The 71,768-nt window shown below is 34.2% G+C and overlaps 5 protein-coding genes across 9 annotated transcripts; 2 read left to right on the top strand and 3 right to left on the bottom strand.

Moving 5' to 3' along the window:
* The first annotated feature begins 3,631 nt into the window (after positions 1-3,631).
* Positions 3,632-9,334, top strand: LOC147397915 (basic transcription factor 3-like). Of its 3 annotated transcripts, none has more exons than XM_086446999.1 (6): positions 3,632-3,747; positions 6,394-6,461; positions 7,104-7,252; positions 7,355-7,411; positions 7,574-7,612; positions 8,902-9,334. In XM_086446999.1, exons 2-6 carry the CDS (start codon positions 6,394-6,396, stop codon positions 9,063-9,065), a joined length of 477 nt encoding a protein of 158 aa, XP_086303125.1. In that variant the 5' UTR covers positions 3,632-3,747; the 3' UTR covers positions 9,066-9,334. The 3 variants fall into 3 exon arrangements, with proteins under 3 accessions (XP_086303125.1, XP_086303123.1, XP_086303124.1); XM_086446997.1 differs by lacking the exon at positions 3,632-3,747 and adding an exon at positions 3,807-5,050; XM_086446998.1 differs by lacking the exon at positions 3,632-3,747 and adding an exon at positions 5,110-5,472.
* A 1,154-nt stretch (positions 9,335-10,488) lies between these two features.
* Positions 10,489-19,017, top strand: PTAC14 (plastid transcriptionally active 14). Of its 2 annotated transcripts, none has more exons than XM_086446995.1 (13): positions 10,489-10,740; positions 10,812-10,946; positions 11,282-11,419; positions 11,577-11,702; positions 12,908-13,036; positions 14,564-14,653; positions 14,748-14,898; positions 15,488-15,597; positions 16,138-16,209; positions 16,778-16,883; positions 16,966-17,166; positions 18,589-18,631; positions 18,749-19,017. In XM_086446995.1, exons 1-13 carry the CDS (start codon positions 10,687-10,689, stop codon positions 18,825-18,827), a joined length of 1,434 nt encoding a protein of 477 aa, XP_086303121.1. In that variant the 5' UTR covers positions 10,489-10,686; the 3' UTR covers positions 18,828-19,017. The 2 variants fall into 2 exon arrangements, with proteins under 2 accessions (XP_086303121.1, XP_086303122.1); XM_086446996.1 differs by having other exon boundaries at positions 16,969-17,166.
* Positions 19,018-19,588: 571 nt separating this feature from the next.
* Positions 19,589-25,681, bottom strand: LOC147397917 (inactive leucine-rich repeat receptor-like serine/threonine-protein kinase At1g60630). The gene is made up of 2 exons (XM_086446994.1): positions 23,416-25,681; positions 19,589-20,417 (listed from the first exon to the last, which is right to left on the bottom strand). Exons 1-2 carry the CDS (start codon positions 24,773-24,775, stop codon positions 19,759-19,761), a joined length of 2,019 nt encoding a protein of 672 aa, XP_086303120.1. The 5' UTR covers positions 24,776-25,681; the 3' UTR covers positions 19,589-19,758.
* An 8,032-nt stretch (positions 25,682-33,713) lies between these two features.
* LOC147397918 (zinc knuckle (CCHC-type) family protein) lies at positions 33,714-39,075 on the bottom strand. Of its 2 annotated transcripts, none has more exons than XM_086447001.1 (5): positions 38,624-39,075; positions 37,658-37,780; positions 36,784-36,883; positions 36,531-36,649; positions 33,714-34,102 (listed from the first exon to the last, which is right to left on the bottom strand). In XM_086447001.1, exons 1-5 carry the CDS (start codon positions 38,951-38,953, stop codon positions 33,911-33,913), a joined length of 864 nt encoding a protein of 287 aa, XP_086303127.1. In that variant the 5' UTR covers positions 38,954-39,075; the 3' UTR covers positions 33,714-33,910. The 2 variants fall into 2 exon arrangements, with proteins under 2 accessions (XP_086303127.1, XP_086303126.1); XM_086447000.1 differs by having other exon boundaries at positions 36,531-36,655; positions 38,624-39,070.
* A 1,135-nt stretch (positions 39,076-40,210) lies between these two features.
* On the bottom strand, positions 40,211-46,805 carry LOC147397919 (glutaredoxin-like protein). The gene is made up of 6 exons (XM_086447002.1): positions 45,293-46,805; positions 42,475-42,530; positions 42,137-42,367; positions 41,225-41,516; positions 40,918-41,114; positions 40,211-40,688 (listed from the first exon to the last, which is right to left on the bottom strand). The coding sequence occupies exons 1-6, from the start codon at positions 46,505-46,507 to the stop codon at positions 40,535-40,537; spliced, it is 2,145 nt and encodes a 714-aa protein (XP_086303128.1). The 5' UTR covers positions 46,508-46,805; the 3' UTR covers positions 40,211-40,534.
* Between the last annotated feature and the right edge of the window lie 24,963 nt (positions 46,806-71,768).

A 71,768-nucleotide genomic window follows, 5' to 3' on the forward strand; every position in this document is an offset into this window, starting at 1 on the left:
TATTTTTTAAAATCAATTGATTGTGGGGATGCATTCGATCATCTTCTTATTGTTTGAACATGCCTTTAACCCTTTCACTTTTAGCCTTCCTGCCACAAATACACAAATCAGTAATGTATTACTGAGTAAATGAATATCAAGGAATGACACTAAAAATGGAAGTAGGAATCAATACAAGAACCAATAAAACTAGAAGCAGGAATCATTACTAGCAGTTTCCTTACATAAAAATGGAGCTTCGTTGATGTTAATCATGTAAAAATGGAGGGACGACCAATATACTAGTAGTTAAAAAGTGTAAAAACGAATGAGAGAGAAAATACTGAAGTTTCATGGAGGAAGATGCACGTAAAATTGAAGAAGCGCTTCGATGAGAAGTTTTGTGTAAGATTTTCCGTACAATCTACTATGTATAAGTTTCAGGTCTAGATATCAACTCCCAATAACTTCATTAGACATAAGAATTGGAAGTAGGAATCATTACCAACAACTTCGTTATATAAAAATGGAGGGACAACCAATATACCAGTAGGTTAAAGGTGTAAAAATGGAGAAGAGAGAAAAGTAATAAAGTTTCATAGCAAGCTTCAATGAGAAGTTTTGTGTAAGGTTGTCCATACAATCTGTTATGGAGTAGGTTTCAGGTCTAGATATCAATTCCCAAGACAAACTTGACAACATTGAGGGGTATTTTGGTATTTTGCTATAGTGCAAGAGTAAACTACCAATTTTAAAGACATCGAGTCAAAACTCTTAACTTGTGAAAATTAGGAGCTCGGATCACTAAAAACTCCATTCTCTTTCCCTTTGATGTTGATGTTTTGGGCTTGTGCTATAGCGTTAGGCTGCAAAAGCTCACAATCATCATTGTTCCCTAAACAAATTCTTAGTTTTAAAAATTTTGTTTTCTAATTGAACATCTTCTTTCATGTGGGTACCTCCTAGATCCTCAATTGTTATAAGTGCTATGACAATCATATTTTAATGTTAGGGTATGTTTGATTGCATGGAAAGTCACTTTCCATGGAATTTGAAATCCATGGAAAATTAGTTGTGGAAAATAGGTAGGGTTGGAAAATCAAATTCCATTGTTTGATTTCACTTGGATAAAATCATGGAAAAATATGAGAAAAAAGAAGAGGAGAAGGAGGAAGAAGATGAGAGGAGGGGGAGAGGAAGAAGAAGATGACGAGGAAGAGGGAGGGGGGAGGATGTGGTGACGAAGGTGGCTACGGCGAAAACGGCGACGGTGGCGGTGACGGCGAAAATGGCGGTGGCGAAGACGGCGACGACGGAGGTAAGTGAGAAAGATGGGGGGAGAACGTGGTGGTGGTGGTGGCGGAAGAGGTGCGGGATGGAGAAGGAGAAGAAGAGAGAGAGAAGGTGGTCGGAGACGTAGCCGACGGCGACGGCGACGGCGATGACGACGACGACGAGGTTAGTGTAATGGTGGTGGTGGTGGTAGGGAAGAATTGAGGATGAAAAATATGGGTGGATTTCATTTTCCCACCCATATGGGTGGGAAAGTGAAATCCATGATTTAGTGGACTTTTTGAATGGGGTGGAAAATGAATTTCCATTTCCATGTGCAATCAAACACTTGAAAAATGTCATTTTCCATGGAAATTGATTTTCCACCCTATTTTCCATGTGCAATCAAACATACCCTTAGGGTTTTGATGACGAATAGGTTTGTTCTTTATAGAAGCCAACTCTAGCTCTAAAAGTTAACTTCTGGAAGAAGCAGAAGCCCAGAGCATGAAAATATACATTCAGTAGAAATTTGTTCGTTACAGAAGCACATAAGCCAGAAATTAATGTTCATTTTACAACGTTTTATTATTAGATTTTGGTATGACCAGAATACCCTTAATGTTGATAATGCATCTAGAATGCATAAAAAATAACTAGAATGCCTTAATAAATATATAATTACACTATATATATATATATATATATAATAAATTTATATTAAAAAATTATAAATAATTATTTTCAATTTAAATAAATTTATAAAATTTATAATTCTATCGAAATTTCAGCAACATCTTATCTTAAAAATGGACATATGAAAAATGACATTTATGCAGTACCATCATTATCATTGTCATTGTTATTATTGTCTCATCATCATCATTTGTATTATCTTATCTAAGAGGTTGAAGATGACTAATTTTCGAAAGAAAATTCAAATTTTTATAAAAAAAAATCTAGGATTTCATTTGGTTATTTTTCATTAATCTATGACAGAAGACAAAGACCAAGTCCATGTCATAAATTTGAAAATATAGAGTATCTCAAATATTTATTAAAACTTAGAGGGCCTCATGTCAAATACATGGACACACATTCACTTATATTCAATCATTACAAGAAAAATCAAAATCTTTTGACCTCTATTAAGAATGTTAGATTGGGGTCAACGATACGAAATATTATAATAGTATAACATAAACTATTTCAAATGCATTTCAAGTTTAAATTGACCAAATCAAGTTTAACACTACATTCTAATCGAATGCATTTTACTTTTATGAGTGAAATTCATTTCACATGTTAGTTTTTTTGTGGTGGGGTAATTATAAAAACATCTCACGAATTAAAAGCCCGTCACGAAATAAAAGCACTCCATGAATTATAAAAGTAATCCATAGCATAGTCATTTTCTTTTGTCTTATATGAGTTAAAAATTTCGGAATGAGCTGATTTTTGGTGATGATGATCTCTAAGATGAGGAGATCATCCTCACCAAAAATCAACTAATTTCAAAACTTATAATTCAGCTATTATCCGAGCAAATAATGCTAATATCTTTTCATAAAATAATGATGTTTAGCAATGTTTTCCGCTATTCATAACAACTATTGTCCAAGCAAATAATGGTCATTACAGCCTTAAGTCAACAATTATCTAAATACATTTCATGTTAGTTATTTTTTCATATTCCATTATCAAAAAATCCGATCTCAAGCTATAAAATAATAAATAAATGAATAATCTCTAGAAAAAATGTGTTTTTTTGGAAGATCAAATCAAAAGTACTTCGAAGGAAAAGCAACTGAAGAAGGGTAGTAAGGGTTCCAACCCATTAGAGAAGTGATTCTCGAACCTATAAAGAACAAAACTAAGAGGATACATAGAGAGAGAAGTAGTTTGATCTCCGAAACCCTGAGAATCTGTCTGAGATTGGTTACTATACACGCCAACTCTCGCAGCTTTCTCTTTAGTCGGAGAATAAAGATTGTTACTAACGCCACTAATGGCCACCATGTCCCACCTCCATCAATTGGACAGTCAAGATCTGATCATAGGACGGTATGGGTGTTGGTTGATTTGTGATTGTTGAAGGAAAATAGAAAGACTGTAAATGTTCATTGATGGAATATCATTTAAAGAATAAGGGTATTTGGGTCATTTTAGGTAGAATCATTTTTGGTATTTGCTTCGCACGAAAGCAAATCCACGGAGCATCTCTAAGGTGACTTCAATTTGAAACCTCATCAGCTCCAGAAGCCCAAACGAACGTAATCCAAACAGGCTTTTTTAAGTTTAAAAGTAGTAAAAGCTAAAAAAGCCCAAACGAATAGGGTCTCGTTCAGCTCCGATACCGAATTAACTCGGACGATACGTTTCGGCCTCGGACGAGTTTTAAAATCATATCTCACTACTCACTAGTAGTGAGGTCTCAGCTATTTGTCGCGCCTAAACCTCACTCTACTCCAATTTTATCCACAAAACCCTCTGAAGGTATTTTCGAAATCTCCCAATTTCGATATTTTCTTCGTGTTTCTGCATAAATATTTCGATTTTGTTTTATTTATGTTCTTTGATTTCAACTTGTATTTGTTTTTCTTCGATTGAAAAATCGATTAAGGGTTTCAATGTTAGGGTTTTGGTGGTCTGACAATGATGTGTAGGGTTTGAAATTTGAACATTTTAGGTTTCTTGGTTTCTTTTGTGGTCAGATTTGTGGAGGCCTTCTGATACATTTAGGGTCTTCAATTATTCTTCAAATTTTAGTTTTCTATATGTTGTTCTCAATAGTCAAAACTATTAATAAAACAAAAATCTCTGAATTTTTCCCAAAAATTGTAAATTTCTTTAAGTAATAGCTGATTAAATTTGCGAATCGACATAGCAATAAATCATTGGTTAATTGCTGTATATGATAACTTTTTTACATTTTACACTCAGAATTGTATTTTCTTCAATATTGAAATCTGAAGAACAAGATAAGATTTTTCGGGAAGTTTAAGATGATGGGTTTTGGTGAGAACCCCCAAACATCACTTTTATATTCCCCCAAATTTCTCCATTTTTTTTCTTAATTTTTAATGAAACTTCCCCAAATTTATCCAAAAACTTAATTAAACCCCCACTGAATAATTACCAAATCTGAACTTGGTTACTATGCTCATTGCTTGATTTGATAAAGTAGTTACCTCATCACGAGTCTTTTATGTAGTATTTTTTTTTCTAAGATGAGATTGATATCTTATTTTGTGTCTGTTGCAATTAATGTGTTTTTTTTTATTATCAATAAAAATGTAATAGATTTGAAATTTTCCTTCCCTCAAATTTGAAATGGCAGGTATACTCAGGCTGCATCCTTAATTTCATCATGGGCTTAGAATAAACATGTTATCCGTTTTCTTTATGACTGAAAGAGTGGAGTCTTTTGCAAAACAAACCCAAATAGGCTGTGCTTTATTTTCTCCCAAATTTTCTTCCATAAGTCAGAATAAATCGAACTTTTACGGGTGCTTAGTTGCCCTTGCAAAAGCCCCTCTCTTTCCCTCGGTGAAATCTGTTGAGAAACTACCGTAAACTTTTGTTGGGACTTTGTGGGGTTTACCAAGTAGAGCCCTAAAGTCATTGATTTCTTGGGCTATTTAATTTTTCTTCAAAAATAGTTTTCAAGTATGTGAGAGAAAATATATGTCCTCGTGAAAATGTGATAATGGTGCAAGCTAAGGACTACAGGCTTGGGGAGAAATTTTTGGTGGCTGACGACCTATATACCGTCATACCCTTATTTTCTTTCCTACGAGTAAGGAAGGATGATCTCACATTTCTTTTTCTTTTTTCCTTCTCTTTGTTCCTCATTTTAAAACTCTTTCTTCTTCTTGTTTTTTCTTAGCACCGATTTGTTGAAATGCTTGATAGAAATCAAAAAAATATTTTTTTGCCATGAATTGAACACTAATCTCCATTTTTTCAAGAAATGTATTTTATAGATAACTAAATATCTCGAGAGAATATTTACTAGCAATCTCCCTAAATGTTGCCCTTGCATGTCTTCTGGCAGTACTTAATGGATCTCTTTAATAACTTTAGTCTCTTAGAATCATATGTTCAGTTGGGTGGATGTTGATACGTTTCTATATTGGTTTCTATCCCGTCTCATAGAGTTGGCAGATTCAAGCTGCATGAACTGATGGGATGATGCTCAAATTCAGCCATGTTGGTGGGGTAATAACTGCTGGCTTCAGTGATTCACTCGCCTGATTGAATTAAAAATACCAAACTCCAATTCCTCTGTAGAACCGGACTGTGCTTCCCTTAAAACTGCCTTGAATCTGATGTCAAACATGCAACTAACATCCTTCCATTTGGTATTGTCTGGGTACTTCTAGATCTTAAGCAGTGTGATCCAAAATGTTCTCAATACTAAAGGAGAAGAAAAACTGCTAGTCACTTAATTCTTAATAATAGAGCATAGAAGTGATTTGTTGGTAGTAATCACTCTTAAAGTATAGGGGGCTTCTAAGTCGCTTCATTTTTCGAGGACAATGACTATTAGATATTTTTCATTACTTATTAATCCATCACGCATGTATGCTTGCCAAAAACTGCATAGTAACTTCCTTTGATGGTCTTTGGACACTGTTTTGAATTGTGATACTCAAGTGACTTGAGTGCTTTAAGGTGTTTCGCATGCATGTATTGTCCAATATGATTGCTTATTTAAGTGAAAAAGTAGTTCCACATATTATGGGAAAATTAGAGTGGTCAGTAAAGGTTGTACAACTCAGTGGTGCATTTTTCCATGCCAAATATAGTAGACAACTGAAATTGAACGGTATGCTGGGAAATATATGATATAGACAAAACTAGCTACATTTTTGGATTTCTTTCAGACCTTCAGCCATGTGATGCACTTCATTATTTTTCATGGACAAAGGACAAGGTTTGGCTTCTAGGGTACTTTGTTAAATAGTAAAGTAATTTTAGTTGTATCATTTCCCTGTTGTTTAAAAACAAAAAAACAAAAAGAAACTGTTCTTTATTTTTATAAATGCTCAACTTCTAAGTATCAATTTTTCGTATGATAATACATCATCATCTGAAGTTGTCCTGGTTGCTTACTTATTTTTCCGCTTTTCAATTCAGATGAATAGGGAGAAGCTCATGAAGATGGCTGGTGCAGTTCGCACCGGTGGCAAGGGTAGCATGAGAAGGTCTGCTGATATTATATATATATATATATATATATATGACATTTCAAAATTTCCTTGCAACATTTAATAAGGAATATTCCCATTTGTGTTTGTATCCCAATAATACATATCTCGGAGATACTTACCTTGAAGGTAAATCTTGACTGTTGGATTTTGCGTTTACATGGTCAAGATTATACATGTATATAAGGGGCTAAAGTATGGATGTGGTAGTATCACAGACTTGGGATTAAAACCCGCTTTCACACTTTGTTTTCTGGGGAAAAAATTCGTATTTTCTCTAACCTACTTTGTTTCTTGGGTTGTTGTATTTATTGTTCAAGGGGAAAGTGTTCTCTATTTCCTTCAATAGATTTGATTCTCTATACTACCCCGTAAGTCTTTGTTTGATTTTTTCTAAAATAACCGATTAATACAAAACATAAATGTTGTTTTGTATGGGAATCAATTTTATTGGTGTTTTTTTCAGGTATCTTCAAGGTTATGTTGCAAGTTTTTGTGATATGAGGAAGTTACCATTTATTTTTCTTTAATCTCCAAAAAATTTCTCCAATGTTTTATTTTTTTTTTCCAACATTGTACTTCCTGTCAAACGTGTGAGTTTGAGTTCTTTGGTTGTTTGTTCATTTTTCTTAAATACAGAAAGAAGAAGGCAGTTCACAAGACAACCACTACAGATGACAAAAGACTCCAGAGCACTCTTAAAAGAATAGGTGTTAATGCCATCCCTGCCATCGAGGAAGTAAATATTTTCAAGGATGATATAGTCATCCAATTTGTAAACCCAAAAGGTAAAAATAAAATAAAAAATCCAACACTATGAAAAGGTTAATAGACATGTATACATAGGTAGTCTTTATTATTCCTCGTCACTGATTCTTCTTTTGTTTCAGTTCAAGCCTCAATTCCTGCCAACACTTGGGTTGTTAGTGGCTCTCCTCAAACGAAAAGTAATATCTTCTTTTCCATCCCTTTCTCTCTTATATCTCCAACCATTTTAAAGAAAAAGGACTTTGGCCGCATGGGATGGGCTCATTGCCCGCCACTATAAACCTCTCTACTTTCTTTGTTTTGGGTGATGGAAACTAACATTTGATTTCGTTATGTTACAGAATTGCAGGATCTTCTCCCAGGTATCATTAACCAATTAGGTATGTGTTATTTGCCTGTTTTTCAACGACTCATATTTACTGTTATAATGAGAGTAGGCAAGGAGTAGAAGTGCTTCAACACCAAAATTTGGATCTCACAAATGCCCTCACCTTTAAATTAAAACTTGATATAATCAGTGTCATTTTGATAAAAAACCAAGAAAATTGCAACCCATTAGAGGTGGCAATCTCAACACTACTTACGAACACGACTCGAAAACAACATGAAGTTACTGGGTTTGGGTCATAATAGTGTTCACCCGTCTAACACAATTATTAAATGGGTTGGGTTATGGGCATCAACCCGCCTAACCCGTTTGGACACATTTAGTTATTTTATCATTAAAGTGTAATTTTAAATATACAAACAATTATTTAAGAAAATTTTAAATTACTCATTTTTTTCTAGAATTTCCTAAAACTCTTTCATAATTCATTTTTTTATATTATCAAATTCAATAAAAATAAAGGGTGTTTTAAGATTTTTTTAAATTACTAAATGGTTAAGCTTAGTTTGGGGAAAAAAGATACTTTTCTTAATAAGTTATTTATTTATATTTATATGTTTTTACTTCATTTTTTTCATTAAAATCTAGAGGTATGTAATGTTTGATTCCTAACATGGGCAAAATGATCCACAGTAAGCAAGATCTTACCAATTAGGGCTATTATGTCTCATGTGATAATGAAATACACTTTGCTTAGCCAATAGTAATAATAATATTGAAAAGTACTTTCCTTACAAGGTTAGTAAGGAAAGTTTTCTGACCACATCACCTTATGGCATCCAAAAACGTGATTTGATACCACATGGTAGTAGAGGACAAAATTCTATGAACTTTGAAAAAAAAATATCAAAAGAAAGTTATTTTTCACCATTGAACTTAGTTTACAATTATGTGACTTTAATTTTAATAATGATATTTCATTTTGGTGGTGGAAATGGAACTTATTTTTTCCAATAAAGGTTTAGAATTTTATGGGTTGGGTCAGGTATACTTATAAATGGGTTGGGTTTGGGTTTGATAAATTTTCATAATACCCTTCCCTCAACACGACATGACCTGACTTGACCCATTGCCTCTCCAACCTATAATCATGTTGGTAAATTTGCAAAAATTACAAAATAATCCTTTTCACTATGTAATCTTCAAAGACCTTTTAATCAATATTTTAAATTATAAATAATCCCTTTTGATATCTGTGTGGCTGTGCATTTCTTATTTATCTTTGTTGTAGTCTAAAGTTGGAAATAATTGTTGGTACTTTTTTTTTTTTTTGAACTTTAGGACCTGATAACTTGGACAATCTGAGGCGGCTTGCTGAACAGTTCCAGAAGAATGCGCCTGGCGTGGGTGCAGGTGCAACACAAGAGGATAATGACGATGAGGTTCCGGAACTTGTTGACGGGGAAACATTCGAAGCTGCTGCCGAAGACGGGCAACCTTCTTAAGAGTTTTAGGGGGGGAGCTTACATTACTTTCTTTTTCGGCTGCCTTTTTTTTATTTTTTTTTACAATCTTGTAGTTTTACCCCCCATATTAGTGTGGTAGCTTCTCATCTTGGACTTTCTTTTTTTATTGTGAACTACTCTTGTTTACAAAACCCTGTCAAAGAGGTTTTTTTCACTGTGCTGGCTCTGGCTCTCTGAGGAGAGTAAAGGAGGTCATGAAAGCTGGCCAAAGATCAAACGGAACCTAAATGTTTTTTTTTTTTTTGTTTTTTTGCACACTTTTGATTGCTCCATATCCGACTTGGTTAATTTTGAGGTATATCTCCGTGACTCCTTCAAAATCTCTGCAGATTTGAGATTTTTTAAAGGTTCAAGGACTACCAATTAAATCAATCTGGAAGAAAACAAGTTTTTTTTTTTTTTTTAAAGAAAAAAAAAAAACTTATTAAGACTTTGTCAAATAAACCAAAAAATTTCATCTTATAAGTTGAAGACAATGGCATTTGATTGTCTTTATAGGAGGGTTGTATTAAAATAATAATGGAAATTTAGAGTTCACGCCGATTAGTAGAATTTTGTAATATTAACATAAGTGGATTATGAAATTGAATCTCCTGCAGCCAAGTGAGGTTGCAAACATAAGTTGTACTGATCTCTATGAAACCAATGATTGTTTTTCTCTCATTTCTGCCTTAAGTTTGAGGTTTGAAGAAAAATAGAAGAAATGATACAAGTTCTTACCTCTCTAAAGAGATGATAAATTAAGGGCTCAACTTTTCACATTATAAATATCCAGTTTCTTTTGCTGTATTGGTTAGGTTTGTATCATTTGACCTCAGAACAAATAACAAGTTCTATAAAAATATTACAAGAGTGAAACATCACACAAGTTCTATAAAAATGACTTCTTGGGAGTAAAGAAGGATACTATAGTGAAAGCTCTCTCCCCCAAGAAACTTTGTTGCAAAGAGTCCGCCACCATCATCTTATCACAGAGAGAGAGAGAGAATTACTATTGGCCACCCCAACTTTTACTTATTACACCTCCAATTTATTATTTTATTCATCAAATCCCAATTAAAGATTAAAACACACTCTTCAAACATTAGAAAGGTTTTGCTCATATTATAATCTGAATATTACAAAACATTATAAACACTCATTCAAACCATTTCAGTAGTTCTTTAATTATAGGTTAATATAAATTCTTAAACCCAAAAGGTAGAATTCTAGTCAAAAAAATAAAAAATAAGAGAGCTTCTGCTGTAACCCCAACTTTTACTTATTTTCAACTGTTCATTTATTTTCTTTATTTTTAATTCGGAGTGCCAATAGCAGATCAAAAAAATCTATCTTTGAACCGGTTTGGGATGGACTGACCATTCAAACCGGTCCGATCCTTCAAGCCGATTCATGAAACATTTGGCTAGGCGAAAGTACGAAACTTTGAGACATCAGAGTTGATAAAAACAACATCAAGAAACCTGAGAAGGAAAAAGAATTTGAACTTGGAAGTTAGAAGTGGATAACGTTCTCTCTTCTGCAGTAGTGAAGTTGAATTCTGTAAAAATTTTACAAAGAGAGGATGGAGACTTGAACACAGTGCTCTTGGGCTCCATTAATGGCTTCTCTTCCTCTTCAGCTTCCGACCCATTCCTTCATTTCGATCCAAAAGGTCAATCTCAAACTCTCTCTCTCTCTCTCTCTCACTCGCTCACTCACTCACTGAATCTCTCTGTGAAACAGTTGAAAGGTTTTGAATTTTGTTCAAGGACGAACTACACATTCCACTATAACAACATTCGACCCATCAAAGCTTCAACTGAGACACCTCCTTTCAAAATATTCGAACCTCCCCAAATTGAGGAATCACCTTCTGAGGTATACCCATCTCTGTTTTTTCTTGAATTTTATCTTTAGTGCTTGTTTGTTATATATTTTTAATTAAAAGAAAAACTCTTAAAAATCTCTTTTTTGGGATCAATTGGAAATCCAACAGGACCATTTTAATTTTTACCTTTTTAAGATATACCCATCAAATGAATTTTAATTTTTTTATATATACATGTGTGTGTGTGTGTGTGATGGGTATACCTTAAAGTTTTCTTTTGATGATGTTTTTCTTGAATTTTATCTTTAGGGCTTTTTGTTAGATATTTTTAATGAAAGAAAAGCTCTTAAATATATCTTTTTTGGGATCACATGGAAATGGATAGTTGGAGCCTGCAGATCCCGATTTCTACAGGATAGGCTATGCTCGAAGTGTTCGAGCTTACGGGGTCGATTTCAAGGAAGGGCCCGATGGATTTGGAGTATATGCTTCGAAAGATATCGAACCACTTCGAAGAGCCAGGGTGAGCAATTACTTTAGCATTGCTTCCTCTTATTTTGTGTACTTTATTATGTTTTAGTTCATTCATAACTATATTTGTTTCACCATTTTGTTGTTTGATTGCAATTCATGATTTTAGATAATTTGGAGTTATTTTAGACGGAATTGGATGTTTACAGGTAATTATGGAAATTCCATTAGAGTTGATGTTGACCATAAGTCAAAAGCTTCCATGGATGTTCTTTCCAGATATTATACCAATTGGTCATCCGATATTTGATATTATTAACTCAACTAATCCAGAGGTAATTTCATTTTATTTATTTTTATATAATTTTTTATGTTTGCAACTCAATGCATTAATGCCCTATACTTCATTGTATTGGTTTTAATTTTATTTTCCTTCAACACGATTAATGGTTGACGTCCTATTACTTTGTATTTGAAGTTCTATTCCCCTTCAATTATTTTTTCATAATGTGATTCCATGAATTGATACTGGTGGTACCTAGTTACAACCACTGGCATCTTTCATGATTATAGCAAGATCACCAGGAAATCTAGATAGAGCCAAAAAATTATAATAGTAGGAAAAAATATGCTAAGAAATAAGCATCCTAGATGTTTTCTCTACAATCAAAGTGGAAAGATACATGTGCAAACCTACTTGTAAGAGATTCAATGAACAAAAATCGCACACGAAAAACACAAGGATTTACGTGATTCAGCAGTGTGCCTATATCCTCAGATTAGATAAAGAACAATCACTATTTTCTTTTCAATTTTACAACCCTAGAGATCTCTAAGTATAAAACTGGGAGTTGCTAAAACACGTCTATCTCCCCAAAAATAGATAAGCCTTAAGAAAATATTACACAATTGCCTTTTTCGAAACCCTAAAATTTTTGGCCAGGGTCCACTGCCCCCTGCACCTCCGCAACGTAGTGTACCACCAACAGAATACAAGACATTTACACAACACAAATCACATATTCATAAGGAGTTAAGACACTTGGCTGCCTCTCTAGAATCAGTAGTTACGTTACTTCATTTGATATTCTTTTAAGTTGCTACAGTTAGTCCCTTTCAACCGTCATAAGTTCATTGAGTAGAATAGAAAGAAATTCCCATTCCCTTGCTATACAAACAGGATTATTTGAACCATCATCTTGTATCTCGTTAAAAATCCGTATGTGTCTGAGTACCCTGAAATACTACTTTCTTACTAACTACATGAACATTTTACTATACTGTCAAACTCAATCTATTTGGTTGCATCCATGTCCGGCTTTTAGATGTTGTCGGTAATTGGGTTTCATCTGCGTATACTTACCTATCCAATCAACTCTCCTTTTTCATGGGTTACTCAGATTCAATCTTTTATTCGTACATTTCTTCAGTATGATTTATGATTTAACAAATTAACTAAATGAAGTGATATTGAATTGATGAAAAAATGATTATTTTTTTTATCCAATTGTTTCTCAACTTCTGTACTTTCACTTGACAGACAGATTGGGACCTGAGATTAGCATGTCTGCTTTTGTTTTCTTTTGATCGGGATGGTAACTTCTGGCAGTTGTATGGTGACTTTTTACCTAGTACAGACGAGTGTACTAGCTTGCTTCTAGCTACAGAGGTTTGTGTAAAAGCAGTTGTGTGGTCACTTTCAAGTATTGCTCTCCTGTTTATTTATTCATAAAGATGTTTTTTTTTTCTTTCCACATAATGTGGTTTGAAGTTGGAAATCTTCTTATGTCGGGTACATGATTTATGTATGATCTATTTTATTTTGTACCTAGAGACCTCATTGCAGTTTTTAAAAGGGTGTGATGCATAATTCCTTGAGGCATACAAAGGGCACATTCCTAATGAAGCATATTCCTCCAACATTTAGGTGCATGAGAGGCGTATGCTATATAGAGATGCTCCTCAACATGTACTCATCAGTCCTCTACCAATTTTTAAATAAATATTTTGAAAAAATATTCGAAATATTCTATTTTTTTAGCACAGTAAGTAGGACATGATTTGAGGTGTACCCCTCATGTTTCTTACCAACACCTCACCTCATGCCTTAGCTTTTGAAAACAATATTGGTTCAATATGCCCAACTATTGATGCGAATTTGGTACCTGATGCTGCATTGACACTTCTAGGCTGTAATTTTTCACATTCCTTTATTTTTTTATTCATTAGTTTTTGATCTACTGATAGTCTCCTTGTTTGCTGTTATTGGAAAATGATAATAGCAATCTCAATGTTTTCAAAGGCATTGGAGCCTGGAGCCTTGAGGCTTTAAGGAAAGACCATTTTCCGTCAAAGGATTCCACCTTATTCAAAGAGGCATTGAAAAGGCTTACACCTTAGGGGAGGTGCACACCTTTTTGGTGTTTTTTAAACTTTGGAATGGAAAACACTAATTTTTTTTGAAATAAGGCTTTGATGACAATGTTATTATTACTTTGGCATGTGAGATTGTGAATTGTCATGATTTCATTTTGAGATTTTCCCTGATTTTCTCTTATATTGAAAATTTCTATTCATATATAATACATGTTTGTGAGGCTCATGCCTCAAGGCTTTGGCTAGTGAAATGCTTCGTAACATTCGAGAACTGAGGAATCATTTTCGTTTTTCCGTACCATTTATCATATGACATAATTTTTATTATGCCATTAAAAGTCCATACATTATTTACATCTTCATGCCGATATAGGAGAGACTACAAAGATGGATTCATTTACATAAATGCATACAGAGGCCTGTGTGGATGATTGTGGACTATGTTTGTTCTATTACAAACAATAAAAATTAACTACTGATAACTGACTCCTGTTTATGGTCACAACTTCTTCAATAATATTAGAAATACAATAAAATTACATAAATACAATAAAGTTAAAAAAAATCTTGATTCTTAATATTAATCAATTTCTCAATTTTCTGAAATTATGTTAAATCGCCTTCTAAATTTTCTTAAGTAGTGTCAGTTCCCTTCAAATATGCATATCTCAGATGAACCCAAGAACAAGTTCGGGTGATGGCCAAGTTGGCCCCGAGAACTTATTTTTTAAATCATTTCTTTCTTTACTTTGTTCAACAGTCTTCATTGCCCGATCAATCATGATTAAGTATACTCTATTTCTGTTCTTTTTCATTGCAGGAGGAGCTTTCGGAGCTCCAGGACCAAACTCTGGCTTCGACTATGAGAGAACAACACCACCGAGCATTAGAATTTTGGGAAAAGAATTGGGTAAGTAACAATTTTGTTAACCTTCTATTAGTTCCCACTACGTCTGCTTGTTCTCCATCTAACACGTTGAGGTTTTGTTTCCAACCTTAATCAGCACTCTGCTGCTCCGCTTAAAATAAAGCGACTCGCTCGTGATCCCGAAAGATTCATTTGGGCAGTAAGCATTGCACAATCACGATGTATAAGCATGCAAGTGAGGATTGGTGCACTTGTCCAAGATTCAAATATGTTAATTCCTTATGTTGGTAAGGTTTCTACCTATAATCTCTTGGAGACTCGTCTTCTCATATTTGGTTAAAAAGATGCTTGACCAAGTATAGACTTTGATTTTCTTCACACTTACAGTTATGAATAATGATGTAGGAACTTATACCAGACCCTGACATAAGGTTTAGAACTATGTTACCTGATTCATGGGTTCACTCAGTTCCAATTCGGGTTCACGGTTCGTGGTTTACCTCTCGAGAATGAACCCGGTTTGTAGGGGTAATTTGAAGATTGAAATGATGAGTAGGGTAAAAAAGAGATTGAAGATGACCGTTTTTGGAAAGAAAATATCAAGTTTTTAATTATTATTTATATGTTGAAGATAAGGGTATTTGGTTCGAACCGGTTAGCAGTTCGGTACTTTACTAACAAGTTGGGTAACCATGGTCTAGAAGTATGGTAGAAACTTGACTAAGTTAAGAGTAGCGGTTACTTCCAGAAGATTATGCTTATAAAGTCATTTGATTGAATGAGTCTAGATGAGGGTTAAGTTGGAAACATTTTTCGAATCCTTCGTCCATAGAGAAGGAGATATGCTGAACCATAATTGCTAGTCATGTTCTGCAGATATGCTGAACCATTCTTTTCAACCAAATTGTTTCCTTCACTGGCGTTTCAAGGACCGCATGCTTGAGGTGATGATAAATGCTGGGCAACGGATTAGAAAAGGAGATGAGGTATATTTTTCCTTCTGATTTTCTAATTTTATTTATTCTAAGCCAACATCAATATTTGGGATATGACATAGATGATGATTATACTCGTTTTATCTATCACCTTATTGGTCTTTTTTTTTTTTTTTTAATTTCTGGTTTTTTCTTGTTTGGTTTCTTTATGATTTAGTTACAATCTTAACCCCAAGGGGTTGGCCTAGTGGCAAGCTCAGCCTTGATAAGCTCCTCAGGAAAGGTAGGTCAAGTGTTCGAAACCACATGAAGCAATAAATTCCTTGGGGCCACCTTCTAGGGTTTGTTGACCCTTGACTCAACCAGTTGCATGTAGGACTTTCCGAGGGAGTGCTGCATGTGACCATGAGGGTAATCTCACCCAAAGGGTGGGGATACCCATGAAAAAATATATATATAGTTATATATATGATTTAGTTACAATCTGTAAATACAACCTATTTCATTCATTCATTCGCAAGGCATTAATTGTCAAAACAGATTCATTGGTTATATTAGTTAATTTGATTTTGTTAGTGGAAATATTTGCAGATGACGATCAATTATATGAGAGGCAAGAAGAATAACATGTTCATGCAACGTTACGGGTTTTCGTCATCAGGGGTATTTGCTCTCAGCTTTGCTTTAGCCGGAATCTATTGAATTTAACATGTTCCATATTGGTCTGTAGAGATAGATTTTAACTCACCCTAACTTTTACTTATTAGACCCCAATTTCTTAAATTAAAGATTAAAACACACACTCTTCAAACATTACAAAGGTTTGACTCAAATTATAATATAAACATTATAGCACTCGTTCACAAAAATTCAGTAGTTGTTTACAATTATGCCCACAACCTCAAAGTTGTTCAGCAATGTGTCAAACCAACTGAGCTGTACGTCTAAGCCCTAGCTCGTATAAAATCCTAAACCCAAATATTAGAAGTCTACCTAAGGAAAAAAAAAGAAGAAAAGGAGAGAGCTTCTATTGGCACCCCAACTTTTACTTATTCTCAACCATTTATTTATTATCTTTATTTGTAATTGGGGTGTAAGAAGTAAAAGTTGGGGTGCCAGAAGCTCTCTAATAAAAGTCAAGAGTTCCAATATTTATTTTCCCACTTTCTAGCAACTGATTTTGTTGAATTAAATTTACATGGAAAATTTCTGACTCACTCAAATCTTGCAGAATCCGTGGGACGACATCCTGTTCTCCGGAAATGCAAAAATTCATTTGGATTCCTTCTTGTCAGTATTCAATATCTCTGGCCTGCCTCAAGATTACTATCATAACAGTAAGAGTGATACCATTTTTCTCTCCACATATTTAAGCTAATATTTAGCCTTCCATGCCATAAGTTCCATCTACATTTGTAGCAGAACGGCTATCAAATGATGGAGATAGTTTTGTCGATGGAGCTGTTATAGCGGCAGCAAGAACATTGCCGACGTGGTCTGATGGAGATGTGCCTCCAATCCCAAGTGTAGAAAGGAGGGCTGCGAGAGAATTACAAGAAGAATGTCAGCATATGTTGGCGGAATTTCCGACAACTTCTGATCAAGATAAGGAGATCTTAGGTATGCTACCATTGTGCACATCGTGCATTTCTATTTCCTTATAAGTGTTCTCGAATTCGGGAATAACTCTGTCCAGGACTGAGTTACCTAATTCACTATTAATATTCTGAGCTGTGAACCGGTTCAAACTGAACCAATTTGCGGTTTGGTACACTCTGCATTCGTGAAGTTCAGCGAACCAGATGAATTGCTTCATTTTACTTTAATTATTTACACCCCCTCCAAATTATGATAAAATTGAGATATTCCCCTAAATTTTCAAATTGATGGTAAGCCCCATTGACCTTGGTCTTTATGAATAAACTGATGAAAAATGACAAAATACCTTTCTCATCTTCAACCTGTAAATAAATAAATAACTTTATTTTTCTTCCCAAAATCTGCCATGTTTAACTCTTTTTTACCCTACTTATCACTCCAACCTTCAAATGTCCTCATCTTTGTCTCTCCTACGAATTGGGTTCATTCTTGAGTGGTGAACCGTGAACCGTGAACCCGAATTTGAACTAAGTGAACCCACGAATCGGGTAACATAGGTCCCAGATATATTAAATTCGGGATGGTATTGCATTTGCATCTAACACTACCTAAACAGGAATAGTATTGTTGACTAGCAGTTGAATTATTTATATTGAGAGCTTCTATTGGTACCCCAACTTTTACTTATTACACCCAATTTTTTAAAATTATTTATCACACCCGAATTAAAGATTAAAACACACTATTCAAACTCTACCAAGGTTTGGCTCCAATTATTATTTCTAGAGTACTAAACAGTATAACACATTAAAACAATTTCAATAGTTGTTTACAATTATGAATAGGCTCATATAAATCCTAAACCCAAAAAATAAAAATCTAGCAAAAGGAAAACAAGAGGACTTCTATTAGCACCCAAACTTTTACTTATTTCCAACCTTTCACTTATTCTCTTTCTTTTTAAAAGCTTATATTGCCACCCCATTTTTTTATCACACACCAAACAATGAAATTAGATATGGTGTTTAGGGTACGAATAACTATTCTATTTTTTTTGTAAATGATTGCCTACCCTTTCCTTTTCTTTTTCATCTCTGATGAAGCTCTTTAATTTCTTCAAGCTTTAAAGGAAATGGATACGAGATTGAGAATTATAGAGCAAGAAATTGGATATGAGCTATTGTCATATTGCCATTGCAGTTGGCTCCTTTTTTCCCCCCTTTATTTGTTTTAGAGACTCCCTTTTGTGGTGTGTCTAAAATGTTGGTGTGGCAATTTAAGCTTTGTGGGTATGCCAGATTTGAAACCCTGAACTCAAAGTTGTATTGCAATATTTGAACAAACTGATCTATGGGTCTATGTTGGAAATTTCTTTTAATAAGTTTTGAACCCCACAACATCCTTTAGTAAATGAGTTTCTGATTTATTTTTTTGTTCGAACAGATTCTATACCAGAAGGGAGGAGGACACTTGAGGCAGCTATCAAGTATGTAACACTCAAGTTCAAACATCATAATTTTAACAAGTATTTTTGGTGCCGTAGTATAATAAAAGTCCAAATAAGTTTAAAAGTTGCTTATACAAATTAACACAACTCCTGCAGGTATCGGTTACACCAGAAGTTGTTTCTCGAGAAGGTCATCAAGGCATTGGGGATTTATCAAGAAAGGATACTTTTTTGACAAATTATTGATTGTAATACAAACCTCAAGATTAATTTGTGTCTTAATGTGTATTATTAGTACTAGAAAACAGTTGTAGGCTGATATCATCATCATTAAAGTTTTATCCCGCAACTTTGAATTTGGATTTGGATGAAGGAATCTTGTCTTCTGTTCATTTCTATCTAAAGCAAAAAGTTTTATCCCTCAACTTTGGATTTGGATTTGGATGAAGGAATCTTGTCTTCTGTTCATTTCAATCTAAAGGAAAAAAGTTTTATCCGCAACTTTGGATTTGGATTTGGATTTGGATGAAGGAATCTTGTCTTCTGTTCATTTCTATCTAAAGCAACACCTTCGCTCCTTCACCTAGTAAATTCGATAAAGTGGGCTCACTCCTAGATTTGGATTTGGATGAAGGAATCTTGTCTTCCGATCATTTCTATCTAAAGCAACACCTTCGCTCCTTCACCTTGTAAATTCGATAAAGTGGGTTCGCTCCTCAATCTAGTTTGAAAGAAGAAAGAATGGGAAGCATCTCAAAAATTTAGAGGGCTTCTATTGCCACACCAACTTTTGTCAATGCCACACCAAGATGTGCTTATTCTCTGGTGATTTACATGTGAATTGGGATGGCATTAACAAAAGCTAGAGTGGCAATAGAAGTCAGAAATTCAATCTTAAGATGCTAGTGTCAATGCTGCCGGGACCAATTGTGCCCATTTCTCTAGCCACCATGTGCATGTTGAGTACCTTATATGATTCCAATAAGAAAGAAAAAGTTTCGAGTGAATAATCCAATCTACTTTTACCAATAAAAAGCTTTACACCATCACACTCTACAACGGCTAGTTGAAGAATCCAAATTCAAACTTAAAGAAGCAAAAAATAAAAATAAAAGTAAAAATTCAAAAACAAGAAGTCTAATCCACACCAATTCCCCATTAGCCTCTCAAATACTCAAATGCTCCTCTCTGGGCAAGCTCTGAATGGTATCAGACCACCTCCCAGGCGAATGATCACTACTGTTCGAAGAAATCTGAGCCTCTGCCCTCACTTCCCTTATCATTCTCAAAACTTCCCTCATTACCGGCCGGTTCTCTGGCACAATCGACACACAAGCCATCGCAATATTCAAAAGTGCATTAAGCTTCTCCTCTGATGCCTCATTTCCAGAAGTGGGTTCCTCCCCAGACTCCGTTTCCTCTTCCCGAACTGACCGTACCCACCGAGGAATATCTGCCCCGTGTTCTTGAACGAGGTCTTGGAATGGTGTCTTCCCTGTGAGGAGCTCTAATAGGAGAACACCAAAGCTGTAAACGTCAGATTGTTGCGTAGGTGGTTTACGGGTGTCTCGACATTCAGGAGCTCTGTAAAAGACTGAAGAAGCACTGGGTTCTTCAATTGAATTAGGGTCTCGGAATTGGGTTAAGCCGTAGTCAGTGAGGCAAGATTCGAAATCTGAACCTAATAGAACATTCGAGGATTTCAAGTTCCCGTGGGTTAGTTCTGGGTTCTGATGGAGGTAAACTAAACCTGTTGCAAGGTCCTCTGCTATTTTTAAGCAGGATGTCCAATGAAGAGGCTTCCCAGCTCCTGAAGTTTTTGTTCCTGAAAAGGGAGTTCCAATGGTTAAAAGCATATTAAGATAAAAAAGAAAATATGTTTCATAAGTAACTGCTTTAACAAACAAATCTTTAAAATAAAATAAAATTAAAAGTTCTATACATGGGTTTCTCAAATATGTGCTGTTTCATACAAGATCACCACGACACTAAATTAAGGGCTTGATCAGTCTTAAAGAATATGTTCATCCCTACAAGAGTTTCACAGGATCAAGTAGGGTACCATGAAAGGTGTGTGTTTTCCATGGATTAAGGTGTTTTAAACTCCCACTGCAAGCCAAACAACAGATAGCTTTTATTGCATTGTATGTATCTGGGAAATGGGCACAATTAGTTACTGAACGTGGCGAAATCAGAGAATGGGTTGAGAGGGTTGGATTCACTCCTTTTTGTCACAAATCTTTCTCTCATTTTGAAAGAGAGTAAAACCAAAAATAAGATAAAATGAAGTAAATACAGAGAACAGCAATGACAACCCAGTAAGTTAATGTTTTACCACTTAGCAGCCTTAATGCAGATCATGGTCAGAAATTCAGCCTAGACTAAAAATTCATCAATTTTTTTATTTGAAAAAAACAAAAAAGAGGCAAATAATTTTTTTTAAAGTTTTCGTTTGATGATTTTGTACGTTCTATAGTTAAAAGTTTCCTTAGGATAAAAATCATTAATTTACATACATAATAAGCAAGTAAACACATGAATTTTACCAAATCTTAGAAACGTTTGACTGTGAAATACATTTTCCTCTAATAGGCCAATTATTTGCAAACTTGCTAGAAATTAGTGCCACTAGACTTGAGTATGTAACATAACTATAACCATATACCAGCGCATGCATCACAATATCAACACACAGACACACATGTATGTATGCATGGTGAAAGTATATACGAATTCATTCACAACAAGAAAAGACTAGGTTTTGGACAATATTCATTTAATCAACCCCAAATCTTTTGGGATAAAACTTTGTTACTGTTGTTGTATATTTTCTCACATGTTCTTGGATCAAATACTATTAGATCGGGACGTGGTTGATCCAGACGTGAACTGATGAAAAATTGGATTTTGTCCTTACAAATGGATCCCAAATCCTGACCCAGACCCTAAAAGTAACAAGATTGAATCAAATTAATTTACATGAATGATCCGATCCACGGACAACCTAATTCTAGAAGAATATTTCTTGGTCTAGAAAAAGTCCACATCCACCAATCTATTACCCAAACCTAAAAGGTTCACAGGGAAGGAAAAAAAAAAACATATTACCTAACTTGATTACCAAAGTTGGACTTGGAACATGAAAGAAAGAAAGATCACGATTTGTTCAACCAACCCAAAGTTGTGGGGTAAAAGGTTTTGATGATGATAAGTTACCATTAATAAATAATAAATAATAAATTGGAGATTCAATGGGAGAAACTCTACTGAGAAGTGTTAATGGGTCTTACATATTTAAATTAGTCCAAACCCAACCCAACCAATAATGGGCTTAAACATTTAATTCCTAAACTCAGCCCATTAATTACCTGGCCTTGAACGCTAAACTAGTCTCACAACTCACTTTTTCCTCCAAAGTCTCTTCGGGGGCTACCGAAAGCAAAGGCTGGAGAGATTCGGATCTGAATTCTCACCTAACTAGACACGACAACCTACTCTATCTATTATCGATTTTGTACATCAGGACCCACCTAGTACCTATCTATCAACATTAACGGTGCTTTTGTACAACTGGGCCGTTAACTAACGGCGTTAAATTTACCATCACAGTGAAAGGAACGAGCGTCCAACCAACTATAGACAAGAAACAAACACAGAACTGTTCTTTCTTGGCGGGTTGCATCGATAACTTGCTCAGTAAATGTCATTTTGACTCGACCGAAAGATTTGACCATCTTTAGAAAGCTTGACCAGTCAACAGACTACAATGATAGTTTTACGAGTCCGTGATTTTCTGACTCCACCCTCTGTCATACTTTCCCATAATCTTCGGACGTGGCATGTGCTAGAACATATTTTTTCTCGGGATACACAACTGCAAAAAATCGATGGTTCTAACACATGTCAGGTCAGGAGAGTATGGCGTATGCGTGGGAATAAAAGAGGGGGGGGGGGGGGGGTCCGAAATCATTATTCTAATTTTACCCCTACAAACTTTCCAAATGACGGAGACATCCCATTCTGCTTGAGAGAGAATCAAAGAACGTGCATACAGAAAGGACTTCTACGGATCAGTACATGTTTTGAATTGAATCCTTAGGGAATACTCTGCCATCTCAGCCGTTGGTTATTTGGAGTACTTCAAACTTCGTTTGAGGGTTTTGAGTTTTAGATTTCAGATAGTGGCTAAAAAATAGCAACGTGGCACGTAAATAAATGTCGTGGGAACCACAACCTGAAAATTTTAGTCGAAGAGTCAAAAAAAAAAAAATACACAGTTGACGTGTCTAGTCAAATCGGCAAATCTTAAAGAACGACAACGGTCTGGATTTATTATGGCGAAGGGTTTAGTACTATAATAAATGAATAAACATGAAGAAGGCTAAATACACACCGCACCATAAATCTTAAATGATTTGTCGATTTTTCACCGTAGATTTTAATGAGTTCCTCAATTGACCAGTCCACGTGTATAAAGAAATCAGGTTCAGGAATCATAGAAAATAATAAAATAAAACGATCATAAATTACCCATCAGACTTCTTATGAAAATCTACAAAAGGGTATTATGGGACATTAGTGTGCCACGTGGCATTTCCGATGTATGGTCGTCTACAGAGGATATTTTGAGATATAGTAAAATATTTCGAGATATCCCCCTTGGCCATAGTCTTCTACTGCATACAACCTAAAATGACCAAAATACCCTCATCTTCAATTTTTAGAAGAAAAAAAAAAAAAAAAAGACTCTCGACCTTTCGTCTTCAAAATTAATAGAAAAGTTTTAAAATAATAATAATAAGAGAGCATAATTAAACAGTTACCGTGAACGAGGGAGAACAAACTGCCGTTAGGGAAGTAATCGTAAACGAGGAGACGTTCTTCCTTGGCTTGGAAATAAGCCCTAATTGGAACCAAATTAGGGTTTCTGAGTCTCCCCAACACCTCCATTTGTCTCCTGAACTCCTCCAAAGTTGGATACCTACACTCCTTCAACCTCTTCACTGTAACTATAAACCCAGACTCCATCACTGCTTTATACGTACTTCCCATTGTACCCCTCCCCAATGTCTCTGCTGAAGCCTTCAACAAATCCTCCAAACTGTAATTCATTTGTTGATCCCCTGCTCCGCAGAACACCAAACTCCCCAATCCCTCTCTTTCCCACGAAAACCTCTCTTCTTTTCCCCCATTATTACTATTACCTCCTCCACCACCTCTAATATTAGATCCCTCTCCTTCTTCTTTGCTTCTTATCTCACGTGACCGATAACGTGATGACGATCCCTTCTTCTTTCTTTTCTTACAAACCCTCTTCCATAAGAGACAAATACAGATTAACAGAAGAACGAATCCAAAAGCGCTTCCAGCGATTATAAGAATCCTTTTTTTTTGTTTCGAAGATTTTGATTTCGATTTTGAGGCAATTGCGATTGGAGATTCTGCTGTGATCGAAGGAGGTAACGCAGTGATGCTTCGATTACATGGATTTTGAATCTGATCTCCGCAGAGATTTAGATTATTAGAAAACGCGGAGGAATTGAATCGGATTAGTGCCGGAGTTAATGGAATCTGACCGGAAAGTCGATTGTTTGATACATTGAAGAATCTGAGACTCGATTGGTTGAACGGTGGGATGTCTCCGATGAATCGGTTGTCTTGTAAAAAAAGAATGTATAAACGTCGGAGATTGAGAAGAGATGTCGGAATCTGACCCGAGATTTGGTTTCCGGACAATATGACTACTTTTAAGCGGTGAAGGACTGAAATGGAGATCGGAAAGTCGCCGGAGAGTCGGTTATTGTTGAGGAAAAGCGACTTTAGATTGTAGAGACCTGAAAGATTAGGGATTTGGCCAGAAATCGAGTTTTCTTTGAAGCTCAACACGCGGAGTTGATCAAGCTTGTTTAAGCTGTTCTCGTCTAGGGTTCCGCTTAGGTTTAGATGTTCCAGAACGAGCTTTGTAACTCTTCCACTCGAGCATTCTTTGATTCCTTGCCAGTTACAGAAATCTGATCCATGTCCCCATGGAAGAGTGTTTGAAGGATCGATCAAGGATTTGAGAGAGAGAAGAGCTTCAGCGTCGCTTGATCTTGCGAGAGGAAGAAGAATAGATAGTAAAGAAAGAATTGAAAAAATTAACAAAAAGAAACTAGAATTTGAACTTGAAACGAGCGATTCCATAAAAAAAAATGCAGTAAAGTTAGAAATCTTTTTGTATAAAAACACTAAGAAAGACTTCGAAATCTTCAGATCTTCAAAATTTTCCCTCTCTTTCTCTCTCCGTCTTTTCGATGTCAATCCCTTCCTGGATTAATTCCATCAGATCTACCACTTTTTCAACTTTCAATTACTTCAATCTTTACTTCCTCTGTTTTCTTTAATCCATCAAACCAGAAATACAGTAAAACATCGCTGTCAGTGAAAATCTTAAACCCTAAAAGAAACCCCACTGATTTCAATTTCGATCCTTTTTTCCACACCTTTTCTTCTACTCAACAGCTTAAACCCTAGATCTCACGCAACATTTAGCCCAAAAAGCTTCAAACTCATCAAACGAAGAGAAGAAACTAAAGATCCTGCCTTTAGTTTCTCGAATTTCTTATACGCTATCATTTAGAGAAAACAAATAGCGTTGCCTTCACGTGATCTGAACTCAGAAGTTGCAGAGAAGAATATATTTTCTATGTTTCTCGGGCTTATCAAAAGCTTTCTCAGCTAGATCCAATATTTCCAGATCAGCAATTTCAATATTTCTAGAGAGAGAGAGAAGAGAGTTCAAATGGAGCTCAAGATCAAGCTTTGTTTCTTCTTCTTCTTCTTCTCTCTCTCTATTCTACTAAGAACAGAACTACATTTCCATCTATCGAGAAATCAAATTTTCAGATTCTACAATACAGAACTTGGCATTCAGACATGCGAAGATCAGAGAAAGAGAGAACAGCTACAGTTAATTTCTTTCTCGAGAACAGATTCACCCTAATCTGAAACTCTTGTCTTCAACTACAAAATAAAGTAATAATTCAAGAAAGAGATTGGAAAAAAAAAATGACAGAACATCTCTCTCTCTGTGTCTGATATTTCTCGAAATTTCTCAGGAGAGAGGTGATCGAATTGAAAGCTGTACCAATGTATCGTCAGCAAATTTAATATGGCTCTCTAACTCTCACACGTGTGCATCGAATTGAAAGCTGTTGGAGAGAAAACTTTTGCTGCTCAACAGAGTAAAAGAATGGATGCATACCCTTCACTAGGTTTTGTTAAATATATTGAAGATATATCCCTTGACCTTAGTATTCAATGAGAGACAAATCGAAAAATGAGCTGATCTCTCATTTTCATCCTCTACTATTACTAACAAAGTTCTTAATTTTTATTAAAAATACATCTTGTTTGACGTCTGTGTTTCCTTAAACCATCGAAACCTAAAGATTTAGTATAAGATTTCTAAGAATTTTTATTATTATAATGATTAACTTTGAGAGTTGTTATTGGCACACCAACTCTTACTTATTACACCCCAATTAAAAATAAGTAAAAGTTGGATTGCCAATAAAAGTTCTCTCAATTTTATTTTTATTTTATTTTGTTGGATTTCTATTTTTTAGATTTTATATGAGCCTAATCATATTTTAAACAACTATTGAAATTGTTTGAACGGGCATTATAATGTTAAGTAATAATTTGAGCCAAAACTTTGTAATGTCTTAAGAGTGTGAAATAATCTTTAATTGGGGTGTGATAATTAATTTAAGAAATTGGGGTGTAATAAGTAAAAGTAGAGGTGTCAACGTTAGTAAATTTAATTTTACCTTGCCTAAACACTCTCAGTTCCTTAACATTAAATATGTCAATCATATTTGATCGAAGTTTTTTCTTTTTCTTTTCTTAAGCTAAGTAAAACAGTTAGTTGTCAAGGTGAAAGTGGATTTAATGAGATTTGAACCTAAGTCATGAGATCAACATTCAACATTCTACATGCCTTTACCAACTTATATTTAATCAAATTTGGATTGAATGCTATTCTTTAGATTAAATGATAATTTCTGAGATCCAGCAAAATTCCATTCGTCGTCTAATCCTTTAACAGATCGATCGTAGATCAATTAAATTCAATCCATACCCAATTCATTGACAACCCTATTTTTTTTTTTTTTTTGATAACGAAGGGTATCCGGGCGAGCTTGCGCGCACCAGACTAGTCCCTACGCTCCGCATTCAGGATATACCCCACTATGTGAAGCAGTGCGCGACTACCAAGATTTTTTATGGGTAGTCACCAAGGTTTTTTTATTTACAACCCTATCTCCAAATTGCCCTAACCTTTTTAGCCTTTGTTTAAGGGCACATGTGAAAGTGCAATAAATACGATTTTAGTAAAAAAAAAAATATTTTTACTAAAATACCCTTCTATGCTTCCTCTTAAGGTGTATTTATTGCACTTTAATTTGTGCCTTTAGGCCCGCGTTAACAAAATCACCCTTGTTTTGTTTTTATTACTGTAAAAGCCTCAAAAAACTTATGGAAGAAGCTTGAACCTTTGACCTGTAGGTCCACCAAATGGTAGCCAGTATTATGGATCGACGGTCCAAATGAGTTGTCTTTTTTGGTGTAGAGATTAAACTCCAACGTCTATAACAATTTAATAGAAAAGCTGTAAAATGAATAGTTTCACGTTATGCCCATGTGGGCCCACATGCGAGTGCCAGCTGTCAATCTATCACGCACTTCAGTTAAATTTGGCCGGAGAATATAAGCAGACCGGACGCGTGATTTTTATTTTTATTTTTTTTTACAGCTTTGAATACTTCCAAAAACAAAAAAATAAATAAATAAATAAAAAGGTAGAGAGCGCCCAACCTTTAATATCAACTGCTTCGACACTTCACCTCGACAATAATACTCTAAAAAGAATTGGTTGGGGTCGGGTTTCGGGTTAAACGACACCTAGTCCAACCCACCAACTCTTTACTCTAAGATGCTTTACCTATGTTTTTCTATAGACCATGGAATCTTAGCTCGCCCCAAACTACAAGTATTCAGGTCTATTTATGAGTCATGGACCAGACTACAAGTGTTCCGGACTATTTATAAGTCATGCTAGGCCAAAATTGGGATTAAGAGTCGTGATGATCAGCCCCCTTCTAAGATATGGGCATTTGCCTCGGGATACATAAGAAAAAGATTTATGGTTCAGAGTATCCTGAGGCAAATGATCTATGGTTTTGTGATTGGGGTAGAGGGGGGCATCAGAAAATAATTATTCATCTATGAATTATTCTGAAGTGAACTCAAGATTGTATCTCATATCAGACATCCTGACGTGAAAGTGTGTAGGGTCATAGAAACTTTTCATCACATACGAGTTAAAAAGCATTTATGTTTTTGCACAATTTCATCTCAAGATGTGCGATATGAGGTGCAATCTTGAGGTCACTCCAATACGACTCTAGGTCTATATGGATCAAACATGTTGTATCCAAAAACTTGATCGGGTGCCACAATGATATACTATGAACTTTTTTTTGAAGAGTTTTTTTTTTTTTCACATTTGATTTAAATTTTTAATTTGGGAGTTTAATGACCATCCATGTTTTTTAAATTTAGACCTTTTAAAAACAAAATCACACCTAATCTAAGCCATGAAGTCTAGAGAGGGTAGAGGTGTCATTTGGATCAACGTGACAACCCACATAACCAAAATGAAGACCTCCATTAGACTATCAAAGTTGTAGCTATACGATTTACTAACATGATTATTTGGAGGATATAAATGATATTTAGAGTTTTTATCAATATATCCAAATATAGTCAGACAACATCATTATCATTTATTTTCTTATATTGATATCAGACTCGAGGATGAATTATCAATTCTTATTTCCTTAAAAAGAAAAAAGAAAAAGTTAGGGAGAGTTGGAGATTTATATCATTTTGAAATGAATAATGTTGAAGTGTCCTCAATATTATATCTCGTATCACACATAGAGGTGAAAGTGTGTAGGAAGCATAAATGCTTTTCATCGAGATATGAGTCTAAAAGCATCTATGACTCCTACATACTTTCACGTCATGATGTTCGACATGAGGTACAATCTTGAGATCACTCTAAGCCCAACTTGAAATGAAATTGAGCGCTCCATACACATACGGATGTAGCAACTTTTGGGAGTTGCCAACTTTTATGCCCAATTCTTAGCTTCCAAACAGACCCAACATGTTCTTCAACTACGGACACTATTTGAGTTTTTTAAAACCTAAAGATTCCATCTAAAATTAACATGTTCCCACGTGACATCTCTGCTCAATACTATAGAAATCCACAAATAATATGGACGGATTAATTAGACTCATAGGCTCCACCTGTCAAAACGTGTATCCCATCTCCTCTTCAATGTTTTTTTTTTTTTAAAGTTCTGTAAGGGACCCACAATTTCAGTATGTACGTCCCAATCACAAGATCATCTATCAACTCCTTGACTCTCTTGAGTTGATGGACCAGATTGAAGTTGATTGTTGTTTTTTTTCATTTTTTTTTATAAAAAAGAACAAGAAAGTTCAATAAAAAATATCCGTTAGAGTCGTGATAATATGACTCGCCAGGTGGCATACTCAAATGACTCTCTGACGTGGATAAGTTTAGGTATCATAGATTTGTACAACTCGGGAAACACGATGCCCTCGAGATACACTTTTTCATTGAGAAGTGCAATAATGTATCTTGAGATTTACAAATCTACGACACCTGAACTTGTCACGTCATGGAGTCATTTGAGTATGCCACCTGGCAAGTCATATTATCACGACTCGATTCATTATTATAATCTGAATTGAATTATTGTGTGCATTTCCATGTTAGGATAGTGTGAAACGTAGTCATTCGAGCATTATTTTTTATAAAATATTACTTCACACTAGTTGGCCCATTAGAAAAGAGTGGAAAATATGGATAATTATCAACTCCTTGGAATACGAAAACCACATCCCACGTGGAAAATTTTAGATTGTCTTTTATTCAACATAATTTAAAGAAACTCTAATGATTTTTTGACTTGAAAATTTTCACTCCATCTGTACTTGGCTGATGTGGCAAGGGCACAGAACTGTTGATCCTTTCCTTGTGTTTTGTGCTCTTGTCACATCAACTAAGTACAAAGAGAGTGAAAATTTTCGAGTCAGAAAATCAGGACTCTTAAAGAAAACACAATCCACCCATTTTGTAAATAGATATAAGTGTGAGGGCCAAGAAGAAATTATTTTATTTAAAAAACCCTTGATAAAATGATCGAACAAAAAAGTCGCAGATGTAAGATGAGGGAAAATATAACTGAAATATTTATCATAATAGTCATGATTATCTTCCTAAAAAAGGCACAAACAAACTGCAAATGCAAAAATAACATTTAACCGTTGGATTTTATATTTTTCCGGATGAGATTTCATATTTTTTTCATGAATTAGAGCATCCCAATTGTTTATTAGTAATTTAGTTACTTAATACATAATCTTCCCTTGGGTATAGTTATATTTTTAATGTCAATGATTAAGCGTGTTAATGGTTACCCAATTACCAGATGTACCCGAAATCGAATTAGTAAGATTTGGGTTTGGTTCTGGGTAGCTATCTTAAGGACCTGATAAGAATCGGATCTTATTTGGGTACCCAATTGGTATCCGATAGTTAGATTTATATTATTTATAACATTTATAAAAAAAAAAATAGTATTTTAGTTAAATTTTAACAAAGATATATCTTAAAATAACTTGACTTGAACTAAAATCAATATATAGAAAATGTGGAGTGTTTAATTTTTACCTTTTCTTTATGTGAACATCCAATCATTTTCCGCATTATAAAATTTCAAAAACTAATAAATGATTCGTATTATAATTTTCGATGATTTTATTCTCAAAAGTTTGATTTGCTTGAAGAATTCATTGTTTATCTTAACTTTCAATTGAGAAATTACAAGTTAACTTATAACATTCATAAATAATAGTCTATTTTATAAGATGTTTCTCTTCTTTTTTTCTCATTAAAAAATAAATATTTATCTTAATGAGTACCAAACGAGTACTTGATGGATATCGGGTATTTGTTGGGTTAATTCAGATTCCAAAGATCTTATACCTAGAACCAAAATCGATAAGAATCTGTTGGGCTGATGTATAATTTGGACCTATGTGACAGTCCACATGACTCAAATAAGTGGCTCAGTCCACTCTCTACTAAAAATAGAGATGGGTAATAAGGACCACCTATCTAGCCCAAATCAGAGGCTCGGTCCACGCTCTACATGATCCTTAGGTCCATGCAACTTTTTTCCTTATAAAAGAACATTTGTAGGCTGAGCCGAGCCCCAGAAATTGGACAGATGTTTTTATTTTATTTTATTTGCCTAACCATCACATATAGACTCTTAAGGTTAAAAAAAGGGTAGAAAATATGTTGAAAATGGCTGTTTTCGAAAGAAAATCATGAAGAAACCAACTTTCAACCTCAAGAGTTCATCTTCTTCATCCTTCAAAGAGGTGGAAATTAATAAGATTTTGGGAAGAAACCGAATAGATAAATAAATAATGTTCCTATAATCCCCAATATTTTCTCAAATTTCTTTCAAAACTTTATTGGGTTTATGTGTATTGCCCTCCCTGAATGATTGCCAAATAAAACTCTTAAGAGTTAAAGAGTTATTTCCATTAAGTCACCATTAAAGAATTGTAGAAGAATGGCCCCACTATCTATAATGCTGTTGCACACAAGAAAACGAATGTCAGGTTCTGGGTCTCATACAGAATCGAAGCTAAGTTACTTGTATACCCCCAAGTTATCCTCCTAGAAGTAAAACAAAGGCATGTGAGGTTTCTGACCATCCCTCCAACAGACAAGATTCAATAAAAACACATTGATATGCAACAAAGAAATGTAGAAGTAGATGAAACGTACACCTCAAACCAAGATATATCTTACAAGGAATACGGCTCATGTTAATTTTTTTTTTTTTAAACTTTGTATTAAATATTAATCATATAAACATGATAGGAGTATTTAAAAATAAACTCAAATATACAACACTAATATATTTAACGAAAGAGTCGTGATTTTCTGATGCCTCCTAACGTGGTATAGGCTAGAACCATAGAATGTTTTTTCCCTTGGGATACACAACTGTACATCCCTATAAATAAGTGCAGTTGTGTATCCCAAGGAAACGACTCTATGGTTCTAACACATGCCACATCAGGGGGTGTGTCAAAGGGAGGGGGTCAAAAAATCATTGTTATTAAAGAAACTGGTAAAAAATGTTTATATTCAAAGAAAATCTATGAAACAAGTTTATTCAACACTAATATATTTAAAGAAAGAGTCATGATTTTCTGATGCCTCCTCTGACACATGCCCCCTGACGTGGTATGGGTTAAAACCATAAAATGTTTTTCCCTCGAGATACACAAATGTACATCCCCATAAATATGTGCAGTTGTGTATTCCGAGGAAACAAATCTATGGTTCTAACACATGCCACGTTAAGAGGGTGTCAAAGGGGGGAGGGGCGTCAAAAAAATCATTATTCTTAAAGAAACTGATAAAAAATGTTTATATTCAAAGAAAATCTATGAAACAAGTTTATTCAAATATAATTTTTTTTTTATAGTATTTGATATGTACAAAAGAATTATTGAAAATAACATTTAATTGCAATTTTACAATCAATATAAGATAATTATTTACTGTAAAAGCTTTAAATTATTAAAAAATAAAAAAATCTTGTTAAAATATAAAATAATCAGACTCTATATTATTATTAATGTTGGGGATTAAAACTTTCAATTCAATTATGTAACATTAAAACTTGAAAATTGAAAATATAAACGATACCTTAATTTTTATATTTATCAAATATTAGTTATTTATATAAGTAAAATTATTTATTAAAAAAATTCATGCATGTAGTTGACTGACCAACTCATGGCTTGCCTCACACCTAAGCATCTGACAACATTGCAAGCATAAATGCACACTAAATTTAAATGCAGGTGGATAGCTTATGGAGGGTAATTGCAGCAAAATTTGAGAAGAGTCATTTTGGGTGAGAGAGTGGAGTCGCAAGAGTACCCGAAAGGAATTTTGAAGGTGCTACCGGTGTTTAGATTGAAGACAAGACTCAAAGCAGGGAAAGGGAATAGAGTAAGATTCTGGGAAGACAATTGGTGTGGTGATGACCCACTTTTGGATGACTTTCCGACTTTGTATTTGATCTCCACAAAAAAAGGACTACGAATCACTAGCTTTAGGCAATGCCTAAATTGGTCGTGCTTGTGGGATTTTAGATTCCTAAGGGCTTTTAATGATTGGAAAGTAGAGGAAGTAGGTAATTTGGTAAATTGCACTACTTCACTTCACTTTGATCTAGAGAGGGAGAACACAAGAATTTGGAGAGAGGGTAAGGGTGGTTTGATCTCGACGGGTTCTTCTCCCTCTTTCCCAGAGGTGGCGATGTGAGAACCTAAAGTACCTTTTGAGGGAGGTTTTTTTTTTTTTACTTGGACAGCAATATTGAATAGGATTCAAACGATGGATTTCTTGATGAAGGGTTTATGTAGAGCAATTGTTGCATAATGTGCTTAAGGTATGTGGAGTCGGCAAACCATGTCCTAATTCATTGTAGGATGACAAACGAGATTTGATTCCATTTCTTGGGTTTATTTGGAATTTTGTTTATTTGCCAGCTTCTATGCGAGCACTCTTTGGAGTATAACCCACTTCACCATTTGTTGGGGCTTGTGGAAGGATCATAATAGTAGGATCTTTGAAGAGAAGTCTTTGAGTATTCCGAAGCTCATTCTAGTGATTTTGGATCTTATCTCCTTATGGTCAAAAAATTATGATGAAATGAAAGGGGTCCTCTTTGCAGATTTCTTAGGAATATGGGATTGAGTTTGTAGCATTACGAGAGATTGATATTTTGTGTACTGTTTTCACTTGACTGGTTAACTCGGCCGGTCTTGTTTCGTTCACTGTTATTAATGAAATCATTTTATTTATAAATAAAAACATATATATTAAATGCAGTATTCCTTCTCACATACAGTTGGTAATAGATTATAGATAACACCGTAGTTTCTTTACCCTAAAATATTTTATATAATTCTTCCATTTCTCCAAATGTAAAAAAGCTATACAAGCTTCGAGAGTTCGTCTCATCTGAATAAGCAACTTTTTCTTGTTCAAGTTTTGCATGGAGATAATAAAGCCATCAACAAGTTACACACAAAGCAAGATATTATAGCACTCACAATGTCCATGGAGAAAAAAATTCAAGCTGCCTGTGAAGACCGAGCACGAGAGGCAGCTCTTTCTAATGCCTTTAGTCGGTTAACTTCCATTCGAGCTTTTTGTTCTTCTGTCATCTGGATTGCACTCCTTGCTCCATCATCTGGCTCCTTATCTGGTAAACTAGAAATATGATCAACACCAGTCTTTTGGATTTGTGAGGAGTGAAATGGTTCCTGCAGTTAAGATTACGTAGAAATTATATTAGTAAATGCCATAATATCATGTTTTTCGGTGTACGTGACAATTGATTCAGTCTTTTGAAACTGTGGACCGTCGTCTGTCACTTTAGGCATGGACCAAAATTCACACTAATCTCACATACAAAACCAAGTTTTGATCCAGATTGAGTGTTCGCTGATGTTATGAGTAAGCAAGCAAAATGAAGTCATGAGATCCATTTTTAATTGGGAGATATTGTTACTAATCATCGTGAACGTGGAAAGCGGCCTATGCAAGATATTATACACCTCATGTACTTGGCAACTCATATTGTTATAAATACAAGAATTAATACATCATTCACCATTACAGAATCAGAAATTCACTTATTCAGAAATGTTATAAAGTAGCTATATAGATGGTAATACTTAGATTAGATCAGTTATTGATTTTAGCAACACCCGGGAGAACAGTAAGTACTGCAACCTTTATTTTATTTTTAAATGTGATTTAAACACAGACATGTCAGTGCCCAACATCTGTACAAGACGTCAATCATAGACACCAGAAAAATCTAAGGTCCAGAAAATTTTGTTTAATTTTGTTAATCTTGAGGACCTATTACGGTACAAAAAGTAGTTAGTAAACATTCAAAGATCAACATCATCATCAAAGCCTTATCCCAAAGATTTGGGATTGACCAAACAAATCCGAATCCTTTGTTCAATTCTGTCCAGAGCCAAGTCTTTTATTATTCAAACTGTGTCCATATCCTCTTTTACCATCTCAATCCATGTCCTTTTGGGGTTTCCTCACACTATTTTAGAAACTGCACCTTATATATTCCTTCTAAACGAGGCTGTAATCAGCCTTCGTTGAACATACCCAAACAATCTCAATCGTCTTTCTTTTAATTTATTACCTATTGGAGCTACTCCTGCATTTTATCAGAAGCATTTAACTTTCCTAGTCTTTCCATAATTCCACTCATCCATCTCACCATCTGCATCTCCACTATGCTCAACATTATCTTTCCCCAAATACACATTGTTTTTCTCGTCACTCTCAATCTCAAAACCCTCATATTTTGCTATGAAAATTCTATGAACATATTTCTTGACAGCCCAACATTCCTATTCATAAAGCATTAGTTTGATCTTTGAATGGTACGCATCAACCATGTAACACTCCAAAAGTTCTCCACCTTATCAACCTAGCACTAATTCTATGGATCAAATCCAAACTAATGTTCCCATCTTTATGTAAAATCGAATCTAAATAATAGAAATGTTCTATTTTGAGTATGTGTTTCTTTTCCGTCAATCTTAACTGGTGCTTCACGCAAAAAGTGTTATCACTAAAGTCGCATTTGGCATATATTTTATCATGGTCCTAATTCTCTTGAAACCCTTAATTTTTAATGTATCACTCCCTAGTTTTGAAATTATTCCTTTTCCATGGGACATGAACTCTAAATGAAAATGTAGAAGAGGGCCAACTATTAGCAGTCATCACCATACTTGGCATGGTCCAATAAAAACCTAACTGAAGAAAAAACTCCAAATAGGTCTACCTACACTGGAATGCAACGGAAGATGGTTGACATTCTCTCCGCTAGCTTTGCACATTGATCTGTCGTGAAGATCAAGTTCGAAGCATTCTAGTAATTGCCATACTAGCAAGCAATACAGTGTATGGTAGCAGCATAAAATAAAGAATCATCACAATATAGTTTCCTTAAGTTTACCCGGTTATCTTAGAACTATAACAATACAGTTTTCCTGTTTTGCTAGATTAACCCTGAGCTAGGATTATTTTGACTTGGAAGTTGACACTTCACATTGATAAGTTCTTGACATTCAAGTTTCTTGATATACTTATCAACTGTCTCTATCTGTGGAAAAAGCAAGAGACTGAAATTATCATAATAATAGAGGGCTATTATTGGCATCCCAACTTTTACTTATTACACCCCAATTTCTTAAATTATTTATCACACCCTAATTAAAGATTAAAACACATCATTCAAACATTACAAAAGTTGACTTCAAGTTATTGTGTCAACATTGCAAAGCATTATAACACATTCAAACAACTTCAATAGTTTCATACAACTAGGATAAGGCACATATAAAATCCTAAATCTAACAAATAAAATTCTAAAAAAAGAAAAAGAGTGTTTCTATTGGCACCCCAACTTCCACTTATTCTCAGCCATTCGACTTCTTTTTTTTCATTGCAGTCTAATAACCAAGAGTTGGGTGCCAATCGCAGCTCTCTAATAATATTCATTGGTGTGTTTGATATTCAAAGATAAGCTAATTGTTTGAAATAAAATGTAAAATCTGGAAAGCATTTCGGTATATTGGCAACATGATAGCACTGAAAATACAGGCAAAAAAAACAGTTAAAATCAAGATACTTGAATAAAATGATACATACTTCAGTGGCTGTCCTATAAATCTCATCAAACATTTCTTCCTGCATATCATCAGCATCATGGCTCTCCAGTGGTGGATCTATCTTATCAGCACTGATGCCCTCCAAGTTGTTAGCTTCCTCTGCAGCTGAAAGTTTTATATAAGATTATCAGAAAAAAGAAGCAGCCTGTATCATACGCTGAAGAACACTAGTCTATGAAATTAATCCCAACTTTTCTAATAACAGAACAAAATATAGCCAGCAGACAGGGTACCTGGTTCACAAGTTGGGCTATCATGCTCAACTGGTGGTTCATGCAACTTTGACGGGTCCCCTCCTTTGTCAACTCTGTCTCTTAATTCTCTAAGACATGTCTGGTAAAAACTGCCGAAATTAAAGTAGTGATAAACACATAAATTTGGAAGAGAGAAATTTTAAAATGTAGCTGATCGAGAAATCTTAGCATAAGTGGATTAACTGCTGAATTGATCATGAAATTTTCAGAAAATAAATACTTAAAATATGCACACTTTATGTTTCCCATAATAAAAGGGGTATTTAAGGGTATTTGCAGAACAAGCTTATAAATCTAAATTAATTTATTAGTACTTCAATTACCATTTAAAAAATATGTATGTCAAAACTCTATTGTGGGAAAACCATCAAAATTAAATAAAGAAATAGATCGCTTAAGTTTCAGTTATTTGTTCAATACATGACCCAACTCCTTTCCACTTTTTCATTAGGGCAAAACTAGGTATATAAATTAGAGAGAAATTTTGAAAATTTTCAAAAAATAAAAAATAAAATAAAACCTCCTATTGAGGAAAAAAATATATATAGAGAACCTCATTTATTCAATCGTATATTTTAGTCATAAATTAAAAAAAAAAAAAACAAAACAAAACAAAAACATTTTATTCATATTCAATTTCAAAGGAAATGCTCAAGTAGTCATACAAAAATGGAATTCCTAAGGTCATTAAGGTAGACATGTTTATGGACACAACCTACATTTTTTACATTTTATATGGCATTTAAATCCTTCAATATACACTATTGTATATTTGTATTGACATAATAAACAAGATATGCAATACCATGCTAGTAATTGCAAATTTACATCTCAAGCCAAAGAAATAAATTACCCTGACACGCCTTGTAGCACCAACTTGTTCAACCTTGTGTACGAACTGTTGGAACGAGTAGTAAGGAATCAGGTGCTTGTGCCACTGACCATATAACTCAATTAGATTTCCCAGATCGCTCACCTGTAAAATGTCAATTAATTTTTTTTTTTACAAAACAGAAAATGTAATAAAACCAAATAACAACAAATGTAGTGATGATCACAGTTTTAAATCTCAGGCATGGGATTCCAATGTGACTCCTCCAGGTGCCAAGCCATCTTGGCCAATTTTTGAGAATTCAGACAAGCCAATCCAGTACAAATTGTTTTGGGTATTTATTTTCATATAAGTATAATTAATGTTTAAGAATTTAAAATTTCTGCAATAGTATAAAATGAGATCATGTGGTTGAGCATCTCTTAATCCCAATTTATAACAGAAAAGATAAATGTTTAAATATAAAAATAAATTTATTAAATCTACTTAAACTGGTTTCAAAGGGTTTAACTCGTCCGAGACTAGTAGAACCAGGTTCCAAAACCATAGTGATGAGGAATTGAGGATAACTACAACAAAATCGATCTAGTCATTGATTATCCAATAAACTGGAGAAATGGGATCAAATGAAAATTTTCTGCAAGCTGATCACATAATCAATGTCGACAATTGAAGAGATCTAGAAAATATAGATCTCAATATCCATTAATCCCAAAAATATATATAGTGTGGAAGATCAAAGATCAAAATTAATGAATAACAAATTCTACTAGAATAAACTAATCAATATCTGCAATTAAAGAGTAGATCTAGAAACTATAGATCTCAATAGCTATAAATCCCCAAAAAACAATGTATTAAATATCAAAAATCAAAATCAACATTGATAATTGAAGATGAGATCTAGAAAATATAGATCTCAATAGCCATAAGTCCAAAACCAAGAAGAAAAAAAATGGCAAAGATCAAATATCGAAATCAATGTACCTCATGTCCACGACCACGAAACTTGAACGATCGAGGAAAATGGCGAAGAACGTAACCGAGGCCATCGTTGGAGAGGAGAAGATCTGGTGTGAGCTTCGGTCTTGTTTTTGGCGGTTTTTTGGGTTTCTCAGAAGTTTTCTCTAGTAATGGTTTGGGAGGACCAAAAGAACCGCCACTCTTGAAAGATGGTTGAGAAACATTAGGGTTTGAGGTAGAGTTGGGATTAGGGTTAGGGTTTGATGGAGAAAAGGGGCAATCTCGAGACCAATGGCCTGGGCGGCCGCACTTGTAGCAACCTGTAGCTGATGTTGCTCCGCCATTGTTCTCCATCTTCTGGACTGCTTTCTCTGTTACTTTGTATTCTGTCCTTCGTTGAGTTATTTTGATTTATTTTTTTTCAGGTTTTCGTTTTGTTTTTTCTATCCTTCACTTGGCGGGAAAAAAAAAAGGAGGGAAAACATGAAATTAAGGGACAGGGATGGAAATAGGCCCATAGATACTGTCACCGGCCATTTTCTTTATACACCCATTCAAAGAGTTAAATTACAAAATGGTGAAAAGACCGAATTAACCCCCATTAAAAAAATATGGGACGAATTTTAGGGAGGTGCGAAGAGTAAAGTGGGTGTGAGATTATCTAGTAGGTTTGCTTTTAAGAAAATGAGAATAAAACTTTGAAGTGGTCACACCCTCCCTTTTAAGTGACCCTCTTTTCATGTTTTGGGGAATATTTGAGATATTCCTATGTTTTCAAATTGTCGACATGCCCCTTGATGTCAGTCTTCTCTTGTTAACTAATGAAAATTTATTTAGAAATCTTTGATTTTTCTTTCCAAAATCATTCATTATCTTTAACCTCTTAGACATGATCATGATACATTTACAAGAAGATGATGATGGTCTTGATGACAATTATATTATCAAGGGTATTAAGGTCATTTTCATGTGGATACAAAACTATCATAAAGAGAGAAAGTGGAGTAGAAGTGGCTCAATACCAAAATTGGGATCAATAAATGCTCCAACCTTTACATTTAAACTTAGAGTTGTAGTAAACGTTCGTGATTTTGGTACAAGGCTGATGTGACAAGGGCATAAAATCATAGATCTTTTTTCTATGGGATACACAGAAAAAACATCATCTACGTACCAAGCGCATACCCAAAATTATGTGCATTCATCATTATTCTTGATCTTAATATAATCAGGATCATTCTGATAATATAAAAAAATCAAGAAAATTCAAAATTACAAAAATATCTTTTTTCTTTATGTAATGTTCACAAACCCTTATAACCAATGTTTTAATTGTAGAAAAGCCAGTCCTTTTGATACGTTTGCACATACCACTTTCTAGCATACAATAGTGTCTATTAAAGGATGTAAACACCAGGTAAAAAATTATTGTTTATCGACCCAACTTCATAAAGGTTCAAGTAAAATCAAACAAATAAAATGGAATTATTGGAAGATTTTAAAGAGTGTTGATCATGAATTATCCCCAAATCATTCTTGTGTCACATATTATTCGGATTTTTTGCCATAGCTTGAATGGAATGGTTGAATTAATATGCAAACTCTTCAACAAATTAAAAGGTGAATAATATTACAAACAAAAGACACCCAAAAAAGAAGAAGTAAAGATTAATGGGTGAATAATTTAACACCTCAGTTCCTTACAATAATTAAAATAAATACAAATAAATATTTTCATTTCCCCCCTTTCTTTTAACCTCTTGATCACGAAGCTAAACATACATAATGAACTTCAAAATTTATGGTGTTAACAACAACTCCAACCATGTATAAACTGTAACATCATCTCATTCTCTCTCTTTTTGAGATGCCATCTTCATGGTTTACTATGTATATATAGATTGTGTCGCGTGGACCATTGGATCAAGTAGATATTTAGGAATTTAAGGCCCAAACATAATTCTGGTACTCAATATTAACTGGGCCTCCATCGTTCAAAAGATGTGTTAGAAGACCAGCTTTGGTTGCATCCAAGTAATTCATGATCCAGTTAAGGATCTCTCTTTCTTGTCCAAAATCAACATTGAACCTGAAAAAGAAATTTAAGGGCACATCACGAAATTTGAATGTAGGAGACTAATCGTTTAAAATCATATATTTAATCTACCCCAGATTATTGGGATACAACTTTGATGATCATGATTAATGATGATGGTGATGATGATAAGTAATAGTAGATGTGCCGCCTACCAATATACTTCAGTTGTAATTTCAAGAAAAATAAATGAGAAAAGTTCTTATAATTGATGGTGGGTTACCATTTGATGACTCTTGAGAGATATACAGTCCTTTTGTTCAAGTCCACCTCTATTCCATTTCCATGAAAGAATTCTCTTGCTGCGCATCTTAATTCTACTTCAATACCTTGAGCTGAGAAGAACTGCACCTTTGGACTTGACCGCGTTCCATTACAAAGTCCGAAATGGATCAACGGGTTAACTTTTGGAAGAGCAACCTGTTTTTTTTCAGAAAATGACATTTTCATTAAAAAAAGGAACATATTTTAATCATGTAAATCCTCTACTGGGAGAGAAAAAAAAAAAGGATTTATTTTTTTTCTTTTACCTCTAAGCGCTTGTCTCCAATGCCGAAGGGTTTGACCCAGGAGTAAGGTTGTCTCCTGTTTGATCTAAGAATTCCGTTCTTAATGGTGGTGAGGGAGTAGGGATGACCTCCGATTATATATTGGAAGTCACCAAAGAATGATCTTCTATCAATCACTCCTTCTGGACACCCTACTCTTATCACCGCATGGATGACCATGGCATTGTATAAGTTCAAGAAAAAGGCCAGCTTCTCATCTGTAGATAATTCTAAGATGTTGACACGTTGAAGGTCTTGAGCCAGATTTACGTATCTACATGTGTCAACACCAATAAAACAGAAAACAGAGCTTATATACTTGCAGATATATGTAGCTTAAGTAAGACATTATAGGATTCATAGTTAACAGTTACAATGTAGTAACATATTTATATTTTATATGCTTCATGGTGATCCAATAGATAAACACGTTGAAAGGAAAAAAAAGCATGTCTATGATCATTAGTATATGCAGTCAAGTAAGATCAGAATCCAACCAAATTGCTCAGTTCTAATATCTACTAAAGATATTGACCATCTCTAGGAGGTCCAGTTACCTCGAATCAATCTATCTACAACTTGTTCATCACTTTTATCTTTATTTTGGAGTAATTTAATGCCGTTCAGTGTCCTAATACATACATTTCTCCATATAGATGTCCTTATCTGATATCTCTTTTGCCAAACATGATTTAAGTGTGCTGTGGCCAACTACATGAACATGAAACACTACATGTGGATGGGATGACTATTGTGTATTTATGTCACCCTAATGGGTATTATATACATTCTATAGAGCTAGAGGTTTTGGATCATAAACTTCAAGCTAAGCCAACATATGTTTAACCTTCTTAATCTACTTTTTCTTCCATATTAAGAGGAGTTGGAAAGTACCTTCGGAACTCCTCGCTGTTACTGATGCCCATATAATTGACATGGCGTCTGTCCTCAGAGGCATATGACTCTAATATGGCGAACATTATTTTGGTTAGCTTTTGGCTGACAGCAGCTGCGGTCTTTGGCTCACAATCATTAGTTGAACCCCGGAAATTGAAGCATTTGGGAATGAAAAATTCATGCTCAAGGAAACGATATAAATGGTTGCCATCCTCAAAATCATTTTCCCTAATGAACGATCAGAAGTAAAGAAAGTTAAAGAATACCAAATAGTAATATGTGTAATCATTCTTGATGATGATCCACGATAATTTAATTTCATTAATGTTTCTTACCCAAATACATGATGGATGAAGTGTTTCCTCGCCAGCTCCTTCCCAATTTCAACAGCCTACATATAAAAACATGGTAGTTTTGATCAGTTACCACCAATCTATTTCCTTGGGTAGTATTTCTTTTACAGTACATTTTTTTTTAGTTACGTAAACCTGTTTTTAATGAGATCACTAACTCCAAGCTGATGTGAACTGAACCCAGGTCTATTCTATCAGACCCAAAGACTTTACCAACTAAGATTGCTGGTAAAGTATGCGCCATCTCCTAACAAGAATACGATAACACACATCTCTAGAGATAGAAGTGAATGGGGGAACAATTTTCATTCAGCTGATCTCAACAAATTATTTGATAAGACATCAATGATGACGACGATCTAGACCATTTAATATGTGGTAGTACATCTCTTTTTCAAATGTGTCATAATGTAAAATCCTATTAATAAGAATAAAATGACCATCTGATAGCTTAGAGAACTTTAGCACTAATAAGAAAATAAAATAGACATAAAAGGTTGTACAATTTGGAAATATTCGAATTAGGAGACAAAACTCATTGTGGGACCTCATCCAAAGGGATGGAGCTCTCATTCATGTCATAGTCCCCAAGTTGGAGTACGGGTTTAAAATGGCGAGGGAAAACTTCGGAAAAAATGGGAAAGAAACGAGAAAAAATCGGAAAAAAATGATGCATATTGATAATGTAAAGTATGATACATTAGACATTTATTCTTTACAATACATGTTTGAGCGAAAAAAAAAATATTGAATTACACACTATTGAAAAAAAAATTATAACATCAATAATTATCATCAAATCTTAACATTAAACAATGAACCAAAAGATAAACAAACATAAGGCCATAGGAATTAACCATAGACATGCAAAAAAAACAGGTTATTTTTATTTTTAATTTATTTTATGTTATTTAAAAAAAAATGCATTTTAAACATAGAAGTCGTGTTTAAAACATTAAAAAACATGTTTTTTTTTAAAAGATCAAGTTTTTTATTTTATCATTTTAATAGTTAGAGGTACAAAACGCATTTTAAACAAGACTTTTTCAACCTTGTTTTTTTTACTATGATGTGAAGTGAAACTCTTGTTATAAATGGGCTGGGTTTTGGCCCTGGCCCATTGTAGATCGAGTTTACTATTAGGCCCATTTAGCAATCATAACAGTTCAAATTAAATTCATGTTTAGGGTCGGGCTTCGGCTTGGGAGCTGGGAGCTGGGAGCTGGGCCAGTTTTCAAGACCCGGTAACTTAGAAGTTTTTTCACAATATATTAATAATTTGTGTCCTGGCCTGCCCGATGGGCCATGCTTAGGTTAGGATTTTGAGGCTAATCCCATGTGGACAAAGGGCGCCCATCTTAACTGGAAATGAAGTCTGCACATAGCCCAATAAAGCTTTAACCCCTTTTATTAAGTAATATATTGTCTTTCTTTCGAAGTAGAGGGACAAACAAACATCAATGACTTTTTATGCTTTCAAGTTTAAGGTATCATTGGAGGTGGTGGTTGGGTTTTACCTTTTCACAGTGATGCAATGATACTAAAATTCAAAAAGATGAACAAAGATGGAATAATAGTGCAGTAGGCCCACAAAATAAAAAGAACTACTTAAAAGGCTAGTTTGAAAATATGTAAGTTGTTGTGGTGGACTTAAAATTTGATATTTTATTAGATACAGTTCTACATTTGGACCCAAATTGCTATATTATAAGATATAGTTCTATATTAAGCTAGATACAGAAGTTTTAAAATCTACAATACTTAGAAAGAGAAGTTTCACCTACCAACTATAAACAAAATGGTCAGAAACGTTATCCTTGATAAAAGAATAAGTATCGAAGCTTTAAAATTTGATATCCCGAAACATTTTAGAAATAAATTTTCATTGTTTTGGCAGGTGAATCTCAAACATGGTTTTAAAACTCGTCCGAAACCGAGAACTCGTCTGCTTCGTCTCGGTAACGTCCACCAACAAGACGGATCGACAAGTTGTCTCAACTCTGACGTGTCTCTTAAATTTCAGTTGATTGTGTCATTCTTGAATGAGATGACTCGAATAAATCAAAAAACTCATCCAAGACGACTCGGTCTCGTTCATGGACAAGGCATCAAAATGAGTTTTAAAACCCATCTCCCAAATAAGAGAAACTCTTTGGATTTTCTGCTAATCTTATAAATCAATGAGAGCCATTACAATATCATGATTCTTGACTTATAATACCTGTAAAAATGCATCAAACTTACCTACCTAAGATTAGAAAAACCAAAAACCATAGCAAACCCTTATATTGTATTAAAGTGTGATTTGCATGTCACTCATAATTTTTATAGTATAAAAATATGGGAGACTCATAGAGATTTATATTATCTATATGGTTGAAATACTTGAATTAGACCTTAAGACTTCTGCGATTATTCCATGTAAGAGATCCTAATAAATTAGTGCCCACTATCCCTATCCAAGAGTCAGTATAAAACAATTATAAATTTGAGCTTTTATATCGTGTGTACTGTGCCTAGCACATCCGAAAACGCACGTTACAACAGTTGTAACGGCGTAATTCGTTGGTGCCACCCCTTTAACGGCAACACGTTAGACAACCCCTCCATGACCCTGTGTTGTCCCTTGACCTATGTCTTCTTAGAGATACTAGGCAAATGACTTAAATGCCCTCTTCTTTAACCTCTAATCTATTTTCTCTTGGAAAATCTGTCATCTTCAAGAAAGAAGACAATTCATTTTTAATTCGGTAGGGAAAGAGTCAAGACATACGAAATGAGGGCAAAACGGTAAACTCACCTTCTTTCGCCCGCAATCGAGATGCTGAATCATCACCTCTACCATCTCGCAACCAGCAAAGCAATTCTTCACAATCTTCATCTTCGTCAATCGGTCCTGTATCGGCAATTTCTGCCTCAAAACCCTAACAATCCCTATCATCTCATCCGTCCGTTCCTCTGCTTCCTCGGGATCATCAAACCCGTAAACAGGCGCACTTGGTGCATGATCTGGGCACTTCTTCCCCAACAGCTCCTTCAATCTCCTATCGAAATCTGCACTATTTCTCAACGAATTCAAAGCAACCAAACCTCCAAATAGCTTCTCGTTGAAAAACATTTGAGGAACCGAAGAAGTCCCTGTTCTCTCGATCAATTCTTTCTCTCTCGATGGATAAACATCGATGTTGATCTCTACGAACTTCAATCCCTTATCTCTAAAGAACGATCGAACAGCACTGCAATCTCTGCAATTCGATCTTGAAAAGAAACTGATCCTACCTTTGAAATCAAGAACTCTGATGAAGTCTCCATCGTTTTCGTTCTTGAGTTGAACGATCACCTTCAAACCAGAGAGATGAAATTCAGTGATGTTCGGAAGATTATTGTTTCCATTACCGTTACCGTTACTTTCCTTCAGAGACGAGATTCGTTTGAAGATCGCAGTGGAGAAGCTGTTACTGCGATCGCGGAAAAATTTCCCGATCGAAGGAACCTCTAAAGATTGTGATCTCTCCATTGGATGAAACTCTTCGCTTCCGTTCGATGGAGATTTCAAGAGTCCTGGTGGAGCTTCTGGTTTTGGGAGATGTGAATGAGGCTGAAGAATCCGTTCTTCACCGTTGATTGTCGAATGATTAACGGCCTGGATTTCTTCTGTATGATCGATCGATGATGATGAGTTGTTGTTGTTGTTGAGATTTTCGTCTTCTTCTTCTTCTACGTAAATTTCCCTTTTTTCTATCTCTATTTCAATTTCAGAGAAGTCCGATTCACGATTTGAATCCAGATTACCGCCAAGAATCTCGATTTTTTCTAAAGAAATTCCGTTTCCGTTATTCTTTCCATCAAAATCGTGATCTCCGCCGCAAATCTCGTCACTCAAGCAATCTTTTCCGTTAACTCCATCGAAATCACCGTTAGAAAAACAATTCTTCGATCCATTTTCTTCGATATCTCTTCTTTCTCCCAAAGAAGAATCATCAAGATTTCTTTTTTCTTCGTGCGATCGCTCCATACCTGCGAAATCTCTAAAGAATCTTAAACAGAAGCTCTCGAAACCCTAAATCATGAAACCTAGAAACCGAAACGACAAAAAACAGAACATAGAAATCTATGGAATCAAAGAGAGAGAAAGAGACGAAGGAGACGGAGAAATCGGGAACGTTTTAATGGTCGAATATTGAAGAAGTCAAGAAGACAAGGTCAAAGACGTTAAAAGCATTGACTCTCCATGCTTTGCTCAGTCAACTTAACCGGGAAACCTACACACGACGTTTATCTGACCCACATTTCTCGCCGGCTAGAACGAGTTCTCTCTACCTTACTTTCTTGCATTTTATAGGGAATTAAAGAAAATTCTAATATCGAACCAACGGTTGAGATGGGAAGAGAATTGATCCCTAGGAAACTTGTATAAATCTTCCCGTCTCAGTCGTTCATTTGAACTCCTAAGTATCTAACGGGTTTGAACCCTAAAGTACTTCAAAAAAGAATATTCTCTTTGTTGGATTGGCTGAAATACCCCCTCGATGTAGATAGTCACGGTTTGTCTAGGTTGACTAAGCGGTTGAACCGAATTACGTAGGAAGCCACTTTTTTGGTCACCTGATTGGTTCAACCGTTTTAACTTTTAAAATACTTGTGGTAATATACTAATATTGGATAGTTCTCGAGATTTGTGCGATTTGAAACTCAATGACCATTTATAGCCAATGACAAATGTAGGGTATGTTGCTACATTGATATTTTCAAGCACAATAAGATGATGGGAGAAGGGATCATACCAACACAGATAAAAGACTACGATATTGAATTGGTAGGCACTGAGGAGAATAATGAAATAACATACAACGGACAACACTGGACAACCTAGGAAGGAGTAAATCTGAGGCCAGAGGAGGAGGACGATGGTAGAGGGGCACTAATAGGGGTAGGGGAAATAAATGACGTGGTAAGAGAAGGTTTGGTCGTTTTCCTGGAAGCCCTGTGGACATTTAGGAAATAAGAAACCTTTTGTCACCCACCTATGGGGGATTACTTTTGATGAGAGATCGTGGTAAGAAGACCTATGGGGGATTACTTTTGATGAGAGATCGTGGTAAGAAGTTGTTCGACGAAATGCTTGAAATAGGAGGGAACCAAAGTAGGGACCACTGTAGTAACTCAATCCCATGGTCAGGTAACTAGGACCTACGAAGCCACAACAGTCCCTTCCATAGAGGGGCCCAGTCCTAAGACCAATAGCAAGCCTTTGTCCTGGGCAAGGCTGTTGGAAGCAAAAACCAAATCCTCGGCTAGAGGACATGGTAAACTTACCTTCCACTCCCAGCGTTGGATAGTAACACAAATCTCGTCTCATGCCCTAGAGAAATGCTTAAGAAGGGAGCGAAAGAGTGGAAAGGTAGCATAGTAAGCCATTTTCTAGGACACAAGTTCTTTTACGCAATTGCGAAGAATGTAATCAACAAACTTTGGAAACCGAGAGGAAGCTTAAAAACCTACTTAGAAGGAAATAAGTATTATACTTTTTTTAAGTTCGGGGATGAAGAGGATAGGTAGAGGGCCCTTCAAAGGGGGGGGGGGGGGCATGGTTTATTGCAAGAAGACTCATGGTCATAAAGGAATGGACGAACAAGATAAAGTTAGAAATTTTAAAAATAGTAGTCATCCCTATTTAGAACAAGCTTCACAACCTCCCTAACCAGTTCTGGCAGCCTAACACTCTAGGATACATAACTAGCGCAATAGGAAAACCCTTGTTTATGGATAGTGTTATTGAAGGTCTCTTGAGGCTATCTTATGCACGACTACTAACCAAATGTAACTCTCCTCTTTAAATTGAGCTTGAAACCAATAATATTGTTTTTTTTTTTTTTTTAAGTTCATCTTCTATCATCATTTTGATCCCGACCTTAATACTTTATATATATCATTATCATTATTATTTATAAGAAGAAAAAAAAAATCCTTAATTTTTTCATATAAAATTTCAGCATATTCTACTTCAAAAATCTTATCTTGTTCTTGAGGTTCAAAGGTTGAAGTGGACAAAATATTATTGTGAAATAGTAGGGTAAAAAATATCATCCAAAATATTGAGATTGACGGGTTATGAGAAGAAAATTTTTGGGGTTTAAGTTACAAGATGTAGATGGGAGCATTAAGGTCATTTTTTTACTATTAGAGAAGACTAAGGTCAAGGGGGTTTGATCAACAATAAAGATGAAAATCTAAAAGAATGTGTATAGAGATGATGAAAGTATGTTCAATCATAAACTATCGCTTCTTTAAATCAATTAGGTAAATATATGCACTATGCTAAACCCTCAACCCCTTCTACGATGATATAGACTCTTGGATAATGTATCACTTTTTTTTTATCAAAAGTCATGCCTTGAACTTGTGTGATCACATTCATTCCTACTAAGATCAAATCATGAATCAACACAACACGAATGAGTTCATTGCACTACGTTCGAGGATACTCACAAAATTGAATTGGTGAATCAAAAATGGATCGTATCTACTTAATTCTACGAACTATAAACTATGGTTCCAATTTCAAACCTATGAATCAACAAACCAAATAACATAGCTTTGAACATATTAGAATGGAAGAACATCATTTTTTTATTTTTTGATAATTAGGTATTCCTGTAGACAACAAACCCAACTCGTATATGGACTTTTCCCAATCCATAGACCATGATCTTATACAATGACTAGTCTCGGGAACACCCGCACATTACACGTACTAGACAAGTGAGGGTGCGCCCTCGCAGGTGGCCCCCGAGGAATTAATGTTCATACTAGTATCGAACTCACAACTTAGGGGCATTAACTGCTTATCCGTTTGAAATTGCCATTGAGCCAACCCCTAGGGTTTAGTGGAAGAACATCATTCATTTAGCCCCCCTAATATTTTGGATTATAGTTAGTCGTTGATGAAATCAACAATCAGTTGACTTGTTTAATTATTATATTTATATTTATAGTGCACCCACAAATGCACCAAATTCATATTGTGTAAGTGGAACTTAAGAACATCAATATGGACTCTTTGACAAAATTCGAATAAAATCTATAGATTTGACTTTGACCTCTACTTGTTCGCCACGTGGCAGAAGATAACCCATACTAGGGAAAATCGATCGACGGACGGCATGTATGCCGGGAATCTAATAAAGTGTGGACCTGTCTGCATCATTGTGATGTCGTCTTGTCAACGTGTGTCCTAATGGCACACGTTAAAGTGCCATAAATGCATTTAAAAAATTAAAATTTGTACCGAAAATGCCAAAAGAAAATTATATTTTTTACTAAAATACCCCAATATGCTTATTACCAAAATTACCACACCCATCTGCATCGAATATATATCTTCATCATAATCTGGGGGAAATGCACGTGGGATGCACCAGTTCACGTTTCATACCGGACTCAGATGCTACTGAGTGATTTTCTATTCTGAATTGGTCAACTCGTTGTCTCGTTCAAAAACCATTTCATCTAGTTATTATTATTGTTTGGTAGAAAAAATCCGCTAAGATGACGAGTTTGAATTGATTTCGTTTTTTTTTTTAATATAAAATATTTATTAATGTTTAGTTGAAAAAATCCACTAAGATGACTCATTTGAATTGATTTCGGTTTTTTATTTTTATTTTTATTTTTTTTTATATTATTAATGTTTTAAATGTGTGCAATTAGTATTATAAAACAAGATTTCGAGATTCTAGTCATAGTCACAATTAAATAAATATTTTAATAGTTTTCGATTAAATCATGATTTTTCAAAAAATCATAGATTATTTATAATTTTACTATTTTAATTATTATTTTATTATTTAATGTATGAAATATATACTTATTTTTTACCTTTTCTATACTTCAAATTTTATTTTTTTTATTCATACTATATTTTTCCGACTTTATTGATCTTTTCCCCACTTTTTGGGAAACTTTCTCTTGTTGAATTATTCTCTAACCCTATCTTTGTCACACTATGATTGTAGCAATTCTTCCTCAATATATTAATAAAAAATAATTAACTTTTTTTATGTGTATATTCGTGGTTTTCAATGGTTATCTTGAGCTGGTGTAGGAGTGTTTGACTTTTTAGAATATGATTAGATTCACTGAGTCAAACCATGCACGTTCCTAGTATAATATTATTGTTTAGCTTTCTTTTTGAGTAATTTTAAGAAAAATAAAGAATTTTTATTAATAGATTGAAGATTAATGATTTGGAGAAGAAAATATTCTAGGATTTTTCGAAAAAGAGGTAAATGATAGAATTTTGGATAGAATAATTGAGGGTTTTCCATGAATGGTTAGAGCTACCTTAAAGACCATGGATTGAAGATTAAGTTTCGTAAATTAGAAATTTATACAATAAAGATTGAAGTGCCTGAAGATAATTGATTCGCAGAAGAAAAATCAAGGATTTTAGTAAGAGATTGAAGAATAGGGTATGTAGGTATTTTTCATTGGTTAATTGGAATATTGAGGTCAAGGGGAGCATGTCAACAATTTCAAAACTTAACCAGGACCCTATGCAGTTGTCTAACTTGCCTTATGGTTGAGTCGACCTTGATTTGAGCATGATAAAGATATATCAACCAATGAAGCATAGGCCAAGCTATCTAGAAAAAACCCAAGGCGCTTGGAGTTCCAGAGATAGGCAGACACTACACGTGTCCCTATCCTTGATCTTCATCCTACCATGTTTGCTTGTCGTTTTTGACACCAACTCAACATGCTCTAAATACTCATGATTGCCCGAAAAGAAGCAACAAGCATGTCTTGAGTGTAAGTTACAAAGTTCACCCAAGTGCAATTTATCGATATGATGTCACTAACATGCAAAGACCCATAGCGCAACCCATATATAGCCAAGCACCATAAGGTGAAATAACTATATCCAACATTTGGATTTTAGAAATGATGCGTGGTGATTAAAAAAGATGCTTTAATACTATGACAAAATTTTCTGGAGAAATATGAAAACAAATCTATAAATAGGTCATATAAGGTAAAGCTACTAGGGTTGCACTTGGGCGGACTAGCCCAAACTCAACTTGATTGATGGGTGAGTCTAGGCCGAGTTATGTAGAATATTTGAGTTTGAGTTGAGGGTATGAGCAACTCAATTCAACTCGAAACTAATGCTATACGCTAATATATATAAAAAATTATTTAGATTTTTATTCCATTTTATTATGACTTTTATTTTGTTAATGTTAATGTGAACTTTGGTTTGGTATGGTTTGTCTAAATAATTAGAAGGTTGTATGCGAATTTATTTATTAGTACTTTTATTTATGATGTTGTACATCTTTAAATATATATATATATATATATATATATATAATATGAAATTATTTGTTAATCAAAATGAAATTAGGGTTATTCAATGAGCCCAACCTGACCAAACATCCCAAAATTACCTAATTTGGACTAACATGAACTCAACTTGATTTTAGAAGATCAAGTTCGAGTTAGTGAACTTAGGTCCTGGCCAGGTTGAGTTGAGCTTGAGTTAAGGGTTTTGCTACTTAGGTTGAGCTTGAGTTTACCCTCCTACCTGCTCAAATTGCAATCTTAAAAGCTACACAATTCTAAATCTTTTTGTTATTGTTGATATAATGGGGGTGTTCATATTCATAGGCCTGACCAAAAAGAGTGAGGCAATTGGCATCTTAGAGCACCATATCTTGCCCAAATCCCCCAAATACTTACAAATCCTCACAAACTGCACATATCAAGTAGACTAGGATAAATTCTTATGGATGGCCAACGAGAAGGATTGAACTCAAGACCTATCATTTTTTGGAGGGAACCCCTGACCACGACACTCAAGTCCCAACACTCATTAATTAAACATGTTACTGTGCTAAAATCATGTTTAAGTTAATTGTCAAACGATTTTCAAGTCTGACTTCTTATCAAAATTGGAAAAAAAAAAAAACAAAATAACACTATAGAAAGGAAGGAAGGAAGGAACAAAGAGAGTTTGCACAGAGATTGAAGGACAAGACCCCTTCTTCCCCCAACAATTTTATCTTTGTACAATGATAATTATATTTCATCACCAGGGCCACTATGGGTTCTCATCATAATTGGAATAATAAAATCCATAATGTTAAATGCTTCAATCCAAGTACCCAACCAACAGAATTTATTAAGTTGACTGTTTTTTTACAAGGTATAAAAGCTTTTAATCCATCAACAAATGCACCAAACATAACGAAACTCATCATGTTAATGGCCTAAAAAAAATGATTGTTCCATATGCCACGTGGAGACTATCGAGATAAGACAAATGATGAGGACAAAATTCCTATAATATCGGCTTGATGTTTGTTGTCAAATGTAGTTTGACACGTGGCGCAAAATCACTCCGTGTTTGGCGGACGAAAATAGAAATCTAGAGATGATTGGCGGACGACGCATATGAGTGGCTTTAGGCAATTTAACTTACCTAATGGACTCCTGCCTGCCTGCATCTTGACCATAATTACCAGATTTTAGGCAATTTAGCATTTTAACTAACACTGAGATCCTGTCTGCATCAAATAAATATCTCTATCAAAGACCGGGGAAAATGTACTTAGCGAGACTCACAACGAACTCAAAGGCCCTTGAGCAATTTTCCACTCTAATTGACTCGTTCGAAAATCGGGGTTATTTATCAAGTTATTTTTATTTATTTATTATTTTTAAACAATCAATTTGAATGATTTTTATATAAAAATATGAGTGGTGTTGGAGTGATCTCAAGCTAGAATCTCATATTGCGCTTCTGGATGTAAAGGTGGATAAAATCATAGATGCTTTTTCACTCTTATCTCACTAAAAAGCATATATGCTTCTCATACATTTTCACGTCAAGAAGTGTGATATGAGGTTGCAATGCGAGGTTACTTCAACATTATTTAAAAAATATTTAGGTTATTTAGAGTTAACCCCCACATTTTGGTGAATACTCAAGATATCCTTGTGTTTACAAACTAATGATATGCTTCTTGACCTTGATCTTATCTTATATATCAATAAAAATGACATAAATACCCTCATTTTCAACATCCAATGAAAACTCTCGAGTTTTCCACATTTCATCATCTTCTACTTGTTTGAAAGACTAATAATAATCTGACGCTCTTTTTTCAAACACTCCTTCACCTGGCAATTACAAAACCATAAATATATTTCTTGTGTATTCTGAAGCAAAAATGGCCTTGTGCTAGGGAGGGGATTGCACGTGTCCTGAGGATTAGTTAGGTCCCCCCCATCACCCTATATACACACACACACACACACACAAAAAAAAACTTTTCTAAAATCCTATCTTATTCTTTATGTTGCAGGGTAGATAGAATCTCAAAGTTGAAGAATAGGGGAAAAAGAATTTACCCTTATTAGGAAAGGCCATAGGCCAAGGAAGTTACTTAGTTGAAGCACGTCAGGTTGAAATAGAGTACCGTGTGGGGCGTAAGAGAGGACCGACATTGCTACTAGCGCACTATTGCTTTTCAGCGTCTGTTTGTTAGGAGAAACAAGCAGTCCTATGTCGAAGGCGTAGGCATTTAAATGGAGAGCTGGGTTTGTGTTTCATGTAAAGGCATGTCGGCCTGGCTCGGCATGCTCAAATGGTCTGAGCTAGTGGGGGGTGAATTTGTTTAGCGGCCGGGCTTGGTCTAGGTATTTTAGACCCAATTATCCACCTATTTGTCAGCCCAGCCCATTCACATACCTACCTAAAACAGTTTTTGATAAATATTTCAAAAGGGCAAAAACAGGCCCAAACTTTTAATGTTCGTTCATCTCAACTCAAGTCCACATCCAAAAATATTGATTTTTCGAATCAGATCAGATTTGCAACAATATATACGATATTGGATCTGTCCAAACTTAAAATGAAAGATCCGTTTGGGTTTGGGTCTAATAAAGTAACATCAACTGGACCTTTAATGGATTCAACCCAATGGGTCGAAAATTAGAAATTTTAGTGTGCACAATCGTTGGATACTTGATGCCCAACGGCTGAGACAGGATGATCTTCAAAAAATTTTGATACCTAAGAAACTGTATCTCCTCCCATATCAGCCGTTCGTTGGAACCTAGAAAAGAAATGTGATCCCAAATGTAAGAGATAAGACTTTTAGGATAGAGCTGTCAATGGGCTTGGCTATAAATGGTTTTATACTAATTGGACCTATAATCCTTGTCCAACTCCCGAAGTCCAGCCCATCTTATAGTGGGTCGAACAAAATAAAAATCACATATGTTCAATCTCGGCTACTCAAGTATATTGGCGTCAATTTATGGGCCATAGAGCTGGACCCTAAACATGAATTGGGCCCATCTGACCCAATCCGATAGCTAACGGTCTTAGTAACCCAATGTGGTCCACGAAAGATCTAGCTGGGCCAAAATTCCACCATTGAAAGCCCTATTTGAGGATGACGATGTTGGTACGTTAACATGACAAGAAGTTGCAACCCCAATCTAAAAAAATATTTAAAAATAAATCCTATCTTAATTCAACTAGTTGCATCTTCATCTAAAAAAAATTAACTATAAATAATAAAAAATAAACAAGTGGGCCTGATTCAGTTCATGTGCCAAAGCCTGATCTACATGTGGATATAATGGGTTGGGCTTAAGCTTATTTTCTTTAAATCTTTTGTCCAAGACTTGTTTATTGTGGGCCTTGAAATTTAACACGAATCTGATATTTTGGGCCTAATAAATGTTGCCCAATCTTGCCCATGGTCTATTATTGCTTCAAACCTATCTGTCCAACTTGTCTCATTAATAGTTGAAAATTTGCTCCACAGTCAATTTTCATTACATCATCAATAATACATCAAGTGACAATAACATATCTCGAGGTGACATGTATCAGCATTAAAGATTGTCAAATATATTTCTCACAAAAACAACTTTGAATTAATTTCCGTATTTTCAACCCACTCCATAGTCCACCTTCTTAGCTGAATGTTTCTAGAAAAAATATTTCCTAAAACCTTATTTTAGGAAAATGTGGATACGATTTTTCTTCCTATTAGGTGGGCACAATTTTTCCTAGCCTCTCAGCATAGTGAGAAATTGGGGGTTTGGTAATAATTCGGCAAGAAAAAGGCTCGAAAATAAAAATAAAATAATCTATGTGTTTTTTTTTTTTAATAAAAAAAAATCTTAGATTAAATCACGATTAATTGTGATATTTTACTATTAGAAGATAAATCACGAATACTTTCTTCATTTTTTGCATATATTATTTTTAGAGTCCTGTTGGAGTGACCTCAGTGGGGGACACCTTGACGTGGTGGCGCACGTATGTCCATAGATGCGTTCTATTCTATTCGTATCTTAGAGAAATGTATTTACAGGCATGCTCGCACCACCACGACAAGATGTCTCCTGGGTGTCCCCCACTGAGGTCACTCTAGCGTTAATCTTATTTTTACTCCAAAGAATTGTCAAATAACTTCTATTGCCACTCCAAATTTTGATTAACAATCTTCCAAATCAAATAATGTAGCGAAACCGTAGATAGTCATTCTTTATTTTAGACGATTGGATCACTTTTTCAATTTCTTCTTTCAAATGATACAACATGAATTTTCCTTTTTCAACCTCCCTAAAAGTCTCATAATGTTCTTGAGATTTAAATGTTTAAGAAAATAAAATTTACATATAGTTAAGGATAAAATTGTTACCATATTAGATTACTAATTGATAAATTAACAATTAATTCCTCGATTTTTCCAAAAAATTTCAGATGGGTGGGTCTAGGTAAACTAGATGGTTCTATTGTTAAATTTCAACATAACGACTCTCGATTTTCCAGAAAAAAGTTCACCACATCTTACGTAAACGTTGGACTTCAATCCTTGAGCATTAAAATTTCAACTATTCCTTCTTGGACTATCACAATAATTCAAAGTCTCATCCTTGAAATTTTATCCCAGATTAGGTTTTAGTAAACAAGACAAGTCTTCCACTAGGGCCAGATGAAACTAATTCAAAGAGGACAGACTTAATTTCCTAAATGAATTAAACTTCATTTTCTAGAATTTCTTACGTCAAAATAGTCACTTAGACTCGAAACTATGACTAAAGATTTTTGACCTGAAAGTGTATGAGAACCATAGATGCTTTTCCTCGAAACCACACGTATGGGTGTGCGATCTGAGGTCCATTCTTGAGGTCACTTCAGCATGATTCTTCTAAGATATATCGAGAAGTGTGAAATAAGTTGCTCCAAATGACATCCATCATACCCATGCCAACATTAGGGTGTTGTTAGTGGATCGGGTCAATCTAGGACAAATCTGATAAGGATCGATAATGATAAATCCAATTTCATGTGTAAAATATAATAATAAACTTCATATATTTAAAATATATATATAATATAATTTACATAATTTCTCACACTCTAACATATTGGATTGCTAGTAGAACCTGACTATTCGTTATCGGATCAGAATGGATCAAATTTTGGATTTGATATGATCTATCGATGCTATAGTTAGAAATTAGATTACCCAAACAAATGTGGGCATATCAAATTTTCTTGAAAAATTAATTTTTTGATGGATTTTATTAATAATCAAACAGATCATAATTAGGTGTTCCAACTAAGGGAGACAATAACAAACATCAAGTAGATGACGTGAGATTTACCAAAGTTCCAACTTCCAAACTCACACATTTTATTTTATTTTATATGTAAAAACTTTAGTCAGCTCTTGATATGACTTTAATAATATAATTTTATTTATTTTTCATAGAAATTGTGATGATCTTCATTGTGATATATTAAAAAAAAAAATTAGTGTACAAGTTGTTGGATGAAGGACTAAGATGGAAATATATTTCCTAGAGATTCACATGAGAATTGATCTCTAATCAAATCTCAGCCGTTCTTGATGTCCAACATTGTTGGTCCTCAAAATAGTTAAAAAAAGAAATTTAAGAATTTTTTTTTTGTTACAAAAAGCTTGCACAATTTATAACAAAAGACAATTATAGACAAGTTACAACTTGCCATTTAAACATAAAGATGGGTCTCACATGATTTGATGGATATCGAGTTGGCTACGGCCCTCTCGTTTTGATGGAGTCAAACAATTTCAATTATTTTAAAATTATTTATTTATGAAGTTCAATATTGTAAAGTGGAACTTGTTAAAAACTTGTGGTGTTAGATTATAAATGAAAAAAAAAAAAAGAGAACATATCGAAACAAAATAAATTATAAATATTAAAAAGAAATATTATCTCACAATTGGATAGAGTGAGACTAGTATTGGACATAATAACTTTATGATAAATTTCGCTCTTGCGATGTGTTAATAGTCTCTGGATGGCTGTCTCATAGGATACAATGCTCCACACATGTATAAGAGAACACTCTTAATAGCTTTAAGACAAATTTCGCCCCTGTGATGTGCTAATAGTCTTTCGACATACGTCTCATAGGATACAACGCTCCACACGTGTATAAGACAACATTCTTAGTGTACACGTACAATTAAACGTGTACTGTGATTTGTACTTTCGAGGACACACAAATAATCTGTTGAAAATAGAAGGTACTATGCAAATAAAAAATTCGAAAATTAAATGACGCAAATGAGAATTTATAGAATTAGAAGTGTCTCTCTAAACAATCACGAAGACTAGTAAAAAGTGTGTTTGGGTTATGATTGTTTGAACCTTTGTGAGGACTTCCATGTCAGAACACCTACCATTTGTGTCTCTTAGAACAGTCATGAGTTGTGATTCAATGAGTTCAACTCATCGGATAAAAAAAATTAAATTAATTTGAGCAAAAATGGGTCTTTCACGTGTATTCATGTGAGACTTAAATCCGAGATTTACACCCTCCATGCTTGTGTATTGCATGTGCACACACGCACTAAGATTTTTCGGACTAATAGATTTAAATCTCTTTAGAACCCATAGACTCTTGTATGTGCGTGGGCTTTATCCATATCTCTTTCGCTTTTATTATATTATGTGAAAGCTTTCATATAAAAGTTACACTTTTTAGTTGTTTATATTCGATGTGGGACTATAGCATTTACACCATAACTGAAAACAAACCATTTCCACTTCCATTCAAATATTGGGATAAATCCTAGATTTTCCAACAGGATTTCACCTACGTGAACTCAAAAATGGTGTTATTTCTCATAAGAGCTCAAATTTGTTTTGGGAAGTGTTTGTTAACGTAGGAAATAACACATGATACTAAGCTCATTGGAATTTGTTGTTGAAACCAAATAATGTGATGTGTGTTGTATTTCCAATTGAGTTGCGATCCAGAAGTTTCTTATCCATATAGGATGGGTATGGTGTCTATGAGACACATTTTTGTTGGAGTTTAAACACACCGGGCTATGTGCTACATTAAAAACAACTTAATTAGAAGCCCTAAGTGTTTTAAACTACAACCAAGACATACCACGTAGACACTGTACCTATTCCATAAGAACCGGGACATCGTTTTGGATCCCAATTCTTTCTAGTTCTATTGCAAAGAGTACTTGTTTTAATTAGAACCAAGGTCACCAATGAATTTTATAGAACTTTGTAATATTTATACTAATTGAATGAACATTCCTTTTGGTTATCCATGAAAGGATACACATCTTTTGACTATTTATGAATGAATACCATAGGCACCCTAATTTACTCAGATCGAATTTGAGAGCTATTAAGAATCCAATAGAGAAGGGTACAACCCTAAGAGCTTCAAATCAATCAAGTGGGACCAACCTAAGGGGGACCCAACTTTCAAAAAACAAATATATGTTAGGTCCTCCATTAACCAACGACCAGGCTCAAATTTCTACATGCCGTTGGTGACCTAAGGCTAGTGTTTTTTTAAGTCAAACCCCCATTAACCTATTATTTTTTATATTTTTTTGAATTGACCCTTACTCAGGAAGGGTTTAGTTGGTTAGATAGTTTTAGTTGGAATGAATGCGCTTGAGTGTTTTAGATTTGCTCAAGAAAAATTACCTTTAAACCCTCTTACAATCCTTCTTATTTTTTTTAAGATAACACAAACCATTTCCAATTTTACCTTTGCATTAAGCTACCAAATGTTAATTACCTTCCTTTCCCAAGTTTGTTGACTCAATCAAGGTTGTAGACGCGTGATTTCGTCATTATGATGACTACATCTACAATGATTTGGAGTCGCCACCATTCATATTGTAAGTGGGTGTGAATGGTCACCCGATGTGCATTTTTGAAAAAAGTGACATTTTGGCATTTTAGTGACTCACGTGGATAAGGTACGGATCAAACCTTAAGATCCGGGGTAAGCGGCTCGGTTGGAGAAAAGGGAAGGTGTTAGGCACCCTTTCCTCCCCGCCACGTGGCGGTAACCTCAAATAACTCGATCATTTTTTATTTTTAAAAGAAGGTGAAAAAAAATGTGCCACGTGGGTGCATATGTTCCCTAAGTAGGGATTCATTTTCGGCTTGATCATAGGGTCATTTCATTAATGGAAATGACCCTTATGAACCTTAGCCTTGGGGCCCAATCATCAAAAGGGGTAAAATAAAATAGAAGAAGGGGGTGTTAGAAGAGGGAAATAGTAGAAGGTTAGAGAAAGAGAGGGGGGTGTGCTTCAAACCCACCTTGTATCTTGTTTCTTCTTTTCTTCTTCTTGCTTGGGTCTTCTTGAGTCCTTAGTATAATATGAGAGTGTGAGAATGGGAAGAGGTGATTAGAGAGAGTAGGGATTTCTTTTGTTTTAGTGAGACTTGTAGATGATTTATGAGAGAGAGTTGGTAAACTTGGTGAGAATTGGTGATGGTAGTTAGTAGAGAGAGTATTGGGGAGAAGTTTTGTAATGAGAAGTTGGGGCCATTTTTGGGAAGAGGATGAGGGTATTTATAGATGTTTAGGAGTTATTTTAGGGATATAATGGGGTGAAGTGAAGAAAATGGGTAGAATGGTTATGAGTTTGAGAGAGAAGTGGGTGTAATTTAGAGGAGATGGGAGGGTATTTAGGTAAGGGGGGTTAAATGGGTGAGTTTTGACCCAAATGGTTTGGATCCTACCCAACCCATTTGGGTGGAGTGTTTGGTGAGGTAAGTTTAAGATGGTGGTTGAGATTAAATGGTGTTTGGTTTAAGAGAATGGAGGATTTAAAGAGGTGGTTGATGATATTTTGGGAGGATGAAGGAGATGATGCCATGTGTTAAAGTGGGTGGAAATGAAGGGTTGGGATAGGTTGATGGGAGAGGTTGAGTGTTTGACTTGAGAGGATGGTGTAGGTTTAGGTTGTAGATGTAGGTTTTGTAGGGAATGATGAGGGTAGATTAGGGGAGGTATAGGTTAGGGGTGTGGGTAGATGTGTTTGATTTGAGAGAAAAGGTGATGGGTTGATGTGTGGGTAGATGGGATTTAAAGCAAATTAATGGGGTAGGAAGTTGGGTGAGGGAGGTGAGATGGGGTGATGACATGTGTCATCTTTTGATGATAAAAGAGTGATTGGTTGATGTGGGTTGTGGTTTATGGGTTAGGGTTGTGGGTTGGATAATGAATTGGATATGGTTAATGATTTGTGGGCTTTGTAGTGTTGGGCTTGGGTTTTAGAAATGGTTTTTACGAATACGGAGGCGGAGCGGAGATAGTAGAAGAGGGGTAGGCATCTCAAGTCTCACCTTTTTAATTTTTAATTTTTTTTTAGATTTTTGCAATCATTAATTTGATCAAAATGCCACGTGTTGGCGAATCGGGCTTTTTAGGCCCGTTGGTGAAATTTGTCGAAAATTTGACGTTTTTTATTTTGGAAGCGGAGCGGTGAATGTTGGGAAGTCGTAAGGTAGGCCGAGTCCTTTTGGTGGCCTCCTAAACCATTGAGAGGTCTTAGGGGCCTCGGTTTGGTAAAAATGTTCATTTTCAATGAGTTGGGCCCTTAAGGCCCGTTGGCCCATTTATTTGGAAAATCGATATTTTTGGGCCCTTTCGAGAAGTGGCCCGTTCAAATTGAGGTGTCTACAAAGGTAATTGACCATTAATGCCACCTTTTTGTACTTAACTCTAGGCTATTCTTCTACAATTCCTTGTAAATTGATCAAATTTAAGGGATCTAAACCCTTTTGTCTATTAAAGAGAACTCTCTAGAATCTAAGAGTATTTACCATTCTACCCTCAAGTTTGTTAAGACTCTATCCAAGGTAATTGATTACAAAGCCCTTACACTTTTAAATTAATTACATACCATTATTCTTGTTTTCATTGAGTGTTGACTTTTTTCAAAAGATTTGGAGACCTTTACCTCTCTAATAGAATTCTCTAGAACCTTTTGAACTTTGATATTTCTATCATTTAATCATCATGATTGGTAAGATTCAAAGAGGTGAAACAGACAATCAAGAACACTTTGATTAAGGGTAAAAAAGATCATTTAACAAGATTTTGTAGAAATTAAGAATTTATGAAGTTCAGACCTTTACATCCCCAATATTCTATCCAATTCTTTTCTTGCAATCATCTAAAGCCCCAAAACTTTGTCCAACTTCCTACTCAAACACTTTGAAGTCTTAGAACTAGAAAATGAAGAGAAGGAAGAAGGCCAAGGTGGGGGAATGTTTTAGTTTTTAGTTTTTCTATTTGTATATCCCCAATGTCACTTTTACCCCCCTCACTCTATTCTCTTTAGTTTTCAAGCAATGTCATGTAAATCTCTTATTTTTTTATGGCAAGGAGTGTCTAATCCCTCCACGTGAGGTAATCTCCCCCTTTAAGTTCAAAATAAGTTTTCTAGGGAACATTTTAACATGTTTTCCTAGTATTTTTACTTTTCAAGTTCATTTATTTTTTAAGCAAATAGTGTAACTCTTTCAAATTTCAATGAAAATGGAGGTAGTGAGTAATCTCTCCATTTGAGGGAGTCTCCTCCTTTAAGTCCATAATAAGTTTCTTAGGAGAATATCTATTTACTCTCCAATGCTATTTATTTCTTTACTTAAGCTTACTTGTATGCAATAGTATAAGCACTTCAAATGGTCAGAGTGGTAGAGTAATCTCCCCCTCTTTAAGTCCACAATAAATTCCTTACAAAACCTTTACATGCATATACTCTTGCACACACCCACTCATGCATCATAAGGTATAGTCCTAAAATATGTTTTCCAACTAGTGGAAGTATTCTTAAAACTTAACCAACAAAGAAAAAAAGCTCACTTTGAGAACACATGTTTTCATTTCAAAAAAGGCAAAGAGTCAAAAAAGTGTTATCCTTATGAACTAACACTCGCAACTCAAAACAAACAAAAATCAGTCCCAACAATGGGTACATTCAATACACCCTTGCATACACTCACATTCATCATGCATTCATCCATTTCTTACATTCTAACTCAAAAACTCTTAAAAAAAATAGTCCTAGTTTTCACATTTGATCAATTCATTGCAATCATCTACTTGATAAGTGAGTTGAGGTACCTAACACCTTTCTTGTCTTAGAACTGAACCTCCTTAGTCGAACCTCTAGGTTTAGACTGAATTTGAGTGACTAATTCAATGAAAATAGTGTTCCTTTCATGTCTTAAAATCTCATAATTCTAATTTTCTTATTTTCAAATATTCTATTTCTCAACATCTTTACTATTATAATAAAGATAAAATGCATGATTTTTTTAAAATATATTTATAATGCTTAGGAATTTTACTTTTTTTTTTTTCCATTTCTCATACTCTTTCAACTTAGAAAATTTGGACTTACCTCTTTTGGTTGTCAATATCAGATACAAGTCTATCGAAAATAAACAAAATTGCTTTTCATGTGGAACAAAGGAGCATTAAATTTGGTCAAAGTCAAAGATTAAGGAAGGAAAATCGAAATTAGGTCGGATTCACTTAAGTAGTAATGGAGACACAAGTAAAAAAAAATTATTGGGGGGTGGGGGGTGCAAGGGTGGTGCCTGGATTTTCTTGTAGTGGGGGCAAACTATGGTTATTTGTATAGTTGAAGAACTTGAATGGTGGGAAAATTATTTGTGCTGGAAAATTTGATTGGAGGGAGGTGAGGGTGTGGGGACAAATGGGGCATGTAATTAGTTAAAAATATAGGGGTGTTTCAAAGTTCTATGGGGGCAATTTTTCTTTGGCACAAAAATGGTGATCAAATCTAATTAACTTTTTAGAATTATGTATTACATCAGGTTGGCAGCCAATAAATAATTTTTGCTACCTTCTAACATTTATAGCTGACTCCAAATTTGATTATTAAGGCTTTGATGATATTTTGGTAGTCTCAACCAACTTACCTAACTATGAAGCAAACATTTTAAGGTCTTTTCCCCTTAATGATACAAAATTCAAGATAGGTTGACAATCAAGAAGGTATATAAAAGGACTTGACTTCATACTCTCTCTAGTGATAACTACAAGATTAAATCTTATATTAGAATATGAAAAAACATCCAAATTTGTAGATAAGATACCAACTTTAAGTACTTTTTGATTCTTCAAGTGGACCTAAATCATTAATGCTCTCTTTCTCATTCCTTCTCTATCAAGAGGGCAAAAGTTATATTTTAGTATCAGAATTGACTTCCACTCAAATGGAAAAAAAATGGTAATTAATGGTAGACCTACCAAGACTAATACATAGTGCCACAACTAGGATGTAATTGTTTCTTCTTCGCATCTCAATCTTTTCGTTTTTCTGATTCACATATATGAAAATGGGCCTAGAAATCGCTTGAAGCAGGTATAGTCATCTCGGTGTCATTGTTAATGAGATGTGATGCGAATTGGGATCGAAAGTCATTCAGACATTGATTGATGGAAAATGACCTAAATTCAACCTTGGCCCGAAAATCATTTATGAAATTTTGTATATAAAAGATCAAGGATTTCCTAAAATATTTTAAGGAGGGGTTGAAAAAGATTGATTGAAGATAATATTAATGAGTTAAAAATAATTTAATTTCCTAGGCAGATTGAAGCGCTCAAAGGTGATGGGTTTTTTGTCAGAAAATCAAGGGTTTTTGGGTTAGAAGTTGAAGATTAGGGCATTGAATTAATTTTGAATTTGTGTATAAGAGAACGAGATAAAGTGAGACATGTTATAAGTTTTAAAACACGAGGATATCTCAATTATTCATGAAAACGAGGAGGGGTATGTCTAAATCACTACAAAAAAGAAAAAAAAAATTAAGTAGGCAAATCATAGTTTCCATCATGGGAGTATATATATATTTTTTACTTGTGTCTCCATTGGATTGAACTACTTTTGATTTATGTTCTCCAATTTTATCTCAGTTAGGTTGATTTCCTTCTCAACCACTTATTTCCTAAGGTTTCCAATCCACTAGAAAAGAAAAAGTAAAAAAAAATTGGTTTGGAGGTTTCCAAGCTCTCTCTTTAGCACTATACTCCACATACCAACATCACCAATCTCATCTTTGATAGGCAAACTTGGTTTGGTGGGACCCAATAAGATTTCTTTATAATATCTTAAGAAATATAGTGTATGATTTACATTTTAGAACTTTATAAAATGTCATTAAGGAAGTTTTGAACTTATTTTAAGTCTATAAAGGCAGCAGCCCCACTTCATTTCCTCCACACAAACCCATTTGTAACCCACTTTATATTTTTTAGCTAAACTTTATAGAATCCATCATACCAAATAAAACAAATTTAAAAAATAATATCTGAACATGATGTGGCGTTTGACGTGTCGTCCAATCTCTTGCCAAAATGCCACATCAGTTCAAATCAAGTCCCCCACATGGAAGGCATCTTGTGGTGAGGGACATCTCCTTTCTCCTTTTTTTTTTTTTTTTTTTATTATCATAATTTTTTTTTTTTTTTTAAATTTTCAATGATGTTTTTATTGTACTTAGTGCTCCATTATTATCAGAGGGTAAGGTAAGGTACTAAAATATTAAATTATCCAACCAATGTTTGTGGTGTTGATTGATCTTTCTCTCAGCCTATGAGTGCTTTATCTGTGATCCTTGAAGAAAGTGGGCTATCAAATTTAGTTCCACTTGTGATGCAAGTGGGACTAGATATGGTTCATGGTTCATGAGTGTATAAAGCAAAAAAAATGGACCATAATCATAAAGTATGATGATGATGGAGAGGAAACATAAGGTACTCCTCTGATAGACAATAGAGGTCGAGTCATCGGTTTTATATATTAACCATACACTTAAGGTTTATGGACCTAATCCTTAACGGATTTAAAAAGAACGTGGATTGAGATAGTAAGAATGAATATTAATGCACTTGAGAAGATATTATTCTAAATAAAATTGAATGGAGAAATATGATTTGTTTAGTTGATTTCAAAAGTTTTGAATAAAGCTTCTGTTGAGTTTAATCCCACATCAGATACTTATTACCTTGTCTATCTCCTTATAAGTCCTTAAGTCACTCCACTCATTGTCAATTGGTTTTGAGTTAGACCCCCAAATTTATTATGGTATCAGAGTGGACATTTCTCTCTTCCACGTCACCTAGTTCATATCTCCATGTGTCTTGGCCCAATCTAGCTCACATGTGCGAGGGGGTGTTGAGAGTTTAATCCCACATCAGACACTTATTGCCTTGTCTATCTGCTTATAAGTCACTAAGCCTCTCCACTCATTGTCAATTAATTTTGAGTTCAACCCCCAAATTTATCCAACAATGATTATTCAATGGGTCCTGCGTAGGTCTCTATCACCAAATCTTGATAATTATACAATGATTATAACAATTTGATACCTAATATTCTACTGACGAGTGGATAAACAATGGTGAGCAATCTTGATAATCATACGATGATTGTAACAATTTGATCCCTAATATTCTACTGACGAGTGGATAAACAATGGTGAGCGGTCAACAAAAGTTGACAATCAAATGATTGTGTTCATTCGATCAAGTCAACATGATCATTCAGGTGGTAGACACATGCATAAATGGAAATTTTAAATAAAGATAACCATAATTAGATATTCCTACATAGAGTATGTCCAAAAATGGATTAACTGGCTTCCAATTCCATTATAAATTGATCTAACAATATGACTATGCTAAAGATGTCCCTTGGAGGTTTCCAAGGTCAAAATTCTTATAAATGTGATATTTTAAGGAAGTAATCTTGGATCACTTTCAGACTCTTAAGTAATCTAAAAAGATTTGTTTGGCATAAAATTAATCTCTCCCAAGTCAAATGTATTGGGTGTGTAATTAAAATTCCCGATTTAATTTCTAATAATTCTGATTTTTGTACTTAAACCATATTGATCTAGAATCAGAATAATCAAATTGATTTCAAAATCAATTATTATTATTTTTATTATAAATAAAATAACAATATTTATAATTGGTAAAGTTAATGGTGGTCCATGTTAAAAGCTAAAGAAAAAAAAGAAAAGGAAAATGTGAGATATAAGTCATATCTTGGTCATTATAAGGTATGTGGTCCTTTATACCCTCCTTTCTCTCCCACCAAGATTAAACTTGGTGTACACACTTGGTTCATGTGAAAGACTTTGGAACCTAACGTTGGTCCAGAAGAACGTGAATTGAGGTAATTAGACTAGGAGCATCTCCAACAATGTTATTTAAAATAAAAAACATCTTTTATAATATAAAAAAAAGTAATAAAAGTTATTTTAACTAGTGTAAAATTTGATCTCAAGTTATTTTAAGTCATATAGGACAAATTTTGTCTTCCAACATCATCCCCGAACACTACCCATATATATAACTATTTTGGTAAAAATAAATATTTACTAAATTGTGTATATAGATACTTCTACAAATAATGAAAAAATTTGTTGATTTAGTAAGTTTTGCAAAATACTCGGTTGATTTTGTAGAACACCTTAAAATTAATCTCTCTATAAGTTAAATGTATCCGGCATGAGATTAAAATTGCCCATTTGATTTTCATCAATTTTAGTTTTAGTACTTTATTTATAGGCAAATTTACCAAAACATGCATGACATATCGATTAATTACCAAAATGGTGAAACGTACATCTTATTTCCAAAAACAATAATTCATCGTTTTTAAAAATATTTTATTTTATCAAAATGGTAAAACTAGTAACTTCCTTACTTTTGCTATCGAAAATTTCCTTTTTGTCGGAATAATCCCTTTGACTGTAAACTAGAATATATTTTATACAGCGTCAGAAAGATCTTTCTAACATAAGATCAGAAAATGATATTTTCAGTAGCATAAATCTGAAAATGATATTTTCAGTACCGTTTTTACAGTTTTAATAAAATAAAATATTTTCGAAAACGATAAATTACCATTTTCAGAAATAAAATGTATAGTACTCCGTTTTAATAAATAAGTTTGAAAAATTCTCTATTTTGATAAATTTCTTTTATTTATATTGATTGAAAATCAAAATAATCAATTTAATTCAAAAATCAATTATTAAAAATTATATATATGAAAAAAGGTTAATGGTGGTCCATGGTAGATGAAAAAGAAAGACGGCATATGAGATTAGTCTTTTGTACCACTTTTTTTTTTCTCTCTTCTCTCCCACCACAAAACAAAACAAAGAAAAGTGCAAAGTGATCTTCTCTTTGAGCATATTTCTTATCCTTTAAAAATTGACAATCATCTCATTTTCACATCCTTCCATTTTTTGTACTTTTTGTTTAACTCAACACGATCTTGGACTTCTAATTAGCATCAAAAGTCTAATGCCCATTGATATCATGCTACCTATAGTAAGTTAATATCTTACTACCAAGATGGAAGCTGTTGTGTTTGAGAATATTAATGTTGTAATTATTTCTAAATCGAATGGCTCGTATGAACTTATCATGTGGGCTACCATATGATTAATCTTATAATCTTATTCTTTTTTAACCTCTTTTAAAGTTAAATATCATTACCTCCACTAGAATTATATTAAAAGTTAAATTTTACCTAATAAAAGTGGTTTTGGTTGCTTCAATATGAGAAAGTTTGAATAAAATAATAAAAACAATAATTTTCGTAATATGTTGTTGCTTCGTAAGCAAGGGAAATGTCGTAAATGAGCGTAAAACAAAAATTTGCCGCCTCTGGATGTTTGGTTGCCCGACATGACACAAAACTTTGTTATTCAAAAATCATTGCGAAAAACAGTAAAATTTTACTGTGTAGGGCCAAACTTTGAGAATTTACTGCATTTTGTTGGTTGATTTATATTATTTGTTTTTGAATTACCTCTCACATTAATCTAGAATATTGCACATACCTCCTTAAAAATGGATTTTTCTTTATACCCTTAATTAATTAATCAAATTAGTACAACACCCAAGATTTGTAATATATTGACATAACCAAAACACCTAAAAATAATAAAACACACATTAATTATTCTTGCTTCTTGAGACAATTATTTTTATTTTAATTTTTATTGGTAAGTCTGTTTTTAATGAGTTCAATAACTCGGTGCTGGTGGGATTTCAGTAACTCGCTCTAATTTAAAATTTTCATCGAATTTCTGGATGATCAAAGAGTCAAATGGGTTTGGATCTATAAAGTCAAGGAAAGAAACTCACAAGCAAACATTCGATTGTAACCGTTGTATTGTGAAATCCAATCATCAAATTTTTTCTTAAGGATACGCGATGTATGGTTAAGATATGTGTTTTATTATAATCAATGAATATCATGTTCTAACGAAAAGATTTGCGTGTTTGTTTATAAGTGTATTTTTCAAGATCGAGTCTTCAATCATAATTAATTATTAATAAGTTAAAAGTCTAGATTTCAAGTCAAATCCAACTACAAACTATTAATTAAAAACTATTACGGATTAGATCAGATTGAATTAATTTTGTGAATGTAGAATTTACACAATAATGGGTCAGTTCCAGTTTGGGAACCACAATCATTAATTTTTCTAGATTTTGATTCTCAAATTAATGGAACTAAAATCGAAATTAGCTTAAAACAGTTTTGATTTCCAATCGATTCGATTCCAAGATCCAGAACTATTCTATTGATTTTGATTTCAATTTCAATTTCAATTTGGTTAATAAGTTAAAAAAAAAAAAAATTTAATACGTAAAATTATAAATAAATGAAAAATGTTGGAAGTATTTACTGTGATTCTCACAAGTTTAACATGGGATGTGCACATAATCATAGATGTGTTTCCTTGTGATACAAGTAATAATCATCTACGCTAATATGCATCTCCACGTCAGAATTGTGAGAATCATAGTAAATCGTGTCACCCCAGCACGATTCTAAATAAATTTTAAGGATTTTATTAACGTGTGCCCTAAGGGCACATGTTAAGATGCATTAAATATACTTATAATGTAAATAAGCATTTGAGGATAGTTTTGGTAGGAAACAATTTCTGATAAGGGCATTTTAGGTAGTAAAATAAGTTCTGAAGATGTATTTAATGCTTCTTAACGCGTTTAGAAGATCTTTTATATCGGTAGTGTGGGGCCTACGAGCCCTTACGTATCAAGGAACAATATGGTTGACCAGTTTTCTCGCACTAGACGTATTAAATTTTTTGACTTTAATCACACAATTCCTGTTCAAATATCACGGCAGCAATTACCAACCCTGGGACCAACTTCCAACAACCCCTATAATATCTATCTATTAACGTGGGTAACTTGCAACCGTCTTTACCGGTATCTCTAAATTTCATATTTGTATCTCGATAAAAAGCATTTATGATTATGACACATATCCCCATAAAAAATATCCTTCTACAATGTTACTTCAGCATTGGATCCAACTAGTTGCAAACCAACCTTGAAAAATTATCTCTTATTTTAGAGTCGTGATAATCTCTGACTAACTCACGTGGCATGCTTAATAGATTACCTGATGTAACAAGTTTGAAAATCATAAATCTATGAGTCTTGAGAAACACGATTTTCGAGATATACTTTTTTTAAATGGGGAAGTGCAATCGTGTATCCCAAAGAGCACAGATCTACAGTTCCCGAACTTGTTGCATCAAGGTAGTCGACTGAGTTTGTCACGTGGGGAAGTTAGATTATCACGATTCTTTATTTTAACCTACTAATTTCAGTTCATATCTATAACGTTGAGATTTATGTTTACTCATCTTCTCATGATTTCATCTTCTCTATTTATATAAATTGTAAACATGCTTGTTATACGATTAAGTATTTCTTACAAAATCATTGAACCAACAATAATTTATATGAACGTGGTTGAAGAAGAAGATAGAAAAACAAAAACCAAAGGAGTAGTATTTTTATGGAAAATCCTAGAGGACTATTTTTCACACTGTTATGGAGGTTTGTAAATTGAAGATGATTGAGCGTTTTAGAAAAATTATCGAAAGACGAGTTCTTTAGGTTATTTTCCATTACTTTATCAACAAACATAGTCCTTAAAGGGATGTGCTATATATCTACATATTTAATTCAAACTATCACTACTCATGATGAATCGAACATTAGCCAAATAGCCAAATCTTAGCCCTAGAGTTTGCTATACCTTAGAGAAAGGATTTTTTTTTCTTAAGTCAAGTCTTTCTTTAATTAATACGAAGAATCGAGATCCTAATTGATTTTCAAGACCAACCCATGAAACACTAAACCAATGCCCATGACTAAATTGCATATAATTTCCCGTTTTGATTTTGATTTTGATTTTTAAGTTATATATTGTAAGATCGAGACAAATATCATGTTTGACTATCCATTTGTCTAGAACCTTGTTATCTCCCTTAAAAAGTACTCCATTCTAACATTTCTAGCATGATAAAAAAATATTCAAAATTGAAAATTCTAGGCTATCCAATTAAACTATTAATTCATGTCAACATTAACAAGGTTATTGATTTTGAAATGGGTTGTGTCTTCATGCAGAGTTGATTATTATAGCCATGAAAGTTGGGGTAATTTAGATACACACCTATGGGTTTTCATAAATATTTTAGATTTCCTCGCTTCATTTTTAAATTGATGACATACCCCTTGATTATATTCTTCTACGACACTACTAAAAAATGATAAAAATACCCATACTTTCGACTCCTGGCCAAAAAATCCCTTGGACTTTTTATCCGCAAAATCCATCATGTTCAAGACTTCAACCTCTTCATTCTTTACGATAAAAACTTTGATGTATTTGGCAATACTTGATTTTCATTTAAAAACATTTGACGGTCAAATGATTTTAAATCTCGTCCCAGACTGAGACGACTCGTCCGAGTTGTCTTGGCATCATCCACTAACAAGACTAATTGAAAAGTCATCTAAAAAA

This window comes from Akebia trifoliata, chromosome 7, assembly GCF_017979445.1.
Source record: "Akebia trifoliata isolate Shusen 1 chromosome 7, ASM1797944v1, whole genome shotgun sequence".
NCBI lineage: Eukaryota > Viridiplantae > Streptophyta > Magnoliopsida > Ranunculales > Lardizabalaceae > Akebia > Akebia trifoliata.

What these genes read in the sequence shown, in the direction of transcription:
- LOC147397919 (XM_086447002.1), bottom strand. Translation starts at nt 46,507, where the DNA reads ATGGAGCGATCGCACGAAGAAAAAAGAAATCTTGATGATTCTTCTTTG. An exon ending in TCGATTGCGGGCGAAAGAAG is followed by an intron (nt 42,531 to 45,292) that starts GTGAGTTTACCG and finishes TTTTATATGTAG; the next exon opens with GCTGTTGAAATTGGGAAGGA. An exon ending in TTGGAGACAAGCGCTTAGAG is followed by an intron (nt 41,115 to 41,224) that starts GTAAAAGAAAAA and finishes GAAAAAAAACAG; the next exon opens with GTTGCTCTTCCAAAAGTTAA.
- LOC147397915 (XM_086446997.1), top strand. Translation starts at nt 4,961, where the DNA reads ATGGTGCAAGCTAAGGACTACAGGCTTGGGGAGAAATTTTTGGTGGCT. An exon ending in CCTTATTTTCTTTCCTACGA is followed by an intron (nt 5,051 to 6,393) that starts GTAAGGAAGGAT and finishes TTTTCAATTCAG; the next exon opens with ATGAATAGGGAGAAGCTCAT. An exon ending in GGCAAGGGTAGCATGAGAAG is followed by an intron (nt 6,462 to 7,103) that starts GTCTGCTGATAT and finishes TCTTAAATACAG; the next exon opens with AAAGAAGAAGGCAGTTCACA.
- PTAC14 (XM_086446995.1), top strand. Translation starts at nt 10,687, where the DNA reads ATGGCTTCTCTTCCTCTTCAGCTTCCGACCCATTCCTTCATTTCGATC. An exon ending in CCTTCATTTCGATCCAAAAG is followed by an intron (nt 10,741 to 10,811) that starts GTCAATCTCAAA and finishes TCTGTGAAACAG; the next exon opens with TTGAAAGGTTTTGAATTTTG. An exon ending in TCAAGATTACTATCATAACA is followed by an intron (nt 16,884 to 16,965) that starts GTAAGAGTGATA and finishes CTACATTTGTAG; the next exon opens with CAGAACGGCTATCAAATGAT.
- LOC147397918 (XM_086447000.1), bottom strand. Translation starts at nt 38,953, where the DNA reads ATGGAGAACAATGGCGGAGCAACATCAGCTACAGGTTGCTACAAGTGC. An exon ending in GTGCTACAAGGCGTGTCAGG is followed by an intron (nt 36,884 to 37,657) that starts GTAATTTATTTC and finishes AGTTTTTACCAG; the next exon opens with ACATGTCTTAGAGAATTAAG. An exon ending in TAGCCCAACTTGTGAACCAG is followed by an intron (nt 36,656 to 36,783) that starts GTACCCTGTCTG and finishes TAAAACTTTCAG; the next exon opens with CTGCAGAGGAAGCTAACAAC.
- LOC147397917 (XM_086446994.1), bottom strand. Translation starts at nt 24,775, where the DNA reads ATGGAATCGCTCGTTTCAAGTTCAAATTCTAGTTTCTTTTTGTTAATT. An exon ending in TTTGTTCTCCCTCGTTCACG is followed by an intron (nt 20,418 to 23,415) that starts GTAACTGTTTAA and finishes CTCCCTTTTCAG; the next exon opens with GAACAAAAACTTCAGGAGCT.